Source organism: Miscanthus floridulus, chromosome 11 (assembly GCF_019320115.1).
Source record: "Miscanthus floridulus cultivar M001 chromosome 11, ASM1932011v1, whole genome shotgun sequence".
Taxonomy (NCBI): domain Eukaryota; kingdom Viridiplantae; phylum Streptophyta; class Magnoliopsida; order Poales; family Poaceae; genus Miscanthus; species Miscanthus floridulus.
The window spans coordinates 59,110,732-59,182,820 of NC_089590.1; the positions used below are offsets into that span (position 1 = coordinate 59,110,732).

General features: G+C 43.5%; 1 protein-coding gene and 1 pseudogene across 1 annotated transcript; one reads left to right on the forward strand and one right to left on the reverse strand.

The window, feature by feature from the left end:
• Positions 1 to 26,238: 26,238 nt before the first annotated feature.
• LOC136492025 (uncharacterized) lies at positions 26,239 to 28,966 on the forward strand. Its single transcript, XM_066488187.1, has 6 exons — positions 26,239 to 26,452; positions 27,602 to 27,744; positions 27,844 to 28,050; positions 28,132 to 28,268; positions 28,370 to 28,630; positions 28,784 to 28,966. Coding segments are annotated over exons 1-6 (933 nt in total). The 5' UTR covers positions 26,239 to 26,450.
• A 24,148-nt stretch (positions 28,967 to 53,114) lies between these two features.
• On the reverse strand, positions 53,115 to 55,527 carry LOC136492026 (uncharacterized; annotated as a pseudogene).
• Positions 55,528 to 72,089: the final 16,562 nt, after the last annotated feature.

Consider the following 72,089-nt stretch of genomic DNA (forward strand, 5'->3'; position numbering starts at 1 on the left):
GCCCACACATGCTTCGCCGCCGCTCCTCGTCGCCGGTGGGCCGCCGGCCGGCCTTCCCCGACGTCCTCCGCTGCTCTCTGTTCTGGAACGAGACGAAGGACTTCGCGCTCAAATTGGAAGAAAGTGAGGGGGTTAAGTGAAGAATCAGTGACTCATATGAATAGTGCACTAAAGGATCTATTTGTCCAGGTTTAATTTCTATAAACTGCAGGGACCCCGATGCAAGACTTACATGTCTTTTCTTTTGTTTTTACAGATTTGAATGAGGAACTTTGAAAATTCATAGTAATTAGTATAAAAATCATAAAATAGTAAATGAGGACTTTTTGGAATCCTTGTGAAATTGTCTATGCATTAGATCTATAACATGACATGTTTTTGTTTAAATATTTTGCTGTACAAATGGATCTATGCAGTTAGGTTCTTAATACTAGTTATGTCTTGTCGTTTTCATAACTGAAGTTGTGGTGCTCAAATAAATGTGAAATTTTTATGGAGTGTTACTCTGGTGATTTTGGATGTCTGACAAAAATTTCAGGAGTTTAGGCTTGATGGTTTAAGAGTTATGAAAATAACAAATTCCCTGTGTTGCCTTGCTCCTATTCTGAATAGTCCTGCATGTTTGAATTAATTGGCTCAGTTAAGTTATGAATCATGACTTTATGATCATACATGAGTTGTAGTACTTTTATTAAGATTTTCAAAAAGCTAAATATCATGATTTTTGGTTAAGTAGATCTTGAGTTATACTTGCTTAAATCTCTGTGGCTGTTTCTGCCCAAGCCCAGAGAGGGTTTCCTTGTTCTTACTGTGGGGCCTTCTTAATAGTAGAATTAGCTTGAGGTGTTGATAACAAAGCTGTTTAGAATTTGACAAGCTTTCTAAAAAGTCTAGAATCACATTTATTGGACATATATAACTCCATTTATAGCTGTTTAAAGTGGCATGTCAGTTTCTGTCTATGTTTTGGATAGAGATGCAATTATTGGATTAATTGACCCTTCTAACTGTAGAATCATCTTAATATGAGAATAAGAAAGTTGTAGGTAACTTCCTAAGCTTTTCAAAAAGTTATGGTTCATGTTTGTTGGAGGTCTAGAACTCCAGTTATGCTTCTCTGAAGTTCCTATCAGTTTTCTGTACCACTACTGTTGGGTTGCATTTGCAGTTTTGCTTGTGCGATTATTTTAGTGGTGTAAATGATGTTTGCTATGGTTGTAGTGAATGCAAAAGTTGTAGGCAATTTCATGGTCTTGCTTGTGTTAAAATTGTAAGGTCATACGCCAGATAGTGTAGGAGTTACATGACTTTTAAGTCTTCTGTCAGGTTTTGATTGTATTCTGAGCAGATCTGAAAGATGCTAGTGTTTGATCAAGTTAGGATTTGAATGAGCTTTTGGTGATAATAAAAACATTGTAGATAATTCATGTATCTAGATGCTGTTAAAATTTGGCATCATTTGGCCAAGTCGTTTAAGAGTTACAGTTGTTTAAAGTTGGGTTATACAATTGATTGCTCTCTGTCTTGTTTAGACCAGTTTTGGTAAATGTATAATTTCAACCTACTTAACTTGTGAATCATGCTATGATGGTTATAGATGAAATGTAGATAATTTCATAAGCTTTCCAGAATGTCTTCTTTCAAGTCATTTGGATTTGTGTAACTCTAGTTATAGCTAAATCTTGTAGCTACTGTTTGCATGTCCAGAAATTGACAGATTCCAATTATAGTTGTTTGCTTGTGTTGCTAAGTGTGGCTTATGCCCTTGTTGATGGTCAAGTTATGATACTTGTGACCTTGTTAAACTTGTGTCATGCTTGATGTGCTTGCTCTCTATAGTTAGTTATGTGATGTTAGTTAAATAGCTATTGGTGTCTATGTCTTGCATAATCTTGTGTTTGTCTTGAATGCTTATGTGATGCATCTTGTGTTACCATTCATCACATTCATACACATGCATCTTGCATCTCATTTAGGTACGCTAGATGAACCATGTGAAGGATGTGAGATGGAGCCGAACTTGAAGATTTGGTTTGGTGGATATATCCCGAAGATGGAAGGACTAAGCAAGTGCTAGGACCGGAGATGTCATCAAGACGGTGCAAGCTAACTGAACTGACTTGTGTCGGATCCTAGGCAAGCCCCAGAGCATTCTAAGCCTCCCATGTTTTTACAAATATCTTGAGTATCTTTTATTGTTTATGATGCATTAAGTATAGGAATTGGTTGGAACCAATTGTTGCATTATATCCTTACCTTGTCCAGACAAAATCCTATGAATCCTAATTAAGTGTAGGATCGAATGATGCTTAGCTATGCTTAGACCAGTAGAAGTCGAGTGATTTCCTGTCACCTGCGAGATATAGGATGAGCTCTGGTCACGGTTGGCTATATTTGCTATCATGGAAATGAACCATGTGTTAATAATGAAAAAGAGACCGGACTGGATGACGGTAGTGCAGCAACAAGGCATGGAGGTCTTGGGTGTGAATCTATCCCCGTCTGTGTCATTTAAGGACCGATGCGCTGTATGTCCTCATGTCATGTTGAACGCATGCCTATCACTTAGTTGGCCAGATAACTCGTTCCGACCATGAAGCCGAGTAGCTCAACTCAGGCCAGGAACCGAAAAGTGAAACTACGCACCCTGGAGGTAGTAAGGATGTGTGGGGAGCCATTGGCGTAAGTCCTAGGTGAGATTGACCACCTGACAGAGTGGACTCCCTGAGGGTGAGGGGCTGGGCGGACCCACGATTCCTGAGTTGTACCAAAGGTGACCCGAGGAAACCACTGATCAGGTTGATTGGGTTTGTGTTAGGAATACCCCTCCAGTTGGATAAGAATCGATTCGAATCACCATCTCTCCCGGATAGTGAGAACTTGACTGAGCAGCGGCAACGTAGATTCACTAAATTTAAAGATATGGTTAAATGATGATGATGATGATGATGACAATGAGCCATGAAATACCTGATATGGTTATTATTGTTTGCAACTTAATCAAGTGATTGATTAGTACTGGTGCTAATATAGATGGTAGGTAATGGCTAAAAGTCACTGCTAGTACAAGTGGATAATTCTAATGATTACTCGAGCTTTTATGCAAAAAGGTTGTCAGCTCAGCTCCACCAAATAAAGCCTTGCATAATCCTTGGTGTCACTTTATTTTTGGTTTATGACGGGTAAGTCTGGCTGAGTACATTCGAGTACTCAGGGTTTATCCCACCATGTTGCAGGTGAAGTTCTCGGCCTGTTGAAGATGGTGGCTAACCGCCGGTGGGCTTGGTGATTCGATAGTTACTTCTCATCTATATGCTTTTGTCGGATGATGTCACTTATGCTAGCAATGTATTTGGAACATATATTAATGCAATCTTTTGAAAGCTATGTTGTTTTCACTAATCGGTTTTGAAACCCAAACCTGTACTATTATTTGTGAACCCATTTGTAATATTATTTCTGCTGTAACTCTGCGTATGTGATGTGTATTTGCTTAATCATGCGATCTTGGTTGTGATGTTGATTTACCGAGGTCTTTCGGGACACTCGGCGGACTACCGGGTTTATATGAGTGAAAGTATGTGTGTGTCAACGTGTTAGCGGGTATAGCCGTACTTGATCTTGTATAAATTGGGCGGTTCTAACCAACCAATTTATAAGAGCACAAGTACGAAAGCAATCACCGGAGTGATCAAACCATCATACTTGAACCCATATAAACCTGGTAGTCAACTGAAACCACGAAGGATTTCAAACCAACTTGCATACAACCAAGATCACAGTAATTCAACATAACAAGCCACATGTTACATCCATTTCACAAGTAGTTCACAAGTACCTCATACATCAGAGTACACATAGTTATTACAAAACGAGTTCACAAATAGCGGAAGCAAAGTAGTTTGAGACCATCACACACACTTAGTTCAAATACAAGCCAGTTCCATAGTCATATCCAGCAAAAGCAGTAAGATAAGATAACATAGATGATCATGCCCATGATCTAGTCTTCATCCCCCATAGGGTGGAGACAATACTTGCAGTAGCCATTATAAAGCACGTCATCTGCAACAAGGGTGAATAAACCCTGAGTACGAGGATGTACTCAGCTAGACTTACCCGTCGTAAAACAGAAATAAATGACACCAAGGAATATGCAAGGCTTTATAGGTGGATCTTGCTTAACAACCATTTTGCATAAAAGCTTTAGTGATATGAGAGCATAATTTACATTATTAATAAGCAGTATTTTATCCAATTGAACCTATCAACTAGATTAGCACCTATACTAGAGCAAACAATTGATTTAACTCCAAACATTAGTATCCAGCTGGAGGGGTATTCAGCTGGAGGGGTATTCCTAACACAAACCCAATCAACCTGATCAGGGGTTTCCTCGGGTCACCTTTGGTACAACTCAGGAATCACGGGTCCGCGCAGTGCCACACTCTCAGGGAGTCCACTCTACCAGGTGGTCAATCTCACCTTTTGGACATACGCCAATGGTTCTCCGCACATCCTTTCTACCGCCAGAGTGCGCACTTTCACTTCTTGGCTTCCGGCCTGAGTTGAGCTACTCGGCTTCGCGGTCGGAACGAGTTATCCGGCCAACTAAGTGATAGGCATGCATTCAACATGACATGAGGATGTACAGTGAATTGGTCCTTAACTGACACAGACAGGGATAGATCCACACCCAAGACCTCCTTGCCTTGTTGCTTCTTTATCGACATCCCGCCCGGTCACAATTCATTATTAACACATGGTTATTTTCCACGATAGCAAATATAGCCAACCGTGACCAGACATCATCCTGACTTGCAGGTGATAGAAAATCACCTGACTTTTACCGGTCTAAGCAAGGCTAAGCTTTGATTCGCTCCTGGACCTAAATAGGATTCAGGGTACGTTTACTGGACAAGGAATAGATATATATGCAACAAGGGTTTGCATCCAGTTCCTATCACTTAGTGCATCACAATTAAAGATACTCAAGGTAACCATTTTTAAAACATAGGAGACTTAGAATGCTCCGGGGCTTGCCTTTCAGAAAAGATGAAGGTTGGTGATCGGGGCACTCAAGAACTTCTTCGTTGACTCCTTCTTCGGGGGCCTGCACCTCCTGCTCCTAAGCTTGCTGCTGCTCCTCCGGAAGGACTGGCTCGAATTCTAGAAGCGTGACTCCCTCCGGAACACCTATTGCATATATATGCGTAGTATAAGAATCATGCGTGCACAAGAGATGGAAGGTGATGATGAAATGTTCAGCCATGTATGAATGGACGCATGAAAGACATAATGATACAAGATTAACATCGATTTTACCGAGTAGGTGCATATCTCTTTTAGAAAACAAGAACGGCACACTCACCAAGTTCTAATAACCTAAGATAAAGTTGTTCATCTTCAGTAAGAGGTCTAGCACCTGTAACTAACAATTTATCTTAATTAGCCTAGCATCTAAATCATCGCGTCAGCTCATATAAAGCAAACAAGTCATTCACTGCACTCAACAGTTTTTAGGCTGCAAATAGTAGCTACAAGTTTGATCCATAACTGGAGTTCTACAGATCCAAATACCATGATTTAAGACTTTCTGGAAAGCTTATAAAATTGTCTACAACTTTTGTTTAATCACCAAAGCCTAATTCAAAATCAAACTAGGTCACTCAGACTGATCTTACAAAACTGTCCGTGGATTCCAGAGAGTAGGCAGTTGGGAGTGTTGTCTTCCAACTGAGATAACTCTCAAACTACTATGCCAAATGTCTTGAAATTTTAACACAAGCTATATAATCAAGTTTTCTACCACTTTGTTATTGACCAATTTTACAGCAAACATCAAATTCACCAGTTAATCTGCTTAACTCTAAAATCTATCCAGAAGGTCACTATCATAGAATTATAGTGAAAATACTATTTCATTACATACACGAATAGCACCATAAGTACTACCAATGTTACCAACAGTTAACATACATCAAATGAACACAAGCAAACATAGTGGCCCTTCCTAAATAAATTCTTTTTATATCTTTATTAATTTATTTAGATAGTGAGGTTAATTAATAAACACATGTCCAAAGTGTACAGAAAATTCCACAAACATTATAGTAGCTTATACATGTCTTCAATAAGATTCTACATAAATTTCACATCATTTGAACAAGTATAACATCCTACACAAAAATGACAAGGCATAAAGGCTTAAAATGGCATAAATAGGAAACCCTAGTGAAAAGTGTCAACCAATAGATTTTATATTTTTCCTAGCATCCTTAAGGTACTAGGATACCCCCCACAAAATTTCAGGGTCATAGGATTCCTATATAATTTACATAAATTCACACAAGTATCAATCAATGATAAAAGGAAAATCTATAACTCAAAATCCATACATGCAATGACTCTCAAATTTTAACCAGAGCTTCTACTAAGCAAGACTAGCTTACCCACAAAATTTCATAATTTTTGGATCACAGAAACTCAAGATATAATTTAAATAAGTTTGCATGCATTTAAAAACACATTTCAAGTTCCTATTTTATTCATCCAAAATTTCCACTTCAAGTTCTCATATCATACTTTTCTTAAATACTAGACCTCACTATGATTCTACCAAAATTTGAATCACGCCATTTGGATCTACCAAACTCTAGATATAGATATTACAAAATAGCATCAAATCTGCATTTAAATCAATAAAACATGAACAAGGTTCACTGACGCGCGGGGCCCGTGGGGTCAACGGTCCCACCGATCAGAGACCGCAGAATAGGGGAGCGGCAGTTGACCCATGGTTGCTCACTGGCGGCGAGGACTCAGGCAAGGTCAAGGGCACCGGCATGCTCGCCTCGACGGACCGCACCTAACCATGCCCTTCCTGCAACCTCTACCAAACTCTAGCAAGGACGGCAGCGTGCATGGCGGACGACGGCGGGGTCCGATGGTGCTCCAACGAGGTCTGACCATGTAGGGCATGGCTAAGCTTGGTATGAGCTTTAGGGGGTCATGAGGAAGCTAAGGGGAGGAAGAAAGGAACATGAGAAGGCTCCGGGGGTGGTCGACCACGTATGGCTCCAACTTCGGCGAGACTCTATCATGGCGGGCGGTGGTGGAAATGGCCGGAGGCCCTCACCTATGGTCGATTTGATGCTACAAGTTGGCAGAGATGATGGAGCTAAGCAAGGCAAAGCTTCTGGCTAGCTGGAGTGAGGTAGGATGCGACGGCGAGCGCGCACGAGCTCAGCGGAGCTGCTGCGGCTGTTGCTTCGGCGCTTCGGGCGAGCGGAGGAAGCGAAGGAGGAGGCAGAGCGCATGCGGGCGAGCTGAGAGGCAGCAGGGCATCCTCCACTTCAAGCCGGCCAGCACGTGGCACGGTTAGGGCAAGCCGGGCATGTGGTGGCCATGTGGCGGCGACCTTCTGGTCTCGGTCGGCCATGACTGGCCTAAAATTTGTGTTTCAGGGTTCAAAGGTACCGACTGACAGGCAAACTTTGATGGTGATTAACTCCTAATCCATGATGACATAGCTCAAGGTATAATTGACAAAGTTGGACATCTACATGGGAACTACAACTTTTACAATTGGAGCTCGAGCTAGTTTGGCTTTGTTTGCAAACTACAGAGCTCTAAACTGGGGTACATGAAAACTGAAATTCAATACAAGACTTAGAAATTTTTCTAAGTGTTGAATCAGCTCTCAACACTGACCTGTGGGCCCTTTTTGAGCATGTTGTGCACATTTGCATGACTTGGCTTCTAAACAAAGTTTGTTCCTTATAAAATTTTCTACAACTTTGCTTTAGATTGCTCAGACATGTAAACACTCTAAGTTGTACTTTTTAAACAGTCAAAGATAAGAGCTCTAGGGTCAACACAAGTCAAGCTATTACTTGGAAGTGTAATTAGGCAATATGGTCAACATGAACATTGTTGCTAATGACATTCTAAGTGTAGCTAAGTTGTTTAAAAGGACATTTGACACCCATTTGCATAGACCACACATGAGCACACACAATTGCTATCATAGAACCAAACAATCCAAATAGAAACACACATGAAATGATACATTCATCATGGTATGATGCTTATGACTGAGATGATGATGCACATGCTCATGTGATGCAAGTGTTTTAGTGCAACCATAACACCTAGGGTGTTACACTTTGCTCACCAGTGTGATTAGAGTTTTTGTCCCCGCACCCTGAGCTTTAGCCTCTGCCTTCTCGGGAAGGGTTTAGAGGGACCCACCAGTAGAATCTACATTGAGGAGAGGTCGGCAGGTCACCCATGTCAGTTGGATGGCTTGAGCCACTGCCGAGAGATGGGTATGGAGAAGTGGGATGCCCCTTGCAGGATACGCTGGCTCTGTCATGAACGTCGGACCCAGACCCCACACGAACATGTTCGGTAAGAGCTCCCTAAACCCTCACTCAAGCCTTCAAGGTAACTTTACCGACCCCCACTTTTTATTTCCATTGCATGATCATTCATTCATACATTGATTGATTGATTCATTCATTCATCCATTCAACCATACATTCATTTTCATACATCCAAACATTGCATATGCAATTGCTGCATCACAACGCTTCATGTCGAGTCACGAAGCGGTAGTTGTCTCATTCGATATGATATGTGACCGATCAAGGTTCGAAGGCCAACTCGCAAAGGGCTCGAAGCCACCTTGGGTCAAACAGAGCTAGGGGAGAAAAACTTAGATGAGCCCTAGCGGCCTTGCCTAACCCCGCTCAGAAGCGGATAGGGACATCTAGACCTTTCTCATTTGATCCTAACCTCTAGCCAAACCCACAGAATCTCCATCGAGGAGAGGCAGCGGGCCACCTGAGTCACTCTCCAGAGTGACACGGACATCTGCTAGGAGGTGGGTTCAAGAGCAGTGGAATGCCACATGAGGGCTATGTCAACCCCATCAATGGATGATGGACCTAGATTCCACTCGGACATGCCCATTGGCGAGCTCACCAAGCACGACACTCGAGCCACCGAGGCAAGTGTCGTTAGCTCAGCTCCTCTGGTTGTGGAAATCGAGGATGGGGTGATGCATGAAATTCGGCCAACCCCTACCGAGCCCCACAAGGCTCGGGGGCTCGAGCCGCCCGACCCTAAATCAGGAGTCCAACTGACCGGGGTTCAAAGGTCAGCCCACGAAGGGCCTGAGGCCGCCTCATGTTGAACAGAGCCAGGGAGAGAAAATGCAGATGAGCCCCAGCGACCTTCACCTGACTCGCTTAGAAGCGGACAGGGTCATCTCAACCTTCTCGTTCGATCCTAACCTCGAGTCGAGCCATAGAATCCCCATTAAGGGGAGGCCATTGGGCCACCTGAGTCGCCCTCTGGAATGGCTTGGGCATCTGTTGGAAGGCGGGTTAAGGAGGAGTGGAATGCCACATAAGGGCTTTGCTAACCCTATCATAAATGATGGACCCGGATTTCACTCGAACATGCCCGTTAGCGAGCTCACCGAGCATGTCACTTGAGCCATCAAGGCAACTGACGTTAGCTCAAACCCTCTAGTTGCGGAAACCACAGATGGGGCAATGATCACAGAGACGAGCCGACCCTCAACTGGACCGCTGCTACACGTGGGGGCTTGAGAAATGTTGCACTCGCAAGGAGACCGAACACATGGTCGCAGAATGAAGGCTCAAATCCTAGGGAGGAGGTACGCATGAAAGCAAGAGATACTTTCTCCTACTAGTTTCGCTATCATCTCCTCAATCTTTAGTGACACCTAGCCCCAGCAACGGCAAGGGGTCATGTCTCACTCGGGGGCTAAAAAGGGTATACATACACCCTTTCTGAAATAGTCACTGTGCCCAACACCCTTCCTCACGTTAAACCTAGTAGCAAGGTCTGCGGAAACGAATGACTAAGCAAGGCTGGTTAGATTGCGAGAAACCAACACCCCAGCGACTACGGCACTCTTGCTTACCAACGTGATCAGAGTTCCCCTCCTACACCTCAGGCCCTATGGTCTTAACAAACGGAAGGGTCAGAACACATGAACCCCTTTTCACACATAAAAAGGGAGGAAAAACAAATTCTATCAAATGAAATAAAATGATAAGTTTGTTTGGATAGTACAGAGAGGTTGGAGCTTGTCCGCTTGTTACATGAATGATTGCCTGACCTATCTGGCTAACTAACCCCTTTGGGGGAGAACTGTGCTCTCTATTCTCTTTGCTAGGTCCTACAAAAGGGGAGCCACCGCCGTCTCCATCTCCTCTAGCTCATGGGCTTTATAGCCAGCCGTGAAGCCGTGGCTCATCGTCTCTAGGTCGATGTTGTCCTAGTAATGAGAATGAGCAATCATGAAGGATTGATTAACCCCGGCATGAAGGGCATTCCTCTCGAGCTAGCGTACCCGAGCCGTGATCTCAATGGCATGGGCCGCAAGCGAGCTAGTCCCCTTCGATCGCACCACCTCAAGGTCATCATAGACCACTCCGAGGGCGGTGCTTGGGATACCAAACTCATCGCTCTCCACCTAAAGATTCCTCCTCACCTCGGCAAGGTCCACGGCCAACCCGGTAGAAATGCTCTTGGCCTCTAGCTTTTGGGTCGTCATGTTTATGAGCTTGGCCTAGAGGGAGCCGACCTTCTGCTACATGTCGTTGCGCTCTTGGTAGGCCTGGTCACACTCTTGGAGGTCCTAGGCATGCTCCTCATGAGCCATGCCATGCTCTGAGCGGAGCCTCTCCATGGTTTGGAGTAGCTCATCCTACTCCTTGCATAGCCGGGCGATCGCCGCGGCATCCAGACTTGCCCTCTTCTCTAGGGCCATGATGTTCTCCTTGGCCCCCAGCTTTAGCTCCTGTTCCTTCTCAACCTTAGCCATAAGGTCGATGATCTGCTAGCGGGTCTCAGCATCCTTCTAGAGCAGCTCACCCTACTCCTTCCTGACCTTGGTGGCCTCATCGTCATCCCTCTATGATCTCGCCGATAGGGCCTCGAACGCCCTCTCGGCCTCATCAGCATGACGATGGGCCTTGGCCACCCACGACTAAAGACTATTCACCTCCTCAGCCACCCTCTGCTGGGTAGCAACAAGCTGAGTGGTCATCTCCCTATGCAGACGCTAAGGTTTCCTTCTGCTCACGAAGGAACCGAGACTTCCTCTGGCTGTGAGCGATAAGGGACTGAAAGGTGATGATGGTTAGAATACAAAAAATATATAGAGAAAGAAAAGGGTGAGAAATAGGATCAAGTGAATACCTAACCAGAAGGAATGACAAGATCACGCAAGGCACCTCGGGCGTGCTCTAGAGCTTCAAGCACAGACGCAATCCCTAGGTCGAGGCTCTTGAAAGCTCTAGTTTGGTTTTGGTTAATTGATGAAACCCTAAGTGCTAACCTAGGTTATCAATGTGATCATGAGATAGGTAGCACTAATCCAAGTGATGAAGCAATGACGAAGATCATGACAATGGCGATGGCTTGGTGATGATCAATGCTTAAACTTGGAAAAGAAGAAAGAGAAAAACAAAAGGCTCAAGGCAAAGGTATAAAATGTAGGAGCCATTTTGTTTTAGTGATCAAGACACTTAGTGAGTGTGATCACATTTAGGTAAGATAGCCATACTATTAAGAAGGGTGAAACTCATATCCAAATACGGTTATCAAAGTGCCACTAGATGCTCTAACTCATTGCATATGCATTTAGGATCTAGTGGAGTGCTAACACCCTTGATAACATTTGTGAAAATATGCTAACACATGTGCACAAGGTAATACACTTGGTGGTTGGTACATTTGAGCAAGGGTTAGAAACTTCACCGGCAGAGTGTCCACCCATAGAGTGCAGATAGTCTGACGGTGCCACTGGCGCCCTATACAGAAAAGATAGGGGTTCACAGAGTGACCGGACGCTGGTGGTGCAGTGACCGGACGCTGAGGTCTAGCGTCCGATCAGTAACAACAGAAAGCACACTATCTCAGTCTTGTGACCGGACACTGGAGTGTAAACTGACTGGACGCTCATGATCTGAGTCCGGTCAGTGCTGACGTACGCTGACGTGAGGCACATAGAGGAAACATTGTTTGACCGGATGCTAGATGTGTCTAGTCGAGCATAACCGGACACGTCCGGTCGTGAATTTTCGAGTTTGGAACCTTACTGGAAATGACCGGACGCTAAGGTCCAGCGACCGGTCACTTTCTAACTGACGCGTCTGGTCATCACCTGACCGTTGGAATCGGGTGATCGGCGATTGAAGTCGATGACACGTGGCGCACATCACACGACCGGACACTGAGGTCTAGTGTCCGGTCAATATGACCGGAGCATCTAGTCGGCCCGTGTTCAGTGCAGTGGGGAGCCCAACGGCTCTATTTCATGGGGGCTTCTATTTAAGCCCCATGGCCGGCTCAAGCTCACTCTCTTAGCCATTTTCATTGACATAGCAACCTTATGAGCTTAGCCAAAGCCCTCCCACTCATCTCCATCATTGATCCATCATCATTGTGAGATTGGGAGAGAATCCAAGTGCATTGCTTGAGTGATTGCATCTAGAGGCACTTGGTATTCGTGTTGTGCTATGGATTTTGCTTGTTACTCTTGGTGGTTGCCACCACCTAGATGGCTTGGTGCAGCGGTGGAGGATTGGCACGAGTTGGTGATTGTTTGTGGCCGTCTCCGGTGATTGTGAGGGGACTTGTACCTTCCCCGGTGGAGTGCCGAAAGATAACTCTAGTAAATTGCTCGTGTCATTAAGTTACCTCACTTGTGGGTAGGTTCTTGCGGTGTCCAATCATGTGGACGAGGTTTGTGAAACACCTCTTAGCCACCGAACCACTAAGTGTTGGTCGACACAATAGGGACATAGCGTGTTGGCAAGCATGTGAACCTCGGGAAAAAATCGGTTGTCACTTGCCATTTGGTATTCTCTCGGTGATTGGTTTATATTCATCTTGTGATTGGTTCATCCCTCTACATGGTGGTATAATCACCCTATTCACTCTCTTACATTCTTGCAAACTAGTTGTAGCAAGCTCTTTAATGTAATTAGAATTGAGAGCTTGCTTTGTTATTTAAATTCATCTAGTGGAGCTCTTTAGAGTAGCACGATTGAGAGCTCTTAGTGAGTAGTATCATAGCAAGTTGTGTGTGTAGTAATCATTGCAACTAGAATTGTTGGATAGGTGGCTTGCAACCCTTGTAGAGCTAGAGCAAGTTTGCATTTCGCTATTTGTCATACAAATCAAATTGCTCTTGTCAATTTGTAGATTTTTAAATAGGCTATTCACCCCCCTCTAGCCATATTAGGACCTTTCAAGTGGTATCAGAGTTGTGGTCACCGTTTGATTAAAGGCTTAACAACCTCGGTGTTAAATTATGGCTCAAGTTGTGTTCAACCATGTGGGGGCAAACCACCATTCTTTGATGGCACAAGCTATGATTATTAGAAGAGAAAGATGAGAATGTATCTTGGTTCAATCAACGATCAAGTATGCGAAGTGACTGAGAATGATTATGCAATCATTGATCCTAACAATCCCACCAACCAAGACAAGACCAACAAGCAATGCAACACAATGGCTCTCAACACCATATACAATGCCATTGATTCAAAGGTGTTTGAGCAAATCAAAGATTGTGAGAGAGCTAATGAGGTATGGAGGAGATTGAAGGAAACATATGAGGGCACACTGGCGGTGAAGAGTGCCAAGTTGTACATCCTCAAGGACAAGTTGACAAGTTTCAAGATGAAGGATGATGAGAGCATTCCAGAGATGTTCCATCGGCTACAAGTAATTATCAATGATTTGAAGGCATTGGGAGAGAAGATCAAGGATGATGATATCTCTCATCGGTTCTTGATGTGCCTACCTCCAAGATTTGAGATGTTAAGATTGCTCATCATAAGAGGAGGATTGAAGGACATTACCCCCAACCAAGTACTAGGTGATGTCATGACCCACGAGACATATCGTGTGGAAAGGGAGGGGGATGACAAGGATGACAAGAAGGAAGATGAAGACAAGAAGAAGAAAAGCATGGCATTCAAGGCTAGCTCATCATCATACAAGAACAAGGGCAAGTCCAAGAAAGAATCAAGTGATGATAATGATCTTAGTGATATTGATGATGAAGCTATGGCTCTCTTTGTCCACAAGATGGGAAAATTCATGAAGAAGAAGGGCTATGGTGCAAGAAAGAGAAGAGATCACACCAAGAGCAAAGAATATGTGAGAAGATGCTACAATTGCAAGAGCCTCGATCATGTTGTAGCAAATTGTCCCTACAATAGTGATAATGATGAGGATGAGAAGAAGAAGCTCAAAAAGGACAAGAAAGAAAAGAAGGAGAAGAAGATGATCTTTCAAAAGAAGAAGAAAGGTGGAGGCTATGTGGTCACATGGGATAGTGATGCCTCTACGGATGATGATAGCTCTAGTGATGATGACAAGAAATCCATCAAGAGAGCACTAGCAAGCATCGCCATCAACAACAAGCCCTCCATCTTTGACACTCCATCGACATGCCTCATGGCAAATCCTACCAAGGTAAAATATGATGAGAATGATGATGATGAATGTGAAAGTGATTCTTGTAGGAATGATGATAATGATGATGATGAGGATGAGGAGTACACCAAGGAGGAGCTCTTGGATATGTGTGAGCAAGTGCACGCTTGTAATGAGATGAAGAGAAAGGAGTGCAAAGAATTGCGCAAGAAAGTAAAATTTCTTGAGCAATCCTTTGATGAGCTCAATGCCACTCATGAGAGGCTAATGGAAGCCCATGAGAAGCTTGGCAAAGCTCACTCTAAGCTTCAAAAGGCTCACTCCTCTCTCATTGAGCAAGTCAAAGTAGAGGAAGCCAAGAAGGAGCAAGTGATTGTATCATGTGATGTGGGACTAACATGTGATCTTATTGATGAATCTTTTCATGAGTCCATTTTAGTTGCTCCCACTAACACTTCTTGTAGCACTACTACTTCCACTTCACCTTTGAGTGATGCCTCACTTATGGTGGAAAATGAGAACCTCAAGAAGGAGGTGAATGAGCTCACTCGTGCCTTAGGCAATGCCTATGGTGGAGATGCCCACTTGCTAAAGTGCTTGGTAGCCAAAGGTTTTCTCTCAACAAAGAGGGATTAGGCTATACCCTCAAGAAAGGCAAGGTGGCCTTTGTCACTCCCAAAGCTAGCTTTGTGAAGGGCAATGGTCGGTTTTGCAATAGATGCAAGCAAGTCGGGCATATAGAGCAATATTGCAAGACTAACAAGAATAAGCTACCTCATGTATCCTCAATTAAATTTGATTCTTGTTACATGCTTTTTAAGGGTGCCAATGATGTGAAGGCTAAGTCATTGGTACACCAATTATAGGCCTAAAGAAGAAGGCCATTTGGGTACCAAAGACCTTGGTAACTAACCTACAAGGACCCAAGCAAGTTTGGGTACCTAAAAGAAATTGATCTTCTTTTGTAGGTAAATTATAAGGCCAGAGGAAGGCATTGGGTGCTTGATAGTGGGTGCACACAACACATGACCAATGATTCAAGAATGTTCAATTCAATCAATGAAAACAAGAGCAATGGGATTGATAGTATCACATTTGGTGACAATGGCAAAGGCAAGGTCAAAGGGCTTGGTAAGATTGTAATATCTAATGACTTGAGCATTTCCAATGTGCTTCTAGTAGAGAGCTTGAACTTCAATCTTTTGTTAGTAGCTCAATTGTGTGATCTTGGTTTCAAGTGCATATTTGGTATGGATGATGTGGAAATCATAAGTGTAGATGGCTCTAACTTAATATTCAAAGGATTTAGATATGAGAATCTATACTTAGTTGATTTCAATACTAGAGAGGCTCAATTGTCAACATGTTTGATCACTAAGTCTAGCTTGGGTTGGTTATGGCATAGAAGGCTTGGTCATGTTGGAATGAAACAATTAAACAAGTTGATCAAGCATGACTTATTTAGAGGCTTGAAGGATGTTACTTTTGAGAAAGATAAGCTATGTAGTGCATGTCAAGCCGGAAAGCAAATTGGTAACACACATCCTAAGAAGAGCATGATGAGTACATCTAAGGCATTTGAGTTGATGCATATGGACTTGTTTGGACCAACCACATACACTAGCATTGGTGGAAATAAATATGGATTTGTGATTGTAGATGATTTTACTAGATACACATGGGTATTCTTTCTTGTTGAAAAGAGTGATGTGTCTACAACATTCAAATCATTTGTCAAGGGCATTCACAAGGAGTTTGAAACAACAATCAAGAAAGTTAGAAGTGACAATGGTAGTGAATTCAAGGACACTAGAATTGATGAGTTGTGTTATGAATTTAGAATTAGACATCAATTCTCGACCAAGTATAATCCTCAATCAAATGGACTAGTTGAAAGAAAGAATAGAACCTTGATTGATATGGCAAGATCAATATTGAGTGAGTACAATGTGAGTCATTCATTTTGGGCCGAAGCAATCAACATAGCTTGCAACTATAGCAACCGACTTTATTGTCACCCCATGATGGAGAAGACACCATATGAGCTATTGAATGGAAGAGAGCCAAACATAGCATACTTTCGTGTCTTTGGTTGCAAATGCTACATATTGAGGTAAGGCACTAGATTGAGCAAGTTTGAAAAGAAATGTGATGAAGGCTTCTTGCTTGGTTACTCCACTACTAGCAAGGCTTATAGAGTTTGGAATTTGGCTAGTGGTACTCTTGAGGAGGTACATGATGTGGAGTTTGATGAAACAAATGGTTCCTAAGAGGAAGATGAGAATCTAGATGATGTGAGAGGCACTCAATTGGTCAAAGCAATGAAGAACATGGACATTGGTGAGATAAGGCCTAGAGAGGTAATTAATGTTGAAGATGACAAGAATCAAGTGACCTGTAACTCAAATGTACAAGCTAGTGGTTCTTATGATCAAGTTTAAGCAAGTACTAGTCATGACAAAGTGCAAGATCAACAAGTGGCTAGTTCATCATCTCAACCAAGTGATCAATCAAATGCTAGCAATCAAGTGCAAGTGTTTCAACCAACCAATGTTGCAAGAGATCATCCATTGGACACTATCATTGGTGATATTTCAAGAGGTGTGCAAACTAGATCAAGATTGGCTTCATTTTATGAGCATTTCTCTTTTGTGTTATCCATTGAACCAAAGAAGATAGATGAAGCTTTGAATGATGTTGATTGGGTCAATGCCATGCATGAAGAGCTAAACAACTTCACAAGAAACCAAGTATGGGAGTTAGTGGAGAGGCCTAAGGATCATAATGTGATTGGAACTAAGTGGGTCTTTTGGAACAAGCAAGATCAAGATGGGATAGTAATAAGGAACAAAGCAATATTAGTGGCTCAAGGTTACACTCAAGTTGAAGGTCTTGACTTTGGAGAAACATATGCCCCGGTTGCAAGATTGGAAGCAATTAGGATCTTGCTAGCCTATGCTTGTGCCCACAACATCAAGTTGTATCAAATGGATGTGAAGAGTGCATTTCTAAATGGGTACATCAATGAGCTTGTGTATGTTGAGCAACCTCCCAGTTTTGAAGATGACAAGAAACCCAACCATGTTTATAAGTTGAGAAAGGCTTTGTATGGATTGAAACAAGCACCTAGAGCATGGTATGAGAGATTGAGGGATTTCCTACTCTCTAAGGGATTTAAGATGGGAAAGGTTGACACCACTCTCTTCACCAAGAAGCTTGGGAATGATTTGTTTGTGATGCAAATCTATGTTGATGATATCATCTTTGGATCAACAAATCAAGAATTTTGTGAAGAGTTTGAAAAGATGATGGCAAGTGAGTTTGAAATATCCATGATTGGAGAGCTTAGCTACTTCCTTGGTCTTCAAATCAAGCAAATGAAGAATGTCACATTTATGAGTCAAGGCAAGTATATCAAGAACATGCTCAAGAAGTTTGGAATGGATGATGCTAAAGCTATTAGTACACCAACGGGGACAAGTGGGAGCTTGGATAGTGATGCTAGTGGCAATATAGTGGATCAAAAGATGTATCGGTCTATGATTGGAAGCCTACTCTATGTGACTGCATCAAGGCCAGATGTGATGTTTAGTGTATGCATGTGTGCTAGATTTCAAGCCTCACCAAGAGAAAGTCATTTGAAAGCAACAAAGAGAATATTGAGGTACTTTAAGCATACACAACATGTTGGATTGTGGTATCCCAAAGGAGCAAGATTTGAGTTGATTGGATATTCGGACTCTGATTATGCGGGATGCAAAGTAGAGAGGAAGAGCACATCAGGCACATGTCAACTATTGGGAAGATCACTTGTATCTTGGTCATCAAAGAAGCAAAATAGTGTAGCACTTTCAACCGCCGAAGCGAAGTATATTTCGGCCAGTAGTTGTTGTGCTCAATTACTTTGGATGAAGGCTACTTTGAGTGATTTTGGAATCAAATTCAAGCAAGTACCATTGCTATGTGACAATGAAAGTGCCGTCAAGCTCACCAACAATCCGGTTCAACACTCAAGAACAAAGCATATTGATGTCCGCCATCATTTCATAAGAGATCATCAATAAAAAGGGGACAATTGCATAGAGAGTATGGCACCGAAGATCAACTTGCTTTTATATTCACCAAGCCACTTGATGAGAAGAGATTTTGCAAGCTAAGGAATGAATTGAACATACTTAACTTCTCAAATATGTGTTGATGCACCCCCATGATATGACATGCCTCTCCTTCGAGCAATTCAAGGTATAAATTGATTGGCATGGCATTCATCCTTGCTAAGGACTTGATTAGTGCATCTAGACATCTTTCGCATTTAAATAAGATCATTCATGAAAATCAAATGAATTTGATGCTTGTATGGTACCACTATTGCTTGTATGTTTGAGATGATCTAGTGGTAGCATATGGCATGTTTGTGGGCTTGTAAACCTAGTGTTTGATCTAGAAAATAAGCTATGAGTGTTTAACTCAACATGGTACAAGATAACCCTTATTGGAGGTGTGAAGAAGCTTGTCCTTGGATCAAACCGAGTTAAATATCTTTTGCAAATAATCTAGATTGAACCAAATTGGGAAAATGATCCTCATTTCACATGGTTTCACTCCAACCCATCTATAATTTGAACTCACCTTTTGTGCTAATTGTTAACATTCAAACTATCTATACTTTAAGCCTTTGTGGTCATTGATGACAAAGGGAGAGAGAAACAAAGATATTAGTACATGGGGAGAAATTAGTTACAAAGATAGTGAAAAAGAGAAAGGAAAGAGATATGATAAAGGAAAGGGATCAATTAAAATTTTGAGCACACAAGTAGGGGGAGCAAGCTCATAAACTTGTATGGTGCATTTGAATGTGCATTACATATGATTTCTTGCATGGCACAAGTTTTAAATTTAAATATCCATGCTTGTGTGATGTACTCTAGTTGTAAATTTGAATGATGAAATGAAAATCTAGCATGCATCGGATATTTAGTGATTTCATTTCCATATATTTACAAATGGTATCTAGCTAAAATAACTAGACTCATGATCATCTTATGGAAACTAGACCCTTGCTTCTAATGTTGATCTCATAGGGTATTCTAGTTTTTATGAATGTCTAGTTACAAATGGTGCTAAGGATGGTATATTGGTGCACTCCGATTGGTATCACGTTTCAAAGGTCCATCTCTTATACCTTAGCATTATTTGGTAGAAATTGTCTCCTATATTTCCTATCTAAGCATATGTGCAAGCTACAATCCAAACTCTTAGCATATATGTAGGGGGAGCAATTGCTACCATTTAGAGTTCATGAAATTTGTCCATATTCTTTCATACATGGTGAATATGCTTGGACAAGCAACATGGATTCAATTAAAATTTAATTCATATCTTTGTGTAAGGGTTGTCATCAATTACCAAAGAGGGGGAGATTGAAAGCACTAGTTTGGTTTTGGTTAATTGATGAAACCCTAAGTGCTAACCTAGGTTATCAAAGTGATTATGAGATAGGTAGCACTAATCCAAGTGATGAAGCAATGACGAAGATCATAACAATGGCGATGGCTTGGTGATGATCAAATGCTTAAACTTGGAAAAGAAGAAAGAGAAAAACAAAAGGCTCAAGGCAAATGTATAAAATGTAGGAGCCATTTTGTTTTAGTGATCAAGACACTTAGTGAGTGTGATCACATTTAGGTTAGATAGCCGTACTATTAAGAGGGGTGAAACTCGTATCCAAATGCGGTTATCAAAGTGCCACTAGATGCTCTAACTCATTGCATATGCATTTAGGATCTAGTGGAGTGCTAACACCCTTGATAACATTTGTGAAAATATGCTAACACATGTGCATGAGGTAATATACTTGGTGGTTGGCACATTTGAGCGAGGGTTAGGAACTTCACTAGCGGAGTATCCATCCGTAGAGTGCGGATAGTCTGATGGTGCCACCGGTGCCCTATACAGAAAAGACAGGGGTTCATAGAGTGACCGAACGCTGGTGGTGCAGTGACCGGACGCTGAGGTCTAGCGTCCAATCAGTAACAACAGAAAGCACACTGTCTCGGTCTTGTGACCGGACGCTGGAGTGTAAACTGACCGGACGCTCATGATCTGAGTCCGGTCAGTGCTGACATACGCTGACGTGAGGCGCATAGAGGAAACGTTGTTTGACCGAATGCTGGATGTGTCCGGTCGAGCATAACTAGATGCGTTCGGTCGTGAATTTTCGCGTTTGGAACCTTACTAGAAACGACCGGACGCTGAGGTCCAACGTTCGGTCACTTTCTAACTGACGCATCCAGTCATCACTTGACCGTTGGAATTAGGCGATCGGCGATTGAAGCCGATGACACGTGGCGCACATCACACAACCAGACGCTAAGGTCCAGTGTCCGGTTAATATGACTGGAGCGTTCGGTCGGCCCATGTTTAGTGCAGTGGGGAGCCCAATGGCTCTATTTCATGGGGGCTTCTATTTAAGCCCTATGGCCAGCTCAAGCTCACTCTCTTGGCCATTTTCATTGACATAGCAACTTTGTGAGCTTAGCCAAAGCCCTCCCACTCATCTCCATCATTGATCCATCATCATTGTGAGATTGGGAGAGAATCCAAGTGCATTGCTTGAGTGATTGCATCTAGAGGCACTTGGTATTCATGTTGCGCTACGGATTTTGCTTGTTACTCTTGGTGGTTGCCACCACCTAGATGGCTTGGTGCAGCGGTGGAGGATTGGCATGAGTTGGTGATTGTTTGTGGCCGTCTCCGGTGATTGTGAGGGGACTTGTACCTTCCCCAGCAGAGTGCCGAAAGGTAACTCTAGTAAATTGCTCGTATCATTAAGTTACCTCACTTGTGGGTAGGTTCTGGCGGTGTCTAATCGTGTGGACGAAGTTTGTGAAACACCTCTTATCCACCGAACCACTAAGTGTTGGTCGACACAACGGGGACGTAGCGTGTTGGCAAGCACGTGAACCTCGAGAGAAAATCGGTTGTCACTTGCCATTTGGTATTCTCTCGGTGATTGGTTTATATTCATCTTATGATTGGTTCATCCCTCTACATGGCGGTATAATCACCCTACTCACTCTCTTACATTCTTGCAAACTAGTTGTAGCAAGCTCTTTAGTGTAATTAGAATTGAGAGCTTGCTTTGTTATTTAAATTCATCTAGTGGAGCTCTTTAGAGTAGCACGATTGAGAGCTCTTAGTGAGTAGTATCATAGAAAGTTGTGTGTGTAGTAATCATTGCAACTAGAATTATTGGATAGGTGGCTTGCAACCCTTGTAGAGCTAGAGCAAGTTTGCATTTCGCTATTTATCATACTAATCAAATTGCTCTAGTCAATTTGTAGATTTTTAAATAGGCTATTCACCCCTCTCTAGCCATATTAGGACATTTTAGCTCTACCGCTCCATGTCTCTGTGGCATTGTCGAGAGCGAAGAGCGTCGATGTTGGATCCTCCAGACTCACCCACCGGAGCAGGGGCTCACCCCACACGGGTGAGTCGCTGCCTATCGACGTCAGCGCTAGGGACGGCTCCACGCTAGCTCTAAGTGCCGTCGACCCTTCTCTCCGTGACATGCCAGCTGGGACACTCCCTCCATCGACAGAAGGGGTCAACGATATGAACACCAACCCCTTTCCTAGCACCATGATGTCTAGGGACCCCTCAGCCATGTCTCCCTTCGTCCGGCCCACGCCAGGCGCCATCGCTTGTGCGGCCAGTGGCGCGGGTCGTGCCGATGCCTCAGGCATCGCCACGGTTGCATCCGGCTATGGCCCGTCTGTCACAGCCGCCGCCACCTCCACCTGCATCGGTAGGACACCGATCGGCTACGTCGTGCCCACCATGATCGGTGCCACAAAGCGCGGTTAGTAGCCCCATCTACCCCATCATCGGCAGCGGTATTGCCTCCATCGCCGGCTTCTTTGCGACCTCCAAAGGTGTCCATTGAGCCCTCGTGTCCGCCCGTCCCACCGTGGGCATGGGCTCCACCGTGGGCGATGCCTAACCGGACTGCGACGCAGTCACACTAGCGCCGCTCCCGCCTGAAACGGGCATGACGCCAACCGATGGCTACCACCTCGCTTGAAGGGTGATGCTCTTCTTTGGCGCTAGCGCCAAAGGATTACGCTACCTCCCAACACTGCAAGAGATGAAAAGCATAAGTCACACTGAAATCTTACCAAAATAGAGAAAAATAGAGGAGCTGATGACTCACCTCTACGTTGTCGGGCGGTAGATACGTTTGGAGGGCGAACCCCCCCCCCCCCCCCCCGACCTCTGCTCTGCCTTGTTGGAGCGAGGCCATTTTGAGTCCACCCCCTATTCCTGGGTAGAGGGGCTCGCTCCCCTTGGATCTTGGGGCGTGACAGCGGAGCCACCCACCTCCGCTGGCACCTCTAGCACGACAGTAGAGCCACCAGCTCTTGTTGGCTCCTAGGGCAGGCCGACGGTACGGCGCATCTCCACTGGCTCTTTGGATGTGCCCTCTCCTCTATGGAACATGGAGCATGCCGACTCCTGCAAGGATGAACTGATACCTATCAGCACATGCTCGTTCTCTAGGTCATCCCACTCGATGTCGTCGACTACCTTGTCATCGTCTCCATCATCATCATCGTCATCGTTGTTGGTGTCCTCCCCGTGCTCCCGCGCCTGCAGCTTTCGCTGCTTCTTCTTCCTCTTGTCCTCCTTCGCCTTCCTTAGACGCCGCCCCCAGCGTAATTCGCTGCCCTCACGGATGAATCCCTCGACAATAGAGCCGGGTGATCCATGAGGATGAGGTCCCTCAGCTAGTTCTGCCCCTTTCAATGTTAGTATCAAGAGGTCAGGAAATTAATTGAAGAGGAGGCATGAGGAGGGGAAACTTACGAAGATGACGTGGCCTGGTTCCGGCTGCATCGAAGGATGCCCCGGCACTAGGTAAACAAAATCAAGGGGGGCACCTACACCATCCCATGAGGGCTCCATTGCCTCCTTGATGCATTGCACGATCTCAGAGTTAGGGAGCGCCCCCTCGGTGAGCGCTATTCCGTCGAACGACGCCTCGGGCACCATCACGTACAGCGGGAGCGCTCGCGTCATTAAGGACGCCACCCTCCTTGCGTGATAGGCCCCGATGACGCCCGACCCCTTTAGGCCACTCTCCTTTAGGATATGGATGGCAGTGATGTGGTCCTAGATCTTCTTCTTGTCCTTCTTCGAGACACCCCACTTCCGACACGACTCTAGAGCCTCTTCGATCAGGCATCCGGTGAACTCCGATAGAGGGGCGGCAACGTCGTTCTTGAGATAGAACCACTATGAATGCCACCCCTTGTTGGACGTCAACAGCCGCATCGACGGATACTCACCGACTCGATTGTTCCCAGTGTTTTCCTAAACGCTAAACGGTAAATAGTCGGTCACCTACCGTTTAGCCATTATTCGGGCAAAACGTCCCATTAAACGGGCTAAACGGCCAATTAAACGGGGTAAACTGGTGATTAAACGGAAATGACGGACCACCATGTAGCGTTTACACGGTGTTTAAACGGGCTAAACAACCGTTTAGGTGAACAGTGATTGTTCCAGAGTTAGATGCCGGCGCACCCCATCGGCATGTGCAGCTCCTGCCTGCTGCTCTTCTCCCTCTTCTTCTAGAGGGTGATGGCGAAGAAGTACCTCCATAGATCAAAGTAGGGGCTGACCCCCAGGAATCCCTCGCATAGAGCGACGAGTGCCGCCATGTGCTGGATCCCATTGGGATTGAGGTGTTGTAGCTCGATCTTGTAGTAGTGCAGTAGCCCCTAAAGAAATCTATGGGCAGGGGTTGCGAATCCACGCCCATGGAAATGGGTGAATGACACCACATAGCCGTTGGGCGACAACAGCAGATCCTCCTCGCCGGCCAGCAGCCACTCCTCGACCGAGGTCTACGCACGGAGAAGACCATGATGAACGAGACCTTCCATGCGTTGGAAGGTGATGTCGGAGCGGCACCATGGATCCATTGGAGGTGGGGGACAGACAGATGCGGGCTCGACGACGACAAAGATGTGGAGGCAAGAGACCTAAGCGATTGGCGGCGGTGGTCGTGGCTGCGGAGGTAAGGATGCAAGGTATGAAACCCGGGAGGCGAACCCTTTGGTTTTATAGGGGCGACAGGTGCGAGGAAACCTACCGCTCGTCTAGATCTCTGCGCCTACCACGATCTGCCACAACGTCTCACCGCGGGAAGTGCGCATGTAATCTCTATCTGTCCCCTCAGAAAACTCGCTGGACATTTTGCCTCTCCGGACGGGCCGCGATTCATCGCAAGTAAGAGGAATACGGATCAAAAAACACCTCCACGGCCTGCCTGGGCCTAAGAGTTCGAAGGTTGGCCCATCGACGGGTTCGACAACTGCTCTGGGCACCCTTAGAATAAGGGATGAAAAGGGATGGGGCCACTAGCGGCCAGTACCCAGGCGCACGAGCGCCACAGGCATCCCGGCCCACGACCGAGTCTCAGGCAGGTACGACTCATGGTTTTTCCCCGAAGAAAGGCAGAGAGCCCTCGAGACCGATCGAACGGACCCCGAGAGCTATATGGATTGACCACTGAGAATCTAAAGTCAGTCACCAAGCTGACCCTAGCTAGATCCCCGTGAACGGAATGACGGGACCCCACTCAGATTAGCCCGTTAAAAAGCTCACTAGATGCCACGATTCGTCCTTAGGGGAAAATCATGGCACGGCTCATCCCTCCATTTGCGGAAACCATAGGCGGGGTGACAATCACAAAGGCGAGCCGACCTTCGACCGAACTCCCACTACACGCGGGGGCTCGAGAAAAGTTGGACTCGCAAATTGACCGGACGCACAGTCACAAAACGATGGACCCTCGCAGGGGTCGAAAATCAGGAAAGACCTTTTCTAACCCACCAAACCTCACAGCCATACTCGCAAAGGGTCTGACCTCGACGAGAGGGAATCACCATCCCCGGGACATGGTGTGGGCGACAAAAGAAGACCAGGGCCCTCAGAGTCCTCCCATTCGAAAAAACCTCCGAAGAAGTATTCTACTCCTCCGTGGGCACGGGGCTACTGTCGGGGACCAATACTAGGGTACCCAAAGAAACTGCAGCAATGAATTATTTCAATTAATTACAGAAAAACATAGATCTAAAGGCACAACAAAAACTTTGTACTAAAGCATATGATATTATATATTTACTGTGTAGATCTACTCATGTGGAGTCTAAAAAATTAAATTTTATATTTTATGATTTTTCTATGATTTACTATGATTTTTTTAAAGATTCAGCAGAAATAAATAAAAAAGAAAAAAACAAAACTGCCTTCAAAACTGCTTATAACAGGACCAGGGAGATAAGATGAACGGTTTTAAAAGTTGAGGGATGTGTTTTGCCTGATTTTGAAGCCCAGGGAGGAAAACGGATTTTCGCGAAAGTTAAGAAAGGTAACGTAGACTTTTTCCTATTCCTAGCACCGTCAGAAAAGTTGAATAGGCCTTATTGTGCTAAGCCCAACAGGTAGGCAAGGCCCGAGAAGAGTCCATAAAATTCCCCACCCTCTCCAACCCAAGCAGAAGCGCGGAGCTGTCGCATAAGTCCTCGGGGCTGAAATAATCGTATATTATCGTGAATTATTTCTGCTGGCTGGTTTGGTGTGAGAAAAAATACTATTCTATCTGAAAATTTAGAAAATTTAGGATCGTTTACACCAAGCGAACAGGCCGCTCGTCGGGTCGCACCGGCGGTGGCGGCGCCGCGGCACAAGCACCAGCCCTAAACAAACCATCTCGGCGTCTCGCGGGCGGAGGCGCCACGGTTGACGGCGACTCCTGCTTGTAAAAACCAGCGGTGTCGACGCATCACGCGGAGGGGGTCTTCCGGGACGCATCTCAGGGCAAGCAATTATCCTCAACCCTAGATCTCATCCCCGATTCCCCTGCTTCATCGGGGACAAGTTGCGCGATGTAAGTATCATTTTATAACTTTGGCTCCTGTTTCATTAGGACTTCTGTTCTTTCTAGCATGTATGCGTGCCTGTGTCCAGTCAAATAGTTTTGTTTCCGCTTGCATACTTTTTGGCAGTCTTGACCAGCTGCTAGGAACTGGCTGCTGATATTTTCATCATATGCTGATTAGCCATACAAAACTATGGTTTCAATAAATTGGAGCATTTTTACATTTTATTATGCCAAAAAAAAATTCAGTTCTTTGATGCTAGTTTTGAGCACTTCTTATGTTTTTTTTGGCCTAATTGCTCTCATAGCACTCAAATGGAAGTTTTGCGTCCACAGCATTATTTTTTATTACTCACAGCATCATATTTGACTCAAATCTTCTGCGTGTAGCACCGTGCTTACATACCATTATTTTTTATTACTCACAGCATCATATTTGACTCAGATCTTCTTCGTGTAGCACCGTGCTTCAGATTGTACACCAACGGCCCAGATTAGCCATGGATCCTACCCCACCATTAACTCTGTTAACTCCATCTCGTCAAAACCCAGATTGTTTGTACACTTACAGGCCCATATTAGCCATCGATCCTTTCCCACCTTTTACTCTGTTTACTCTTAAAATCATTTCCCCTGCATGGCTGCATCCCCAATCATGCGTCGCTTCCCCTTCCATGCTCAAGGTGCCCACACCAATTCACTGTTGCTGCCACTCCTCCACAGCCAGCGCGGCCTGGAAGGGAAGGGGACAGTCGCCGTGCGGGGAATACAAGTAGGGAATCTGATGCTGTGGTGGCGATGTCCATCTGGCTGTAGAGGAGGAAGAAGCTTGGTGGTTGTCACTTGTCAGCTCTGAGTGGTCAGTAGGAAGAAGGTGCTAACGGCTTGACAGAGCGCTAGGTTGGGAGAGAGAGGGTTGGATTTTAGTGGTATTTTTGCACGGGGCAAAAAATAATTGTATGTGAGCACACTTCTCCAGTCTAGTGCTGTGAGATTCCCTATACTTTCCCTGTCAAATTACACAGTGTTTACTTTTTTATAAGTGAACCTGAGAATAAAAGTCTGCAAGGTTTCCAATAGATGTTAGGGCATTATGATCAATCTCACAACAAGGCATATGTAGATTTACTGAGCTTTTGCATTTACTCTCTGCTTCAGGACTGCAAAGGACCTTAAAAACAAGGGAGGGGTTGAGAGAGGTGTGACTAGGGAACAGAGAGCCATAAAAAGAAGGAAGAAACTCGAGGCATCATTGCTTTCAAGTGGTAGTGATGGCCACGGCATGAAAAGAATGTCGAAATGTGAGTAATTGCTTTAGAATTTGCTGCTTCTTCATTTTCCTTGCACATATTGCTCTAATAGAACACTAACAGTTTTAGCGTATCATATCTGTTAACCAGTACAAGCTAGTCTGGCAGGGTTGGCTGATTTTGACAAGAAGGAATGTGCTATTGAGGAGGAACGATTTGGCAGTGGCGGATTACCCGATCGGGAAGTTCCAATCATTCCCTTTAAAAAGAAACCATTTGGTGATGAAGTTAAAGGTGGCCAAGAACTCTGTCGATCCAGTGTTGTCTCACTTGCTTTGTTTGATGGTGATTGTGCTGGTATGCTTATGAAATTTCCTAATTTGCATTTTATTATTTTTGTTGTCACTTGTTAATGATTTAAATCATGACATTGTGCAGAAGAAAACATGTTGTTTGCATGCTCTGGCATAACTCTACCACATGGGTCAGCTATACAAGGGCTAACAAGATTTGTCACTTCAGCATGTTTGGTTAGAGAATTCAATCTAAAAAGAAATAGAGATGATAACTTGAGGGTTGGTGCTGCTGATATGACATTGTGTCCTCCATTTTTTATTTGTTTATTATTCGAGCTAATTGTGGCCATTCTGTGCTGATCTACTGCTTTTGTCATTAGATTCAAGTGCGCCTTCCTGATAATACAACTGAAGATGGGCTCTTGGGACTATATGATGAAGATATTGCTGTTGTTACATCCATGGACTGCCTACATGTTGATCCTGTAGATCTCGATCTTCAGGCATCACCTGACCACCCTGATGGTCATGTATTAGCTGCTGGGCGTGCCTTCAATTCAGGGAGTTTAATGGCCATGCGTGGGTCTCTGTCTAATGAATCCCCCAACATCTTCCTTTCTGATAGTCAAGGTTTCACAGAGGTAAGTTGTTGATTTATTTTTACTTTTTTGGCATGATGGAAAGTTTGAAAATAATATTGGCGTTATGATGTCTTTGGTCTAATGTATCACTACATGCACCAAAGTAAAATGCACTTTTCCTTCATAAACTGTGCCACTTTGCTTTTGTTCTAGGCTGCACTTGGAGGGCCACTTGTAGGAAATGACGAGAGGTTTCATGGGATGATAGTTGATCTTTGTCATGATGTTGGTGAGAATAGGAAATGCGCCAAGTTCCTATCACGGAAATCACTCTGTCAACGCTTGGAGTTGTTTCAGATAAAGTATGTCTTTGGGAGAGATGTCTTCCCCGGTTAGCTAGCTTATTTATATCTGTTACCTTTTTTTTCTGGTGTATTGGAGCCTTGTGGGTTTTCACTCACTAATTTGTGAAACAAATTGGTTCCTGTTACCTCTACCTGATGGAGACCTGCATGAGTGTTGTCTCCTATTGCTAAATTAGTGCTCGTGCTTAATTTTAAAGCTACTTTTGTTCTTCTCTAGGTCAGTCCAATTGGTAATGGAATTACTACTGAGGGTGACCGAGATGATGAAGAATCAGTTCGGTCCGAAGCCAAAAGAGCTGACCTTCTCGTACAAACGTCCATATCCAGAATGGTATGATTTGGTCGCTCTTCTCACAAATTACAGGCTCCCAGAGTTTGCCAAGTTCACTGGCCAAGACAACAAGCACGATAGAACATGTCAGTCGGTACCGTACACAGTTGGGCGAAGCATCTGTTGAAGAGGCCCATCAAGTTCGTGTCTTCTCCCTGTCCCTGTCAGGGCCAGCCTTCACTTGGTTTTCATCACTACCAGTCAATTCCATTGTCAATTGAGCTGACCCAGAGAAAAAGTTTTATACATATTTTTACACTGGGACTGGAGAAAAGAAGATAATCGATTTGACAACTATAAGGCAGAAGACTAACGAATCAGGCACTGAGTTTCTTCAGAGGTTCTGAGAAACTAGAAATTTATGCTTCTCATTAAACTTAGCTGATGATCAGCTAGCTGCTTTGGCCGTGCAAGGGATGCTGCTAACATAGAAGAAGCTACTAGGACAAGAATTTGACAACTTGGGTCAATTGGCTCAACGAGTGGCGACGCTCAATAGCCAATTTCAGAGTATGCGCAGAGATACCCGATTCTAAAAAAATACCACAGTAGCCGAAGCTTATAATCCATATTCAATCAATGACGGCTATGAAGATGAAGAAGAAGAGGTTGCCGCTGCTAAGTGAAATTAGGGCAAAAATATAGTAATGGTCCTAAATCCTTGGGGTAGAGGAGTCGAAGAGAGCTATGACTTTGACATCACGAAATCTGACAAGCTCTTCGATTTCTTGCTTGAGAAGGGACAGATCAAGTTGTCCGACAATCATATTATGTTGCCTCCTAATCAGTTGAAGAATAAGAAGTTCTACAAGTTCATAACGCTACTTCTCATTCCACTAATGAAGGCAGAATTTTTCAGCAGCATATATAGAGAGCTATTCAGCAAGGAAGACTCAAATTTGATACGCCTCAAAAAATGAAAGTTGATGATAACCCTTTCCCAGGAGATTAAAACATGGTCGACGCTAGGCTGCTCAAAGGAAAGACCAAGATCCTGACATCGACCAAATCAAGAGAAGCTATAACAGTTGATCCCAAGATGCAAATATCGACTGACGAGTACAGAGGGATTAGAAGACGTCACAACAAGCAAAAGAGCCGATATGAGCATAGGGAAACGTCAAAAGAAGGGGCGACAAAGCCGCGAGTTACATCTTGAATCCCGTTGAATAAGTGGTAGCGGCAGAAAGAAAAGGATTATCAGTGTTGGTTAGAGGATCAAGAATATCCACGTCAACTAGAAAAAGAAGGGTATGAAAGAAAACAAGCCGAATCATATTGGAATTATCCTTTCTTCAGACATTGCTGGAATGAAGGTTTGAAGTTGCCTACCAGACATGACTGTCTAGAATGCAGCAATCAATATTGGTAGTTTAGGCAATCTCAAATCAACCTCTGGTCTATCCATGCTCAAGATGCATATCACCATAATAACATGGATCGGCGCTTAAAAAATAAAAGTGTTGATCGGCTTGGAAAACGAGTTGTTGACCAAGACTGGGCTGATTATGAAGAAGAAGACAATGAGAGAGAATATATCTGGTAGGAAGGCCAATGGTGCCCAGGAGGTTTGACAAGAAGCCAGAAGACAAGGGTGCAATGCCTAAGTAATAGAGAGTTGGAACAGACTCAGGCACCCGATAAACCTCAAGTATGGCGTGCTAAGCAAACAGCCGATAGAAGGCAACCATCTGCTAATATTCAAATGGCTTTTCTGTTGCCATCAGAGTTCAGAGCTCCGGCAGATCTAGAGGTTTATTCGGATTTTGATGAGTCGGAGTATGAAGAAATAGTTGCCAAGTTGACAGTTATACAGCAGGTTATATTTGATAAACCAGTCAAGCATCGGCACTTAAAGGCTTTATATATGAAAGGTTTTGTTGATGGGAAGCCGATGAACAAGATGTTGGTGGACGGAGGTGTTTCTGTCAATCTTATGCCTTACACCACTTTTCGTAAACTTGGCAAGGGACCAGGAGATCTGATTGAGACCGATATGATGCTTAGAGACTTCAGAGGGAATACATCCAAGACCTGGGGAGCAATGAACATCGAACTGACGATCGGGAGCAAGACTCTACTCACTACATTCTTCGTCATCGATGGAAAAGGGTCATACAGCTTACTCCTTTGTCGTGATTGGATTCATGCAAACTGTTGTGTGTCATCGACCATGCATCAATGTCTGATTCAATGGCATGGAGATGATGTGGAGCTGGTTCACGCTGATGAGTCTGTGAGTATCACAACAGCAGATCCAGTCTTCTGGTAACTAGGAGACTTTGAATGCCTTTCTGGCAAGATATGGGAAGGGGGCTTCATTGTGACAGAACCGCCTAATCTAATGCCTCCCAGGAGTGTTTGCCTTCTATTAGATACTAAGCACTCATGGGAGAACACTAAATTACTCGGTTCCGTCGGGCACACCCAGGGGAGAAACAAAAAATCCATATTTTTATATTAGGATCACAAATGAGAGAATAAAGCTTACATCATTCTTAATTATTTCTTACATCACTTTACATGTACATCAGAGTATAACATGTAATGTTATAACAGCGGAATGTAATCATCTTAATAGAGCTATGAACAATTTAATTGAACAACGGAATATAAACATGTGATCAGAATTACAGCAGAAATAATTATCCATTCATGGCATGGTGAAACATTGATATGTAAACTATGACAACTGATTATAAAACTTTCCTTTATAAAATATTTGGTGAGAGTTATAAATAAAAACTATGACCGCAGCGTAAAGGAAATCTTCTCTGAGCCCACCAGGAGGAAACCACACACAAGAGTAAGCTCTAGCATCCACCTATCATCTGCAACAGGGAGAATAAAACCCTGAATACTCAATTGTACTCAGCAAGACTTATCCGATAGGAGGAAAGAAAAGACTCTAAGGATATGCAAGACTATCTGGCTTGTGGGTTTATTGCATCTGCAGGAAGCATTACTAAGAGTGCGTCCTTATATTCGATTTTTGTTAACAGTCACATTGGTTTACTAACTAACCATTCTATGTAAGCACATGTGCTACTTTCAAGCAGGTGGTAAGCAATCAGAGTTTCTTTTCTTTCTATCTTTCATCTTTCAGTTCTTACTATGGTGCAAGGCATGAAACAAGCCGTATCGACTCGGCGGTGATTCGCGATTCAATGTCCCTAGCTAGGTACCCTAAAAACACACACCCCGCTTGTACCCAAGGCATAAGCAGGACTAGCCCATCACCCTCCTGTCCTGGGGTCCTAGGTCCCCATCCAAACTAGGACTCTAAGCCCCCACCTCTGAGTCCCAAACTCAGAGCGGTGCAAGGACCACCTCCACCAAAACAAAACCCTAACAGTCGGTCCGAAAAGAGCCGAAACCCACGACAAGAGAGCAACAAGTCTTCCAAACGCCCATACACAAGTATATGCTCGGGATAATAAATCTGTGACTTGCCTCGATGGCTTATGCAACGACCGGTCCTTAACTAACACAGACAGGGAAAGCAGTGTAACCAAGCTATGCCCCGTGTCCACGGCGACACAACCTCTTACACCCACCAATACTCAAACTATATCCCAGCCTGATCACCATTTTTCCTTTCCACCATTTATATTTTCCAAGTGATAATAATACAGTAATATATTTCCTATCTCTCGTGAGTGACATGCAATCACTCGACTTCTACCGGAGTCATATAGCATAACATTCTACACGATCCTATAATACTAGTAAGACTCATAGGATAAAGATATATATATGCAAGTGGGTTTCATTCAACTCCTTAAAACTTAATGCACAAATATAATTTAAACTACAGAAAAGTTGGGGTTATGCACCAGGGCTTGCCTGGGTAGGATATATATTAAAAAGTTAGTATCTGCATCTTCAGATCATCCACCATCAACTAAATAGAAAGTCCATTGCATCATCTCCTAGAGAGAATACCGTTACCCCATCTTTGGATTCCCAATCATCCTTCAATTGATCCGTTGATCCATCATCATACCTATATGATATGCAATGCGATGCAATGCAAAAACATAATTAATCGACTGCAACCGTGACTCAAAAATACGATTTACGCCTCTCACGTTAACGAGCTAGTTCTAACGACGACCATACTTAGGCTACATATCCATGTTGTCGAACAAGGCGTTATTTCCCACAAATATTTTAGTTATATAAACCCAAGTTGTTTTTTATTCTATTCTATCAATTTAATCTTTATTCGCAATAGGACATCATTATCTATTTAGCAAACTAATTATTCCGGAGCTACAAAAATTACAGTGAGTATCTAATATTGTTAGGAGCCTACTGTAAAAATTTTAGATTCAACACTATTACCAAATTATCACAACAATCCATATAAGTTTATATTTTTACAATTTTAAGTACCTTAATTTAATTATATAGCTTCCAAGAATATTATCACACTATGTGAACAAAATATACTAACAGGTAGATCATGATTTTAGGAGACCAACAAAATTGGTTTCATAATTTTTATGATTTTTCTATGATTTACTATGAATTTTACAAGTTTATTTATGAAACTAAATTAGCAAATGCTTTAGAAATCTAAAAGGGCCAGCGGCCGGATCGGCCCAACGGTGCGGCACCAGGCCAGCCCAAGCGGTGTGTAGCCGACGACCCAGGCCGTGGCCCACGGCGTGGCGACAGGCCGGCCTAGACGGAAGTCCGCGGCACCAAGAGTCTTTGTTCCTCAGTTTACCCTAAGTACAAACTAATCGAAGACCTTGTTCACTACATCCTGAGCGGATGTAATGTCCACAATGGCCTCCACGGCAGCGACAAATTCTTCTGTCAGGTCCTAATGTTCCTCAGGGCTGTCTCCCATTGGGAAACCGATCTCCATGGCGTGGAGCTCGTACCCGGTCTGGACTTGCACTGGGGTGAGCGCCACCGACGCACCATGATGAACGTTGTGGAGGGCGATCTTCTGAATGCGGGTTGGGATGTCTTGGAGATGAGCATTGATGAGGGAACCCCGAGCATTAACAACATCCACGACCGCGTTCACCACTAGTTGGAGAGACTCTGACTACACCGTTAGGGCTGGTGATCATAGAAAACTATCAAGACAAAGACAGTGAAAGTTAGAATAGAAGCATTCATGGAACTCATCTTACCTGCCACCATGGCTTTAGACTCAGCTAGCCGCGCTCGAACGACACTGGCCTCCTCCTCAGTCGCATTGAGGGCCGCTTGGAAGAGCCCTAGATGGATCTCAAGCTGGCTGTTTTTTCGAATTGCCTTGGAATAGCGGTCCTCGGCCGCCCTCCATTCTTGGAAGAAGCGTCGGGCATCGTCGCCGTTATATGAGTTGGAAGAATCCAAGGACAAAGCCGGCGCGTAAGATGTAGCGTTAGAGGGCTTGCCGGCTCTGGACTGTCATTCATGACGAACCTATAGGCGAGTCAGAACAGATCATCATCATGAATAGAGGATGCCAATCTTACCTCATGCGTCGAAGACGCTGGTTCATCGGCATGTTCTCCTCCAAGACCTCCTCCGCCACGCGCTTGCCACGGTTCTCCTCACCGGCCATGAAGTTGATCAGATCTACAGGGAGAGAGAAAGGTTGCTACAGAGTTCTGCGAGGGTGGAGAAAAGCAAAGGAACAGGAACGGTTGCAAGTGTGGATGTGTTCAAGGCCGAAGCCCTCAGCCAGTATTTAAAGCCACATAACAAAGGGGCGGATGCCTCGGGACGTGCAAAGAGCAACCGCAATTAATAGAAAGCGAAGCGCCGCCTCACTAATGCCAATGAGAAAACGGCATTGGGCGACTAAGGACAGAAGATTGATAGTTTCTCTTAATAAAGGCCAAGTTTTTAGACTTAATTGGGTTAATGTTGGAAGTCTAAAATCGGCTATTTTCAAATCGGCTCTTTAGCCGAAACAAGAAGAATAACGAGACGACGAATAGTTTGGTTATCATTGACTCTACACAAGACATATGTTAACATGCATATTACAAGTGTAGAACCTCCTAGATGGCTTTCAGTACTTCTAGCCAGACAGCATCAGCTTCTGCAATCTTTTGCTTGAATTCTTTGGCTGTTCCAGGAATATTCTCAAGACTACTTCGGATGGCTCTGCCCTCTTTTACTTTGGCCAATAGTTCTTGTTTCTTCTGTTTGATGGCATTAGGTATTTGGGCCAGAGTGGACTTTCTATGATCAATGGTAGCTTTCACGTTTTCTAGCTTGTTCTCAAGTTCAGCATGCTTGATTTCCAGTTGGGACAACTCTGGATCGGTCTTGAGGGAAGAGTTCTTCAAATCATCAATCAACTATGCCAGCTCTCTAGACTCTTGCATGTTGGAGTTCCCCTTGGCCAGCAAGGCTTCATGATTGGACAAGTTCCTCTAGATCCTTTTCACCTTCAGGGCCTGATCTTCAAAAATAGACAAAGATGACAAGACTCTGAGGAGCAGCCAAGGAAGTGGCATTCAACGCTTAATGAGGCACTATGGGCATATAGGATGGCCTGTCATGGATCAATTAAAACATCACCTTATGAACTTGTGTATGGCCATAATGTAGTCCTTCCTTGGGAAATTCAGACTGGATCGAGGCGTGTTATATTGCAAAATGATTTGTCAGCCGAAGTCTACAAGAATCTTTTGATAGATGACTTAGAAGACTTGAGTTGCCTTCAGCTGTGTGCTCTTGAAAATATTGAAGCCAATAAACTAAGGGTTGCAAAATATTACAATAACAGAGTCAAGAATAAGCAATTTTCTAAAGGAAATTTGGTTTAGAAAGTAAAATTGCCGATCAGATCAAAGGACAGCAAGTTCGGCAAATGGTCACCTAATTGGGAAGGACCTTATCGGATCAGACATTGTGCGCTGGATAATGCTTATATTTTGGAAACACTAAGAGGAGAAGAAGAATTTGGCAGAGCAATCAATGGGAAATATCTAAAGAAATATTACCCTAGCGTTTGGATTAATATTTGACAACCGATTTGCTCGGTCGTCAGCTCTAATAGCCGATACCAGAAATGTACCACCTCTAGTGCAAAATAAACCCGAAGGGGTAAAAACGGATACGATGTGTATCGCCTATAGGAGCAAAGCAAACACGGATGAAGTGATGCATATAGTATGGAGTACAAAGCAAAAGAAAAATCATTCAAGGCAAAGAGATTGTTTGCTAATATCACCTATTACAAACTACGGGCCAGAAAAAACTTTGGTTACTATATCATCCACCTGGGAAATAAAGGCTATGAGTTGGCGGCGCCGAAGAAATCTTCAACCAGGCGCTCATGATCCCCAAGGTGCGCCGCGGTTGGAAAACTGTGGGAAAGAAACCGAAGTTCATGGCCAGAATGGGCTTGCGCAGAAGCCAATGCCATGGCGACACCATGACGAACGCCATGCAAAGCGACCTCCCTGACGCGGTTCGGGATGTTGTGCAGGTGAACCACCGGGACAGCACCCCTGGCATTGACAAATCCCACTGCGTACTCCGCAGCCAATCGGAGGCTTTCTAGTTGAGCAAACAAATCTAAAAGGATTCAAAGGGGAGATGATCAGAATCTTGAAGATGAAATTGGGAGGAAGCAAAGGTTACGATGGACATCTCACCCGCGATTCTGGCCTCGGCCTTGGCTAGCCTAGCCTCTGTCGAATCAGCCTCAGGAGGCGATCGACATCGAACCATGGCTAGAGTCAATTCTGTGAGGGAGAGACATTCGGTGAGACCCTGGCCATGTCGGTCAATGGAGGCAAGCAGATCATCATTATCAATCCACCTCCTCAGATAGCAGGGGAGCTGGCAACGAGCTATTGACGAAGAGAACCCCAAAGGCCGAACGGAGTCGTCCCTATGCCCTGAGGCAGTGGGGGCATCATGAGTTGCACCCTCTTGACGATGAAGGCGCTGGCGCGATGATGCAGATTCGTTGAGGGCTCCTTAGCAGACCTCTTGCTATTCTCCATGATCTCAAACCTACAGGGAAATAGGAATTACAGTAAAGATGAAAAAGATTTGAGACGAAGTGGGTTGTTTTTCGATCCATGGCTTAGGCCCGTATATATAGCCCGGGAAGGTGAGAAGATAGATTCCGCCAGGAGTATGGAATTAAAATCAGATATGGAAACGGATCGACACTCCATAAATTTAGGGGATGGATAACGAAGAGATAACAAATTCAGATTTATTGCTTCCTAGAATCACAAAATATCATGGGATGGATATGAAAGATTTACATTAATCAGCGATCGACCCACCAAGGCTTCTTTGGATTGAAGGGAGTCTGGATCCCTATAAGGTCAAAGGTCATCATGAACCAAGTCACTTCGGCCCGTTGATAAAATTGTGCCAGGAGAAGAGGGAAGTCCACCTGTTTAACAGTTGCCCATCTGATTTCTCGATGATTAGGAAACTGCAGGAAAGAAGTTTGTGGCTTTTTCGATGGGCATTTGGTGAAGCGAAGAAGGGAAATGTGTCCACACATTTTAGCCCTTACAAATACTATAACAGCTCTATGAGCATGGAGAGAAGACTCAGGTGGTATCACAAGAATTCTTTTAGCCACAGTAGCTGATCCTCTTGCTCGACAAGGTGCTAAGATGAGCGACACAGTCACCCTATGCACAAGAATTCTTCTAACCACTCAAGATCTTCATAGCAAAGACCATGGAGGGTCTGATGGAGCCAGAGGCACTCGAGGAAGCAGGCAGGAAGGAAACATAGCTGAGTTGCTGAATTGCTCTCGCCAGAGTCGGATAGACGTTTTATAGTCGACCTAGAAAGATGGATCCAAGCGCCTGTGAAGCAATGATGCTCTCGTAAAAGTTTTGAAGCATGGGCTCATGAGCTGGCAAAGATGGTGACAAACAGTAGACCCCGGATCAAGATTCTCTGTCCGTGACTGCAAAACTTATCAGAAGTCCATACGTGATAATTTTGGAATAAAATTACTTTTATCCCAAAATTGGAGGGCATGTGTTTACACCAGAATTTGGGAGAAGGATCGTAGGAACTCGAAAGCTCCCAAGATCTTGTTATCATGGAATCGATTGCATAAAAGTCGGTATCAGCTAATTCGGATGCATCACTGGGAGCGGCTCTCTTCAGATAGTGCCAGCGGATAACGATGAAAGCTACGATCGGCGCTAGGGAAAGCAAGTTGGACTCTACAAAAAGGGAAAGATTAGGGTTTAAGTTATCTTAAATTAGGAATATTTTATTCTATAAGACCGTAATGAGTCGTGCGTAAGTAGGATTCATATTTAGGCTCTGGGTATAAATACTGGACCCTGGCTATTGTAAAGTACAATCAATCAAATACAAGTTCCTTACTTTTTTCGGCTCTGGCCACCCCTTAGGAGTAGGAGTAGAGTAGATCTCGACGAGTTCTTCAGCAAGTATGGCTGCATCGATCCGGTCGACCTCCAATGCTTGTCTGTAAGTACCGTCATGGCTTATACTTTTGTTCGTACGACTGCATCGATCTGGTCGACCTCCACTACGACTCTGGTATAATCTAGTTATCGACTCTTGTCTAGTTCAAGTAAGGCTGCATCGATCCGGTCGACCTCCACTGCTCGAACTAGATTAAGGTCAAGTTATCGGCTCTATCTAAGGGTGGCGTTCCTTCAGATAGATTCATTAAGTTACCGATATTGCTTATTGCTTCCATTATTCATCTAATTACAGCAATATCACTTCGCTCGATTGAGACTGATCTAGATCGGCCTTATATCTTGTTTAGCCCATCATTTGTTAATCTAAAACTGATCTAATCTACACTTTAAACGATGAGTTATGTTTTATCGGTTGTTTTATGTCAATCTTAATCGTGCATAGCGTGCGGTTAAGGCATGTCTGGTCTTGAATAGATCTATTGGCTAATGAAAACTATTTCATGGCCCGTTATCACGGCCTGTGTGATTCTGTCTCACATCCCACTGTTAGCACCGTGGAGTGGGGATCGTTATTCGGTAGATCTGTTCCTGATAGGGTATGACTTTAGCTGTGCGCTATGCCTGAATCGGCTGTTTTAGCCGATATCGAGTGATTTCACGAACAGTTCACGTCACGAGACCGTTGAAGTAAAGATAGGTTGAAAGATGTGTTAGCCCCATGATCTTATTATTGTATTATAGTCTGCATGATTCTGCCTCATGCCCCACTGATATTAGTAATAAGTTAGGGTCATCGAGTCTATTGTTGTTTCTACGGCCTACATGATTCTGCCTCATGCCCCACAGGTTATAGCGATAGATGAGATCTAATATGTTCATTAGATTTATTTTTATTAAATGGTTAAATGGTGTTGAGCTGTTTCTTTTATATAAAAAAGGATTCGGTTACTTGTAGTCATTGACTTAGCATAAATCAATCATTGTTGGCATCTCATTGTCATTGACTAATATTTGTTCAAATAATGATATTCATCCTGAATGACAACCGATAATTCTTACACAACCCCATGAGCTTTAACTGATTTATTCTTATGAATATACTAGAATCGACTATTTAGTCGATCTCCTTTCATATCGGCTCTCAAAGCCGTACATTTCGAGATTGTCTGGCAACACCGGCACGTTCCATCCTAAATTACTGATAAACTTTCTCTTCTTGTCAATTACAGGGTCAAATTGACTGGCACGTCTTGGGAGGAGTACGCAGGATCGACCACCCCTACGTTAAAGCTAGGCGGATATACAACTCCATCGAGCAGACCCTTTCGGCTTGCTCATGTGTCCTCGGCACGGGACGAAATTTCGTGCTGACACTGGATAGGGTTAACAGTCTATGTACTTAAGTTGAAAAAATGTTGGATTACAGCGGATTTAATCTTGTGTCCATACTTGATCCCCAGGAGAAGGAAAACAGGTAATATCTGTTCTGTTTTCTCATTGCCACTTGTTTGTGACTGAAAACTATTTTATTCAACAACTATAACCAACATTGGAGAGAAATATTTTGGATGACAGGTGGCCAGTGCCTGAACCATATTGGTATCATGGTGCACTCGATGAGGATATGGATGATGTCCCTGAGCTTATGGGAAGGACTCTATTATAGACGGTGTCGGACTATTAACGCATCGAGCTATGTTAGTATTATGGTGCACTTGATGTGGATATGTATGCTGTACCTTTTAGCTTATTGGGAGGGCTATCACTCGGATGTCAGGCCATTAACGGACTTTGTTCTGCTCATCTTGCTAGTTTCTAAGTAACTAGTAGTGGTATCGTCGCCCTTCTGTCTAAACAATATAAATATATTTAGACTTTTAATGGTTACTGCAGGATGGTCTGACTGACAGTTGTAGCTAAACGCCATGTTTGCTTGGCTTATAAGCTGTACTTTTTCAGCCAATGAACAATATTTTTCTCTCACAACAAATCAGCCAACAGTACTTTCAGCCATGGCTTATCAGTCAAGCGAACAGGGCAAAAATATTTGACTTGAACAAAATGCGCTTAGTTTAACACAATTTTGCTAGGTTTATTTTATTTGAAATGGGGGTTTATTTATGGGCGAAACTAACACATGGGGTAAATTAAAACTTGGATATGCTCTTTCTTGTTCTTTTTCCGTTTTTGTAAAAAGAGATCTGCTCCATCTCACAAATGATCGCCCGAACTTGAGATTGCTGGTAATCATGTATGCCATGGGGTAAATAAAAATTGGATATGCTCTTTCTTGTTCTTTTTCTGTTTTTTGTAAAAAGAGATCTGCTCTATCTCACAAATGATCGCCCGAACTTCAGATTGCTGATAATCATGTATGCCCCAGAGATGAAGAGGAAACCACCGTGACTTATTCTGTGCACTTTGTTTAGATAATGCACTAGTGTCTTTCGCGCGTGTGGAGCTTCACGCTTCAATGCCATGTTTGCATACATCACCATACAAAAAACACGATACAAAGGATAGAAGGGTGATGGTAGCACATTATATATATATATATATATATATATATATATATATATATGGTATATATATATATATCTATATATATATATATATATATATATATATATATATATATATATATATATATATATATGGTATATATATATATATATATATGGTATATATATATATGGTATTTGCTATCACATATGATACATCAGATTGTAAGCTGGCAGTAATTGTCGACAAAGGCAAGGTGTATTCAATGGTGACTTCGTTAATCTTGAAATCTGTTGGCTCAGTCTTTCGGAGGTGGTCACAGGGGTAGGGTTTGTCTATGTGTGTTCATAGGGATGAATGTGTGTGCGTGTTGTGGGTGTCTATATTGTACTGTGTAATTCTAAAAAAAACTTATAATGGGGAAAGCTAAGATAGATATGAGTTACAAGTAGGGACGTAAACGGATCGGATACTGATGGATACAAATACAGATAGTTTTTCTTCTATCACACTTACGGAGGCGCTCGTCTTCCACCAGACACTAAGCACCCCGAAAGCAAACTATAGCGAGCGGTATCTGTCGGGCACACCCCAAGGGAGAACCCGAAAGGTCCACATTTTCCCCAAGGATCCAATAATGAGAACGAGTTACAATACTTAATGCATTTCATACATCCAGAGTTCATAAAAGGTACATTATTACATTTCCAACGTCAGAGTGCGGAATATTAAACAACAGAATTTAAAAATAAACATCTAGCGATAAGGAACGAGGATCCGTCTGTGCCCACCAAAAGAATCCTCCACACAATGGTACTTCTCAAGCATTACCTGCAACAGGGGTAAATAAACCCTAAGTACACAATGTACTCGCAAGACTTATCCGACTAGTGGAAATAATTTTCTGACTCCAAGGAATATGATAAGCTTTATGGTTTGCTGGTTCCCCTTTTTGGCAGAAAGCAATACTATTAGTGAGTCCTTATTTATGATATTACTAATAGCCATATTAATTCATTATCTAGCCATTCTATGTAAGCACCTGTTCTACTTTCAAGCAAGAGTTGAGAAATCAGTTCTATTTCATCACCTTCTATCCTTCAGTTCTTACTATGATGCTAGAGTTAAGACAAGTCGTACCAACTCGACGGTGATTCATGAATCAATGTCCCTAGCTAGGTACCCCAAAAACACATGCCCCGCTTGTACCCTAGGCACAAGCAAGACCAACCCATCACCCTCCTATCAAGGGGTCCAGGTCCCCGTCCAAACTTGGACTCCAAGCCCCCGCTTCTAAGTCCCTGACTTAGTGCGGTGATAGGACCTCCACCATCCCCACCTCCAATCTGTGGTCCAGAAAGAGCCAGAACCCATGACAAGAGAGCAACAAGTCTTCCCTGTGCCCATACCCAAGTATGTGCTCGGGATAATAGATCTGTGACTTGCCTAGCATCCATTGCCACGACCGGTCCTTAACCGACATAGATAGGGAAAAGTGTAACCAAGCTATGCCCTGTTGGCCGCAGGACACAACCACTTACACCCACCAGTACCCAAACCATATCCCTATCCGGTCACCATTTTCCTTTCCACCATTTTATCATGAGTGATCATAATTATCACCTATTGTGAGTAACGGCAGGTTACTCACGCTACCAAAATCCTGAGCATAGCACTACTCAGCCTGTACTGGTGGAACTCATAGGTAGATATATTTATGCATGCAGTTTCCATAAAATGCCTGTAACATAAATGCACATCATATATATATTCAGTGATCAGTAAAAATATGAGTTATGCACTGGGGCTTGCCTTGGGCAAGCGGTGGGTCAACAAAGTCAGCACCAAACGGCTCCGGGGCTCCTTCCTGCACGAGGATCTCCTCCTCGTACTCCTCAATGACCTCTTCATAATCCTGTTCGTCCACGGGCATGAACTCTACCAACTCGTGATCTACATGCATGAAATAATGATGCAACACTTAGTAATACGGCAACAATAGCTCTTTTAAAAAACATATCTATCAATCTACTAAGTGAGTTCTACCGACTAAGGTACTAAGTTACCTACGGTTACCACTAACATGCATGAAGCATGCCATCTATTATCTTAGCAACTAAAGTTATTCTTACTCTTAATACCGATTTACTCTATATATAATAAAACAAGTAGTACTAGCTATTTTATTTATCAACCTACTCTAGGGTTACAAAAATTACAGTAAGCACATAATAATCTCATGAGTCTACTATAAAAATTTCATGACTAAAGCTATCACGGGTTTGCCACAAAAATTCCTATAATTATTAAGCTAACTAATATTAAGCTTTCTAATTTGAATTTATGAACCTATCATTATAACATCTAACTATGAACCAACTATACCAATAGATAGATAGCATTTTTATGAACCTAACAATTTTTGTTTCACCATTTTTGGATACCCACAACATTTACTATTATTTTTCAAAGTTCAGTTCGAAACTATATTGAATAAATCTTCAATAATGTGCTGAAATATGAAAACCGAATTCCTCCTCACGTGGCCCGCTTCCGAACGGTGCGGCCCACTTCCGCGCACGCTCGGCACTCCGGCACAGCCCATGAGCGTGGCCCACCGGCGCGACCGAGGCCCAATGTGGGGAGACCCATGCGCGCGCTGGCTCTTTTGCAAAAGAGCCCCCATTCTCTATCCTATTCATGAAGCTCACTCGAACCCTATTTCACTGAGTCATGGCGTTTGCATCTAGCACCCTTCCCTTAATCCAATTTTTGTTTCTGAAGGTCCCTAGCCAGAACTAACAGAGGCTGCGGCCTCTCTGACCAAACACCGGCGAGCACGGGCCTCCCTGGCACCAACCAGCACCACCATGACACTCTACGTGCAGCGCGCAACTGATCGAGGTAACAAACACCACGAATGGTGCAGCATGAAGGCATGGCCATGCGCCACAGCAACACCGACACCGGCAAATTTACCTAACTCAATGCCTCTACCGCTACCCGGTATCCAACTACCGACTATGAGCAACAAGGTAGAAGCCCTATTTGAACCACTACTACAACAAACCAAGCTAGCCATGGTAACAGCATCTAATCCAGTTCGTCGGCGGTAGCGAACGCGTCCTGGGCGACCTAGACCCTAATCGGTTCAACCACCTACCCTAGGAGCAAGAGGGCCTCACTAGAGACATGACGGGCGGGCTGGATGAAGTCGCGAGGCTCGGCAACATGGTTGGCCACGTGCGTAGGGTTGTTCCGGTGCACGCCGACTGTGGTGAAGGCGTTCCCGGTGACCTACTGCTCTGTCGGCGAAACCGTTGCATGGGCGAGGCAAACAAGTTAAGGAGATGCAAAAGCCCTGCTCAATTAAGACAAAGGAGCAAGGAGCATCGCCTTGGCCGAGCACCCGCCTCGCTGGCCATGGCGGACCACCCCCGGGGAAAACTTCTCGCATTACCTCACTAGAGCATGAGAACTCGTCGGGTCGACTCCACTCGCAAGCTAACTAATAGGTCTAGTTGGGTGCACGGTGAATTGGAAGGAGGTGGACTACACATGGCCAATTTGATGGACAACGACGTTCGGCTTAATGGGGTCAACAATGAGGAAAAATCCAATTGAGGCCCCAACACTGTACGGCTGCAACAGCAGTAGGCTTGGCACGAAGCTGGACTTCAACGCGACCTCCAGACATGCGCACTTATGAAGATGGGCTAGGCTCTGCGGTTCTGCCTTGGCGCGACTCGGCCAGCATGGCGCCATTACAGGCGATGGTGAAAGCATCTAGGCCCTTAGTTGGGTTTCGGTGATTAATGACAATACGTGATTACTATAACTAACATGTGTTTTGCAGAGGCAATTAAGTTAGGTCATGGTAATGGCAATTGATTGGGCAATCATGGTTGTCATGCCCCTACGATGGAAATTATTTCAGTTTTTAAAGGATGGACGACAAGGTTAAGGATGGACTAGTTCTATGTGTCGTTTGGTGTTGAAGAGACACTTAGAGTAGTTTAGGACTTTGTTTTTCCTTTGGCCATACTATAAAGGGGGGTATGGACTAGTAGCTTGACCTAGGTGAGTCTAGTGGGTTAGGTGTGGTGCACACTTGTCAAATCTAGCACTAGGTAGCTCCAAAGTAGCCCTTAGATCAATTGGAGAAAATTTTATTCACATATGATTTCGAGTTGGAAGTGAATGGAGGGTCAAATGTTGACCGGACGCTGGCAGTAGAGTCTGGTTAGTTCATTTGATCAACTGGAGCCATCTGGTTGTGACTAGATGCTGAGTGAAAAGTGACCAGACACTGGGTGCTAGAGTCTGGTCAACTCTAGAGAGGTTCTAGAGAGGGAGAATCCTAATCGGACGTGTCCGGTCAGTGCTGACTGGATGCTGGTCAGGTTCCGGTTACTGACCAAACGCTGAACAGCAATGTAATCGGACGCTGGGTGCCAGAGTCCGGTCAACTCTAGTAAGGTTCTAGAGAGCCATTTTCATGATCGGACGCATCCAGTCAGTGCTGACCGGATGCTGGTCAGAGTTCGGTCACAACTTAATGGCTCAGTGGCGGGGAGAACTGATTGGAGTGTCTGGTCACCTTGATCGGAGCGTCCAGTCACCCCGCAGAGTGGTGTTTCCACCTCCTAAAGGGTTTGTTTTGAATGAGGGGGTATAAATACTTCCTCTATTCATCTAAGGGAGGTCTCTTGCCCATTTCAATAGCTGAGAAACACCCTTGAGAGTGCTCAGGAGAGCAAAAGCCTAGTGAGATGATTGAGATTTGAGAATCCAAGATTAAGGCCTCATTAGTGCAAGGAGAGTAGCAAGTGTGTATCCACCATTCTCATTAGGCTTGTTGTGGTCAAGTGAGAGTTTGTGCTTGTTACTCTTGGTGATCGCCATCACCTAGATGGCTTGGTGGTGATTGGGAGTTTGGTGATCATCCGGCGGAGCTTATGGATGACCCAACTCAAGTTGTGAGCAGTTATGGGTGATTCACTATGACGGAGTGTCAAAGAATCAACCCGTAGAGAGCACTTGATCCTTGCGTGGATCAAGGGGTAGCTACACCCTTGCGCGGGTGCTCCAACAAGGACTAGTGGGGAGCGGCGACTCTTTGATACCTCAGCAAAACATCACCGTGTTCCTTCTGCTCTCTTTACTTTAAGCATTTATATTTGAGCAATTCAATTCTTATCTTTACATTCTTAGAATTGTCGTGCTAGAGTAGGATTGGAACTTAGGGTGCTAAACTTTTGTGCGGTAGATCAATAGCATCACAGTCTAGGCACAAGGGGTGAAGTGGGCTAAGTGTAGGGTTTAATTATTGCAAAGAATTTTAGAATTAACCCAATTCACCCCCCTCTTGGGCATCTTGATCCTTTCAATTGGTATCAGATCCTCATGCTCACATATTTTGGCTTAACTGCCTAGAGAAAGATGTCCCATGGGGATGGACCTCCTCCTATCTTTGAGGGAGATGATTTTCCTTATTGGAAAATCCGCATGGAGGCGTATTTAGAAGCTCTAGATGTTGGAATTCTTAGAGCCGCCTCTCAAGGTTTCCCAAAACCTAGGGATCCCATGCACCTTTAAGGTGTTGAAGTGAATTACGAAAAATGGAATGCAAAGGCTAGAAACACCATCTTTAGAGGTATTTGCAAAGATGTGTTTAACTAAGTGAGGAACCACAAGGATGCCCATGCACTATGGTCGGACATTTGTGCGCTCCATAAGGGAACAAAGAGTGAAATGTGAGGAACGCTATCATCTCATAATGAAAAAGCTTAATTCTTTTGAGATGCTTCCTAAAGAGAGTGCTAATCAAATGTACTCACGCTTGAATGTTCTTGTAGAGGAAGTCAATGGGCTCGGACTTACACAAATGCAACCATCCGATGTTGTAAGAAAGATCTTGAGTGTCCTCCCCATTGACAAATATGGGCACATTGTGACCGTGCTTCATCAAGGTGATCTTTCCATCGCTACACCAACTCAAATCTTGGGAAAGATCAATGCTCATGAGATGTACATGCACATCACACCACAAGATGGCTCATCCTCTACCAAGAAGAAAGACAAAGACTTAGCATTCAAGGCTAGCCAAGAGAAGGGCAAAGCAAGAATTGAGTATGAGAGCTCAAGTGATGATGAAGTTGATGATGCAAGTCTTGTTCTCATGGTGAGAAGAACCACCAAGATGCTAAAGAAGCTCAACAAGAATGGCATCAAGTTTGATGGCAAGAAAATGAATTTCTTCACTAGCACTAGAAGGAAGCCAATCTCTAAGATGGATTGCTATAATTGTGGAGAACTTGGTCATCTAGCACATCAATGCCCCAAGCCTAAGAAAGACAAATACAAGAAGAAGAATAAGGGCAAGAAAGATGACTCAAGTGATGAAGATGAAGATGAGAAGAAGAAAAACAAGCCATACAAGAAGAAGGATGGCAAGGACTTCCACAAGAAGAAAAAAATGGCAAGGCATACATCGTCGGTGATTGACTCATAGACATTGATTCATCAAGTTGCTCATCCGATGATGATAGTGACAACGAGAAGGTAGCCACCATTGTGATTGACTCTTCATCATCTTCACTGACACCACCGCCATCATCCTCTACACACCTATGCCTTATGGCCAAGGGTGAACAAAAGGTATCAAATGATGATGATAGTAGTGGTGATGAACATGCTCACAATGATGATAGTGATAGTGATGATAATGAATTTGAATCACCTTCATATGATGATCTTGTTAAATTGCTAAATCAATATACTAAGATCATTAGAAAGACTAGAGCTAAGAATGAAAAGCTTGAACTTAAGAATGACTCTCTTTTAGCTAAATGTGATATAGCGGAAAAGGCTAGTGTTGAGCTTAGAGAAGCAAATGATGTTATGTCATCCAAACTCAAGGAGCTCAAATCTTCTAAGAAAGAGCTTAAAGAAAAACATGATAAACTTGAGGGGATACATAATGAGCTCATCACTAGCTACAACATGCTAAAAGAAGAGTATACCAACCTCAAGGTTAATCATGATAATCTTGTTATCTCTCATGAGTTTTTATCCAATGAGCCACATGATGCTACTAACGATGTTGTTAAGATTGATATAGCTACATCATGTGATGATTTTATTATTGAGAGCATTGAGCAAGGTTCTAGTAGCAAAGGCAAGCAAGTGGTTGAGTCCAATAATTATGATGAATATGTCAAGATCAAGAATGAGAATGAGAAGCTTAAGAATGAGAATGAGAAGCTCAAAGAAGTAAACAAGAGACTCAAGAAGGAGAAGACTCATGATGAGCTCAAAGAAGAGAACAAGAAGCTCAAGCTAGAAAAATAACATCTCAAGACCGGGTTGAGCAAATTCACAAGATGTCAACATCTTCAAAGTGAGCTACTAATGAACACCGTCATGAAGATGGATAGAAGTGGAATTGGGTATTTGGCAAATCAAGAGAAGAAGGCTCAAGCTCAACAACAACAACAACACAAGTCAAAGCCAAAGCCAAAGAGGTATTTTGAGTGTGGACAAGAAGGTCACTTTGCCCATGAGTGTCAAACTCCACCACCACAACCCTTGCCCAAGCATGCTAGACCTTTTTCTTTCAATGCTCATTACATGCTTAGAAAGGATTCTACTGGTAAAATGAAAGTCATATTCTTAGGACCTCCCAACAAGAATAGGCCTAAGAAAATTTGGGTTGCAAAGTTACTTGTAGAGAAAGTCAAGGGCCCTCAACAAGTTTGGTCCCTAAACAAGCTTGATCTCTTGTGTGTAGGTGAACTACAAGACTAGTGGAAGTTATTGGGTAATTGATAGTGGTTGCACACAACATATGACTGGTGATCCTCGTATGTTCACCTCACTAGATGAAAAAGTAGATGGCCAAGAAAGAATTACATTTGGAGATAATTCAAAGGGCAAAGTGAAAGGATTGGACAAAGTGGCAATATCAAATGATCACTCTATTTCAAATATGCTATATGTTGCTTTTTTTAGTTTCAACTTGCTATCCGTTGGATAATTGTGTGATCTTGGCTTCCAATGTTTGTTTACCAAAAAGGAAGTGATTGTATCTAAGAAAGATGATGATCAAGTTATATTCAAGGGATTTAGATACAACAACCTATATCTAGTGGATTTCACCTCCGAAGATGCTAACTTGAAGGCAAGTCTATTCACCAAAACATCACTTGGGTGGCTATGGCATAGAAGACTGGCTCATGTTGGAATGAGCTCACTCAAGAAGCTTATGAAGAATAAATTGGTGAGAGGGTTAAAGGATGTGAAATTTTAGAAGGACAAGCTTTGTAGTGCATGTCAAGCCAGCAAATAAGTTGCAAACACTCATCCTACAAAAGCTTTCATGTCAACAACAAGAGTGCTAGAGCTCCTTCATATGGACTTATTTGGACCAACAACATACAAGAGTTTAGGAGGAAATCTTTATTGTCTTATGATTGTTGATGACTACTCAGATATACATGGGTGTTCTTCCTTCATGACAAACCGAAGTGGCATCATGTTTCAAGAAGTTTGCCAAGAGAGCACAAAATGAGCTTGAAGTGAAGCTCAGGAAGATTAGGAGTGATAATGGAAAAGAGTTTGACAACACAAACATTGAAGCTTATTGTGATAAAGTTGGAATCAAGCATGAGGTCTTTGCAACATGCATTGCTTAACAAAATGGTGTAGTAGAGAGAAAGAACCGGACACTCATTACACTTGCAAGAACAATGCTTGATGAGTACAACACACCCAAAGCTCTATGGGCGGAAGCTATCAACACCGCATGTTATGCATCCAACCGCCTATTTCTTCAAAAATTTCTTGGCAAGACACCTTATGAGTTGCTCAATGGGAAGAAGCCGGACGTCTTATTCTTTCGGGTGTTTGGTTGCAAATGCTACATCTACAAGAAGCGGCAACACCTAGGGAAGTTTCAAAGATGTTGTGATATTGGTTTTGTTTTTGGTTACTCATCAAAATCCAAAGCATATTGAGTATTTAATTATGCCACCGGCTTTGTTGAAGAAACATATGATGTGGAATTTGATGAATCTAACGGCTCCTAAGGAGCACATGAGAATCTTGATAATGTAGGTGATGAACCATTGAGGGAGGCTATGAAGAACATTCTGGTTGGAGACATCAAGCCTAAAGATGATGAAGATGATGTACAAGTGATTGATCCACCTTCTTCATCAAATGTGCCACAAGATGGTGATAAAGATGGGAGAGTAGAAAATGAAGATACTCATGTCTCTCATGATCAAATGGTGGCACAAGCACAAGATGTTGATGCTCCACAACCTCCCCTTCAAGTGGTTGATAGAAGAAACTCACCTCTACTACAAGCTCATCCACATGATCTCATCATAGGGAGTCCATCAAAGGGTGTAATGATTCGATCTCAAAAACTTGCTTCATTAATTGAACATCACTCTTTTGTCTCTTGTGTTGAACCTAAGAATGTAGAAGAAGCTCTTCAAGATTCCGATTGGATAAATGCCGTGCATGAAGAGTTGAACAACTTCGCCCGCAATGAAGTTTGGACTCTTGAAGAGCGACCACAAGGTGCAAGAGTCATTGGAACAAAGTAGGTGTTCCACAACAAGCAAGATGATCAAGGCGTTATTGTGAGGAACAAGGCAAGACTAGTTGCAAAGGGGTTCTCTCAAGTTGAAGGGTTGGATTTTGGAGAGACCTTTGCACCAGTTGCAAGACTTAAAGCCATTCGTATCCTCCTTGCATATGCATCGCATCATGAAATGAAATTATATCAAATGGATGTTAAAAGTGCATTTTTAAATGGCTTCATAAATGAACTAGTCTATGTTGATCAACCTCCTAGGTTTGAAGACCCTAGATATCCTAATCATGTTTATAGGTTGTCCAAGGCGCTATATGGACTTAAGCAAGCCCCAAGAGCATGGTATGAATGCCTTCGGGATTTCCTCATTGGGAAGGGCTTCACCATTGGGAAGGTCGACACCATACTATTCACCAAGAAGCTTAATGGAGAGATCTTCATTTGTCAAGTATATGTTGATGATATCATCTTTGGATCATCAAATGAAGATTCTTCCAAAGAGTTTGGTGAATTGATGTCAAAGGAGTTCGAGATGTCTATGATTGGAGAGCGTATATTCTTTCTTGGTTTTCAAGTCAAGTAAATGAGAGAAGGGATTTTCATCTCTCAAGAAAAGTATACCAAGGATCTTCTCAAGAGGTTCAATATGGATGAATGTAAGCCAATCAAGACACCAATGCCATCTAATGGACATCTCGACCTAGATGAGGGAGGTAAATGGTTGGTCAAACTCTCACCGCTCTATGATTGGTAGCTTGCTATATTTAACCACATCTAGGCCTGACATCATGTTTAGTGTGTGTATGTGTGCTAGATTTCAAGCTAATCCTAAGGAAGCTCATTTGATTGCTGTTAAAAGAATCCTTAGGTATCTTAAGCACACACAAAGCATTGGTCTTTGGTATCCCAAAGGAGCTAGATTTCAATTAGTTGGCTATTCCGATTCGGATTATGCCGGTTGCAAAGTTGATAGGAAAAGCACATCCGGAGGGTGCCATTTGCTTGGTAGATCACTTGTGTCTTGGTCCTCCAAGAAGCAAAATAGTGTGGCTTTGTCCACCGCCAAAGCGGAATACATTGCCGTGGGTGCTTGTTGTGCACAAATACTTTACATAAAGCAAACTTTGCTAGACTATGGTATTGTTCTAGAAAATGTACCTCTTTTGTGTGACAATAAGAGTGCGGTAAAGCTTGCTAATAATCTGGTTCAACACTCTTACATCAAGCACATAGATATCCGCCATCATTTTCTTAGAGATCATGTTGCTAAGAATGATATTTCACTAGAAGGTGTAAGGACCAAGGATTAATTGGTGGATATCTTCACTAAACCGCTAGATGTGGCTACATTTTGTCGATTGAGGAATGAGCTCACTACAAGAATCCTGTTAATCCATGATGGAAAATTTTCGTCATGGATCACTAAAACCCCGTCAGTAAACAGCATCTATGATGGTTTCAGAAATCATCACGGATTGAGCATCATGGATTGACATGCGTGACGGTTTGTCGAAAACCATCACGGATTAACATAAACGGTGACGGTTTTAAACCGTCATGATAGAGCCCAAGGCCTAGTTAGTCCAGCCCGAACCCATTTCCTGTGACGAAAAATAACCGTCATGAATCAATTGCCACATCAAAGATACACCAGCTCATTTGTTAACAGGCCAGAATCAAAGATGGGCCAAGTTTGGCCCAATTTCAGCCATTTTTGCATCAATTTTTCAGCCATTTTCACAGGCCCATTTCAGCATATTGCAACCCAAATTCATCACTAATTTTTAGCCCACTTTTCAGTCCACTACTACAGCACATATAGCCCATATACACAGCCCATTTTTGAACATTCAGCCCATATACACAGCCCACACACAGCTCAAATAATTACTGTTGCAACAATATACATAGCCCACACATTAAATAAAATAATACATAGCCCACACATTAAATAAAATAACTCATATTTCCATCCAACAATATATCACATAAATTTGCAACCAACATCAGATTACAAGTATTCATCCAACAATAGTTAACATACAGAAGTGCATACAGCCATATAGTTTACCATGGCACAAGCCAACAACACAGAATGCATAGAAGCCCAGCAGCTTGATGCATGTAGCAGCAACAGCAAAATGCGAGCAGCAGCAACAAAATATATACCACCATGTATCACTTAACTTGGTCGAAATTGACTTGACACAAGTTAGCAGCAGCAAAATGCATCAAGTTAGTGACAAAAGATATGCACCATGCATGTCTTAACTTGGTCGAATTTGACTAAGTAAAAGGTTAAGTTTTGCTTCCATCTCAGATTGACTCCTCTTCATCTCCTCTCGGTCAATAATCCTTGCCTGCTCAGATTCTTGCACTTTATTTGACAAATCAACCACTTGTACACGAAGCTCAGCATTGGTCTTTTTCTCCGCTTCCAGTTCAGCACTCTGCTCATTGGAAATACACCGGGCATTCTGGTACCCCACATTCTGCAAGAACTGATTCTTCTTGGTGTTCTCAGCAAGCACATCAGCAACAACTTGAGCCACAGACTTAAGTTCTTCACCTTCTATTGTTGTAGATAGCTTGTTTTCCATCTGAGTCTAGCAAACAAGTAGCAAAGATGGTTGATGTTGAGAGAATTAAAAATACAAAGATCAAAGTCTGAAAATTATCTTACAATAGCCTCTTGTACAATAGGGGTGTAGCATTTTTTTTGCTGTAGTGGCACTCCTTGAACAAATCAAATGCATTAGGTTCTTCATCATTATATTTGTCATCCTGAGAACAACATATATGCATTAGGTCCAGCATGAATTAAGATGTTACAAAATTTTGGACAGCTACTATTCAACTAAAAATCTAGAAGAACATGTTCAACTATAAATAGGATTAACCTAAATAGTTACTGTTCAACTAAAAATCTAGAAGAACATGTCCAACTAAAAAAAAGATAGTTGCGGTTACAATAACAGCAGTAGCTTATTACAATAGCACCAGTAGCTTATACCAAATTATACAAAGACATCTAAAAAATAGCAGCAGTAGCTTGTTACAATAGCATATGCAGCAGCATGTTACAAATAGCTTAATATGGTGGTTAATAGCAGCAGAAGCTTAATATTTTTTTATGACAAAGGAACCTTTATTGATTAGCAGCAAGCTGCTATAACAAGGGAGAACCACTCCTGGTTTACATCATACAAAGCCTCATGAAGAGGACATCTACAAATATGTTCGAAACTGATACATATGAAAACAGCAAGGCTACAATTATCTAGTGAGGCTCTAAAGGCTTGGGAAGATAAAATATGCTTAATATTGTCATCACAAGAGCACAGCATGTTAAAAATACAATATTCTGTAAACTTATCCTTACATTAGAGCAGCAGCATGACAAGTAGTTGTGTTCTTACATAAATCAATACATCTCAAATTCCCTTATGTAAAGTGAGAAAACATTTCAGCAATATGAAATTTATTGATGAGCTTCATACAGAGAGCTTTATCCCCCAGCATGCTTAAGTAACAGTTGCATACATTTATTTATAAGGTGTTTAACATGGCTCACTTACCAAATTCTCAACATGAACCATGTAGGCATGGGATCCGGTTGTGTGATGGTACTTAACTTTCCCTCGGTTGTCTTTGTTCTTTTGACACATCTCCTACATCAAAGACAAAAAAATGCATGTAAGGTTGGTGATAGATTAGCATCTACAAGGCATCATTTTGGTTTTTCAGAGAAAACATACCATCTTTTTGGGACTCTTCCATGATTCTAAAAGTTTAAGCCACTGTTCATCAGTCATGCATTTGACAGGAGAAGTTTTTGTAACCAAATGTAGTGGAAAAGGATCAAAATATTCTGCCTTCAGCCTGTATCTTTGTTGGCGGACCGCAGATTGCATCATCCCAATACAACCCTTTTTAACTGTGTTATCCTCTGTGTTTATGTCAAATTTGGCCTAATTGAATGGAAGAACATGTGCAGAAAAGAATATCAATTCAGTAACTTATGGCATAAAACAACAAACAATGGTTCTTATATTGAGACTAAATGTGGAAGGGGCCAAAGAATGTATGTACCTTTAGTTTTCCTAAGAATAAATCAACATACGCAGATGCAGGTTCTTTCTCTTTTGGTTCTTTCTCGTTTGGTTCTCTCTTTTGGTTCTTTCTCCTTTGAACTTGATGCAGGTTTTTTCTTGTACAGCTTCCAATGCGGGAGTATAGGCACATGGTTCCTAACTATGATGTTGCATTCACTTGCAAACTTTGCAGCAACAAGAGGAACCACCGGCCTTATATGCCCTTCAGTTATGACAACTTGCAGCTTGCCACGGCGCGCTCGGTTTAACCTTTGGAGACCAAGTCCCATATTATGTCCCCGGTCCCTTCTCTCCTCTCCCCCTAGTTGTAAATGTACATTGAAATTAAAATTAAGTAGGTGAAGCAAACATTGATCCATTGAGGCAATATGGAATATGAAAAATAGAGGAACAAACTATCACCTTCGTTAGCAATCTGGTTGTCGTCACCATGTTGGGTAATGCCATCAGCTATACCAGCCACGATGGTGTTGTCATCATGCTGGGCAAAGCCATCTAAAAAGGGCAGCCAGTAAGAATGCATTCATCATACAAACCTAACTTATAGAATGACAGTAAGAAACCATCACCTCCATCATCCATTTGGCTATGCTAATTAGGCCAGTCAATTGCATCAGCCCCAGTGGTCATGTGTGTGTTGTCAAGTAGAGCAGAGTTATTACCTAAAATTATTGGCAATAATTAAAGGTTAGTTCATCATGTTACCTAGTAAACAAGGCACACAAAGGAAAAGGTCATCTGCTATACAAATCTGATGCCCAGTCAAATTAAGAAGTACATACATGCTATAAATAGCACATTGCATAAATTACATCAGATTAGGATACATATATTTTTTTTGAGGGGAATCAGATTTGGATATATAAAGCATCATACAAAAAGGAGAAACAAAACAAGTTTAGACCCACTTAAACAAGTTCAGCCCACTTTTTAGTGTCAAACAACAGATTTCAAAAAATAGTGAAAATTGGTTTCATGAATCTTTTATACCTAAAACTCTAGTTAACATTTTCACAAGCTAAACAAGCATTAAACTTGGATAAACAGGTACAACACATAGACAAACTTCATAGATCAAGTTAAACATTTTTCATAGCTGAGTCATGGTAATGGAGTGAGACTAAGTAATGTGGCAGTAGAACTGGCCTTCAACAGCATCCTGTGCTTGGTCATCTAAGTTGCCAACAAGTTCTCCAGTGTGGCTCTCATTAGCTTGCGATGGAGGTGGCACAGAAATTTCACTTGGTGTTAGCCTTGCATCTTGCTGGGCATTGTTTTTCTTTGTCCTTGTAACTCTAGGAGATGTTTGGTCTGCAAAAACTCTCTTGCGAGACTGAAACTTGACTCCACCAGGGTGGATTCTTGAAGGTTGGTTGTTAGTTTTCTTGTGAGTCTTCTCCTTAGAGCACTGTTAGAAATGAAAGCATGAATTAGTCCACATAGCATTAGAGTTAGATTGAATTAGGAAGGGAAGAAGAACAAGTTAAGACTTGACAACATGGAGGAATTAGGACCTTAGAATTCTCATCGTCAATCAAATCTCCTTCATCAGTATTATCCTGCAGGCCGTACTCGGCCAACATTTTGGCATAGGGATCAGCAAGTCCAAGTTCCTTCAGCCTTGCACTGTTCTTCATGCATTCTCTCAGGCACTCCATTTCAATTGGAAGCAGCCCTGGTAACAAGATGAAAAAAACAAGACCAACATATCAATAATATTATATAGTTCACAACCAAAAGATTCATATCAAAAACTTACTCCTACATTCATCAACAAAAAGAAACAGAATTGTACTCGGTCACACATAAGTTGCTAGCACAGTGGTGAGGCAGACTGTTGTCAACTCGTAGGTTGTGGGATCGATTCCCACAGACTCCACTCTTTTTTCTATTTTCCCTATTTACCTAATGTTGGGCCATTCCCGCCAACAAAAGGCTAATAGAATCATGTTCTGTCACACTGGAGCAGCTAGCGCAATGGTAAGGCATATTGTTTTCAACACCTAGGATCAGGGTTCAATTCCTGGAGATTCCTTTTTTTGTCATTTTGCCACGCCGTGTGCGGGAATGACCCAGGCGAGTGAATGACCCAGGCCTACTATGATGCTGGGCCGGTAAATAAATAAAAATACTTAAGTGCACATTTAGACACGTAGTGTAAGTACCTCAAATGGTAAGACATGTTTCTATTTTTTGGCAAGTCTTGTGTTCAAATCCCATATATATAGTTATAGGTGTAAAGTTTTTTTTGTTCCCGTCCACAATAAATGGAGAACATTTTTAATTTTGCCAAAAAAACATGTAACAAAGTAACAAAATTATTTTGTTCAAATAATTTAACAAATTGTCTTTTGGGTTTGATACTTTTTGCAATCACATTTTCTACTTTTCTTTACACTAAATATTGATAGCGGGCCAACTGTCTTGGGCTAACTAGCGTATGACAAATTCAAAATCATACACTGTGATGATCCTGATAAAACCGTCACGAGTTAACGGGCTGGGAATATCCAGTGGGCTCATCCATGACGAAAAAATGAATATCGTCACCGATTACGTCTGTCAGTGGCTGTCAGTGACGGTTTGTAAATCCGTCAGCAAGAAATCATCACGGATTAACAAGTTTCTTGTAGTGGCTCAATATGCTTGATTTTAGTAACTTTACTAGAAAATGAGCTTGTGTTGTCCCTTGCATTGCATTGTAATATACAACATGTTTACTTGTGGTAATGCACTTAGGGCTCGTCTAACATGGTTAAGATAACCGTCGAAAAGCATGTGAAGAAGCTTAACCTTGGATCAAACTTGACAAGCAACTAGAATTACTTTCAAGTATTGCATATGCATGTGTGTTGTTTTGTCGTTTCCTTTTGATTACCCTTTTATTGCCTATTTTCTTAAAAAGAATTATAGCCTAAGGCAAAATACTTTAAAAATTTTGAGGGTTTGAGAGAGGTCACTCACATCAGTCCCAATTGGTGTTTATTTGGGTCTTATTGAAGTTGGGACTTGATTGAGAACAGGCAGCGCGAAGGAACATTGAAGATTTGCTGAAAAAGGGTGACCGAACGCTGCACCAGACTCTGGAGTCTAGTGTTCGGTCAGTTCATAGGAGGTGAACAGAAGGGCGAAGGAGTGACCGGACACTGAAACAGTTCTTTCCCTATGTCTGGTCAGATGATGTCCCTGCATCTAGTCAAGCGAAGAAGAAGATCTAAGGATCGACTGAACTCTGGCTGTGTTCGGTCAGTGGTGAACGGACACGTCCGGTCATGACTTGGGAGGTTTTAGACCTCTCTATTGTTGACCGGACTCTAGGTGGCAGCGTCCGGTCGTTGCCACCGGAGCATCCGGTCAGTAGAAATCGTGCGGGTTCTGAACTCTTCTCCATTTCCTTATCCATCATTTGTGGGCCACCTCATATAACCATACCACTGGTTGACCTAAGCCCTCATCCACCTTGCCTGCGCCATCACGCCACCATGATTCCACCGACCTTTTGCCATGCCCTAGTTGCACAGCCGCGCCACCACCACCGTACACTGCTCCACGCCACCTGCTCCGTGTCATCTGTGCCCATAGTGCACAGCCGCCCTAGCGCCGCCGTGCCCCATAGCAGCACACAAGCCTGTGCCCTAGCACCACCTACCCACGCTACCCACAGCAAAGCACCGTCGTGCTCGTGCCCTAATCATTGCCTACAATAGCGCCACTGCCTCCACATCTTCTCGGCCGACGCATTGCCAACCCTAACCCTAGTCAATCCCCAGTGGTTCTCCATGATCCGTTCCTTGCTCTTTGGTTCGCTAGTTCGTCAGGTAGCAAGCCAATGCCTCTAATTTCATATCTATTGCTTGCTTCTTAGGGTTTAGTATCTCTAGATATATATTGTAATTATTCATATATCCAATCTATTCCATCGTGCAGCGAGTCAGTGTTGTTGAGGTCACTTTGGTAGTTGTCAGATAACTCGGGGCCAAGCTCGCGAGTACGCATCAAGGCCAAGCCTCGAAAGTGATAGTTGACAGTTGATTCTTGTCAGTGGCAGTTGTTCTTTTTAGCTCCAGTAATGGCACGTGTTAAGAACACCGAAGGTGGTCTAGGTGATGAGGATCCGAGGCCTCCGCCTCGCTTGCCTACTGAGGTTAAAGGCAAGGCGAAGAAGCTTGCGATGAAGAAGAGGAAGTATGCAGATGCTGATACTGAGAGAGCAGTTGTAGCCGCCGTAGAGCATGCAGAGAGAGGAGGTGCTAGGAGTAGTGTTGTCATTGTAGATTAGCTCTCACCAGCATAGAGGGCCGCCATCGAGGCAGTAGAGCATCATCATGGTAGTCCAGCTAGGATTGTCATGCTTGAGGGACAGCGTATTGTTTTGGAGGAGACTTAGCCTTAGGGGGAGCCATAGCAGCAGACACATCCACTAGTGTAGTCAGAGAGTGCTAAGTAGACTCAGGAGGGAGAGCAGATAGAGGAGACAGAGCAGGCATCTCAGCCATAGTTATGCCGCTCTAGTCATATCCATACTCAGGTGACACCGAGGCCTAAGACATAGAGGAGGGGTTTTTGTCCGCCTCCAGTGACTCACCTAGACTTGAGGGCCACCACGGCCAAGCAGGTGCTCAGGTTCATGTAGTTCGAGGAGTGGTTCCCACCGAGGAGGGATGAGCATGGTTCAGAGGGTTTCTATACACCACTGGAGGAGGATTTCTGTAATGCATATCTTAATAGTAGGGTTGCTTTTAGATCTCAGAGAGTATGCTCTATTGAGGCTATTATAGCAGTAGCAAGAGAGCAGATCTGTCATCACCTCTCTTACTTGCCAGGGTTGATAGACCTACTTGGACGGACTGGCCGATATGTACCATCATGGGTCTATGAGTTCTACGCTACACTTTGGATTCACCTAGGCCACAGATTCATTCACTTTGCATTCAGAGGCCGTGACTACAAGCTAATGAGTTCCAGGGTCAGAGAGATTCTTAGGTTATAGGAGTCATCCATCCACCTTCACAAGGTTTGCTATGGTCACACAGAGGCTCCTAAATGCCCTGATGATGGTCTTGTGCCTCCCACAGATCTCATCCGACCTTGCTTCATAGAGCCATTCAGCGAGGGGTCGAGCAAGACACCTAGAGATCTTACTCCTATAGCTAGACTACTTGATGCTATCATGCGGAGGACCCTGCTACCAAGGATGGGATATCACGAGGGATTGACTCGTATTTAGTTGTGGCTACTAAACTCTCTGATGCAGCAGATAGTGTTTGATATATGGGATGTCATTCTTTCTGAGATGGAGGATACACTTGCAGAGGGATTTAGAGGTCACAAGCAGCTACCGTATGCTCACTAGATCACTTTTCTGATTCATAGGGTAGTCATAGTGAGGCCTCCTGAGATGTTGGCAGAGTATTCTGGTGCTATGACAGAGTTCCCTACATATAACATGACTCAGATGCTCCGCCATAGTGCTATGAGGATACCTAGTTAGCCGTGCTGTCGCCCAGAGGTGCCAGAGACTATAGCCCAGCAGGATGAGATTATTAGGGGCATAGCAGCTATAGAGGAGGGGTAGCTAGATGTTCAGCAGGAGGGTATGGTCGAGAGCGACCCCAGTGACAGTTCAGATGATGACTACCAGGATATCCCTCGGATACCTCCTCAATGACATGACAGTGAGGCCAGTGGCTCTAGCTTAGCTCCACCATAGCCACCATAGACAGACCCCGCTCTACTTGCTATTCTTGAGCAAATGAGGCAGGATCAGGCTCGCTAGGGCCAGGAGACCGTAGCTGCACTTGTATAGGTTCAGGCTAGACAGGACGAGTTCCAGTGATAGCAGCAGTCTATCCAGCAGCAGCAGGCCATGCAGCAGCAGCAGCTCCTGATTCAGTAGCAGTTACTTGGTTTCATGCAGCATGTTGTTACTGCTATTAGGGCTCCACCGCCATAGCTTACATCTCAGCTCGGCTAGCCTGCCACCACTACAGTGACTCTAGGTTGTCGACACGGAATTTCATCCCATGCCGAGGTCACATGAGCAAGCCGGAAGGGTCTGCTCGATGGAGTTGTAGATCCGCCTAGCTTCAGCACAAGGATGGTCGATCCTACGTAATCCTCCCAAGATGTGCCAGTCAATTTGACCCTATAATTGACAAGAAGAGAAAGTTTATCAGTAATTTTGGGCGGAACATGCCGGTGTTGCCAAACAATCTCTGAATGTGCGGCTCTGAGAGCCGATATGAAAGGAGATTGACTAAATAGTCAATTCTAGCATATTCATAAGAATAAATCAGTTAAAGCTCATGGGGTTGTGTAAGAATTATCAGTTGTCATTCAGGATGAATATCATTATTTAAATAAATATTAGTCAATGGCGATAAGATGTCAACAATAATTAGTTTATGCTAAGCCAATGACTACAAGTAACTGAATCCTTTTTTATATAAAAGAAACAGCTCAACACCATTTAACCATTTAATAAAAATAAATCTAATGAACATATTAGATCTCATGTATCGCTATAACCTGTGGGGCATGAGGCAAAATCATGCAGGCCGTATAAACAACAATAGACTCGATGACCCTAACTTATTACTAATATCAGTGGAGCATGAGGCAGAATCATGCAGGCTGTAATACAATAATAAGATCATGGGGCTAACACATCTTTCAACTTATCCATACTTCAATGATCTCGTAATGTGAACTGTTCATGAAAGCGCTCGATATCGGCTAAAACAGTCGATTCAGGCATAGCGCACAGTTAAGGTCATGCCCTCTCAGCAAATAGATCTACCAAATAACGATCCCCACTCCACGGTGCTAACAGTGGGGTGTGAGGTAGAATCACATAGGCCATGATAATAGGCCATGAAACGGTTTTCGCTAGCCAATAGATCTATGCAAGATCGAACACGCCTTAACCGCCCGCTATGCACGATCAAGATTGATATAAAACAGCCGATAAAACATAACTCATCATTTAAAGTGTAGATTAGATCAAATTTAGATTAACAAACGATGGGTTAAAAAGGATATAAGGCCGATCTAGATCAATCTCAATCGGGCAAAGTGATATTGCTATAATTAAATAAATAATGGAAGCAATAAGCAATATTGGTAACTTAATGAATCTATCCAAAGGAACGCCACCCTTAGATAGAGCTGATAATTTGACCTTAAGCTAGTTCAAGCAGTGGAGGTCAACCGGATTGATGCAGCCATACTTGAACTAGACAAGAGTCAATAACTAACTCATACCAGAGTCATAGTGGAGGTCGACCGGATCGATGCAGTCGTATGAACAGAGGTATAAGCCATGATGGTACTTATAAACAAGCAGTGGAGGTCGATCGGATCGATGCAACCGTACTTGCTGAAGAACTCGCTGAGATCTACTCTACTCCTACTCCTAAGGAGTGGCTAGAGCCGAAAAAGGTAAAGAACTTATATTTGATTGATTGTGTGTCCTTTTACAATAGCCGAGATTTGATATTTATACCCGGAGCCTAAACATAAATCCTACTCGAGCATGATTCGTTATAATTTTTGGCATAAAGGAAAACATTCCTAATTTAAGATAACTTGGACCCTAATCTTTCTCTTTTTGTAGAGTCCTATATGTAGTTTCCTAGCGTCAACCGTAGCTCATCATCGCCATCCGTTGACGTCATCCCAAAATATCCAATTCCAGAGTTGTGTCTGCACCAGCTGATATTGATCTTCATGCAATCAATTTCTTGATTGGCACAATCTTGGAAGCCTATGAGTTCCCGTGTTCTTCTCCCAAATTTTGGTGTAAACATAGGTTTTCAGCCCAATGGGCTTCAGAGTTAGGGACAGCCAACTACCATGTTCGCTTCACCTATAGAGCAGGTGTCCCAGTGGTTTGCCTCACCAGTGCCAACCTAGGGTCCTTCCTTCACACCTCTTCATACGGGCTTCACACCGGCACAGAGTTCCTCGATGCTTGTGACAGACACCCCAGTCTCTAGGAGCCTCGGTGCTACTTTCAGTGAGTTGACAGGGTAGCCTACACCACCAGACCTACATGCCCCTAGACCTTCCATCATTGCTCTAGTCACTAGGACTACAGAGACGCTCCCTTCATCAGTCACATCATCAGAGCCACCTGCTATAGTTATACCTATAGAGTCATAGGCCGCACCAGTTCTAGAGCAGACCCAGACCGCTTTAGCTTCAGTTCTAGTGAAAGAGGGTCAGACAACTCAGAGCTCTGGATCAGACAATGATGCTACTCAGTTCCAGATCGCTCATCGCACCTTAGCGCCTGACTCGTCTGCTCCTGCCCCACCGATAGACCCTTAGCTTTAGGTGCTTGACGCCAAAGGGGGAGAGGGATCGAGTATGATTAGATCTAGGGGGAGCGATATATCTAGGGGGGCTTATTTATTACATTTGACTTTTTATGTGTGATACATTATTATGCATTTATGTTTACTTTCATGCATTGAACTACATACGTGTGATTGTGATATTTATGTGATATGTGATATTTATGTGATATGTGACATGTGTGCTCTCTACTTTGATCTTTATATATGTCATGTCACTTCATTATGCTCATTTGGTTTGCTTCCACGTTTTTACTTCGATGCAAATGAGCTTTATTTCTTGTACTCATGCTTATTTCATATCTATTGAGTACATCATGTTGGCTTGGGTCATATAAGCTTGCCTAACTCTTTTTGTTCTTATTGTCAAAAGCTTATATGAACCAAGCATGTTGAAAACCTCATCTCTTTTACATACTCAAGGTTGTATTTTCATCAATCACCAAAAAGGAGGAGATTGAAAGCATCTAGGCCACTAGTTGGGTTTCGGTGATTAATGACAATACATGATTACTATGACTAACATGTGTTTTGTAGAGGCAATTAAGTTAGGTCATGGTAATGGCAATTGATTAGGCAATCATGGTTGTCATACCCCTACGATGGAAATCATCTTGATTTTCAAAGAAGGAATGACAAAGTTAAGGATGGACTAGTTCTAAGTGTCGTTTGGTGTTGAAGAGACACTTAGAGTAGTTTAGGACATTGTTTTTCCTTTGGCCATACTATAAAGGGGGGTATGGACTAGTAGCTTGACCTAGGTGAGTCTAGTGGGTTAGGTGTGGTGCACACTTGTCAAATCTAGCACTAGGTAGCTCTGAAGTAGCCCTTAGATCAATTGGAGAAAATTTCATTCACATATGATTTCAAGTTGGAAGTGAATGGAGCGTCAAATGTTGACTGGATGCTGGTTTCGGTGTGACCAAACATTGGTAGTAGACTCCAGTCAGTTCATTTGATCAACTGGAGCCATCTAGTTGCGACCGCACGCTGAGTGAAAAGTGACCGGACACTGGGTGCCAGAGTCCGGTCAACTCTAGAGAGGTTCTAGAGAGGGAGAATCCTGATCGAACGCATCCAGTCAGGGTTGACTGGACGCTGGTCAGGTTCCGGTTACTGACTAGACATAGAACAGCAATGTGACTGAACGCTGGGTGCTAGAGTTCGGTCAACTCCAGTAAGGTTTCTAGAGAGCAATTTTTGTGATCGGACGCGTCCAGTTAGTGCTGACCGGACGCTAATCAAAGTTCGGTCACAACTTAATGGCTTAGTGGCGGGGAGAACTGACCGGAGCATCCGGTCACCCCACAGAGTGGTGTTTCCACCTCCTAATGGTTCATTTTGAATGAGGGGCTATAAATACTTCCTCTATTCATCCAAGGGAGGTCTCTTGCCCATTTCAACAGCTGAGAAACACCCTTGAGAATGCTTAGGAGAGCAAGAGCCTAGTGAGGTGATTGAGATTTGAGAATCCAAGATTAAGGCCTCATTAGTGCAAGGAGAGTAGCCAGTGTGCATCCACCCTTCTCATTAGGCTTGTTGTGGTCAAGTGAGAGTTTGTGCTTTTTACTCTTGGTGATCGCCATCACCTAGATGGCTTGGTGGTGATCGGGAGTTTGGTGATCATTCGGCGGAGCTTGTGGATGACCCAACTTAAGTTGTGAGCGGTTGTGGGTGATTCACCACAATGGATTGTTGAAGAATCAACCCATAGAGAGCACTTGATCCTTGCGCGGATCAAGGGGCAGCTACACCCTTGTGTGGGTGCTCCAACGAGGACTAGTGGGGAGTGGTGACTCTCTGATACCTTGGCAAAACATCACCGCGTTCCTTCTCCTCTCTTTACTTTAAGCATTTACATTTGAGCAATTCAATTCTTATCTTTACATTCTTAGAATTGCCATGCTAGAGTAGGATTGGAACTTAGGGTGCTAAACTTTTGTGTGGTAGATCAATAGCATCACAGTCTAGGCACAAGGGGTGAAGTGGGATAAGTGTAGGGTTTAATTATTGCAAAGAATTGTAGAATTAGCCCAATTCACCCTACCCCTCTTGAGCATCTTGATCCTTTTAGATGGGACGGCGGCTTGGCGTGGTGTGAATTTCTAAGTAGGGAAAGGATGGCAGTGTGATGGAAAAGACTCCATGGCTCACGTACGGGTCCGACACGGCGATGTGCGACCATGGTGCCACTACCCGCAAGGCGACGGCGACATGGCACAGCACGCCGCAGAGGCAGACACTGGTTTAGGGGTAGTAGCATGGCAACGCAGCATGCGTGGACGTGATGGCGAGGGTAGGCCTAGGCATGTGCAGCCACAAGGGTCAATGGTAGCAGTGACCGCGTGGCAGCGACGGTCGGGGCACAGCATGGCCATGGATGCAGTTCGATGCAACGGCGATGGCGACGGCAAGCAGAAGGCTTAGGCGGACGCGTCGGCGGGCAGAGTAGCTAGGTCCACCGGTGCAGTGCGCGTGCATGCATGAGCGCGTGCCAGGGTGCAACAGCAGGAGCCAAGGCCTGTAGCGTGGGGCCTTGCATGTGGGTGTGCTTGTGTAGGCACGACGAGTGGTCCAACACAACACGCCGAGAGCCAGCGGGGTGACCGCGCCCAGGCGCTGGCATTGTTCAAAACGTGACTTGCACGCTTTTTAAAGCGACTCAAAAATCCCATTCGATGATCCAAATGCTAAACCAACTATTTTATGTTCGAGATGGTGTATCAAGCTACTAAAACCAACCTTAAGACCATGCCACTGCTTAACCCGATTCCCCGATAAAAATTCCTAAACTTAGCTTCGTCGACACACTTTCCGACTTAAGAAACGACTAAGTTATTTGTTCGGATTCGCGTCACTTTTGATTTCTAAGCTACCAACTATGCTATCTAGCGAACCCCATTCTCAGACACAAGTATTTCACTGCCACCTACGAAGGTTGTACTACCAACTTTATCAAAGTTTCATCTATGTGTTCTATAGCATTCTTGTTCAATAAAAATTCATTTAGAACACTAAGTGATACAACGCGACATGAAATATAACATTCATTTTGTGTTTCTGGTGAATGTTTCAAATTCTGTACATTGCTTTACACCCTATATTACACACATTTACACATAAATATGATGCTTATTCAGTGTTTTAGCAAAAAGTTGTGCAGTGTAACACCGAGGGTGTTACAAATCTACCCCCCTAAAATAAAATCTCGACCCGAGATTTCATGTGCCTAGTGTGGGAAAGGAGATAGGAATATATTTCATGTATCAACTACCTATCAGAACTAGAGAGAAGGTGGGGGTAATGCTTCAGTATATAGCTCTCTTGTTCCCACGTGGCTTCATCCTCTGAATGGTTTTGCCATTGCACCTTGTAGAACTTTACCTCACTGTTCCTTGTCACCCTTTCCTTCTCATCCAGGATTTTGACAGGGTGCTCAACATAAGTCAAATATGGCTGGAGGGGAAGCCCTTCAATTTCCATAGCTTCATCAGGAACCCGCAAACATTTCTTCAATTGCGATACATGAAACACATTGTGTACCGTAGATAAAATATCGGGAAGCTAGAGTTGGTAAGCAACTGGGCCACACTGCTTCAAAACTTTGTAAGGACCCACGTATCAGGGAGCTAGCTTACCATGGAAACCAAACCGATGCACCCCTCTCATAGGAGACACCTTGAGGTACACATAATCCCAAACTTCAAACTCTAAGGGCCTTCTTCGCTTGTCCGTATAGGCTTTCTGTCAGCTCTGAGCTGCCTTCAAATAATTCTGAATAATGACTACTTGCTCTCGAGCCTCCTTGATGAATTCTGGCCCAAAGTATCCATGGTCTCCCACTTCAACCTAGTTAAGTGGTGTCCTACACTTTCTTCTATATAGAGCTTCAAATGGTGCCATGCGGATGCTTTCTTGGTAGCTATTATTGTAAGAAAATTTAGCTAACTTCAGGCATTCATCCCACTTCTCAGGAAAAGAAATGGCACATACTCTTAACATATCCTCGAGCACCTGGTTCACCCTTTTGGTTTGGCCATCAGTCTAGGGGTGATAGGCTGAATTGCGTAGGAGACTAGTTCCAAGACACTCCTAGAGTTGCTCCCAGAAGCGAGAGACAAAAACTAATCCCCTATTAGAGATGATAGTAAGGGAAACTCCATGTAGGGTCATAATCCGGTCCAAGTACAACTTGGCATACTTTCTAGCAGAATATGTGGAATTCACTTGGATAAAGTGAGTTGTCTTTGTAAGGCGGTCCACAATGACCCAGATAGAGTTATAGCCCTTAGATGTGCGGGGTAAACCCATAATGAAATCCATGGAAATATCCTCCCATTTCTAAACAGGAATGGGCAAGGGCTATAGATATCCTAGAGTGCGCATATGATCTACCTTAACTCTACCACAAGTGTCTCACTCTATGACATGCTGGGTGATGTCCTGCTTCATGTTGGACCACCAGTACAAGTGGCACAGATCATGGTACATCTTGTTGCTGCCAGGATGGATAGACAGCTTTGAATGATGGGCTTCATTCAAAATCTTTCTTCTTAGCTCCTCCTTGGATGGAACCACCAATCTATACTTGTACCTCACTACAACTTGCTCATCAATACTAAAGTGAGGACCACGCCCTTCGACAATCAGTTGCCTAATGTGGGGAATTTCTTTAGGGTCTTGCCTCTACTCTAGAATAATCTGCTCCAGCAATTCTGAGGTCAAAGCAATGTGAGCCAATACCTCTGCATGGTTGAGATACAAAGGTGTCTCTTCAACCTGGTGTGACTTGCAGCTCAAATCATCAGCCACTATATTAGCCTTTCCTAGGTGGTAATGTACCTCCAAGTTATAATCCTTAATCAATTCCAACCACCTTCTTTGCCTCATATTCAACTCAGTTTGGGTGAAAATATACTTGAGGCTCTTGTGATCTGTAAAGATATGCACTTTGTTGCTCAACAGATAGTGCCTCCAAATCTTTAGAGCATGGACCATAGCAGCCAGCTCTAAATCATGGGTGGGGTAATTTACTTCGTGCTTTTTTAGTTGGCGCAAAGCATACGCAATCACATGCCCATCTTGCATAAGCACACATCCCAACCCTGTCTTTGAGGCATCATAATACATATCAAAGGGTTTGTCAATATCTGGTTGGGCCAACACAGGAGCAGTGGTCAGAAATGTCTTTAGAGCTTGGAAGGCTTCTTCACACACTGGGCTCCAGTCAAACTTGGCTTCTTTTTGGAGTAGCTTGGTCATTGGCTAAGCTATCTTGGAAAAATCCAGAATGAAACACCGATAGTACCCAGCTAGACCAAGGAACTGACAAATCTATTGCACAGACTTGGGAGACTTCCAATTCAACACATCTTGCACCTTGCTGGGATCTACAAAAATGCCCTCAGGTGTCAACACATACCCTAAGAACCGCACTCGATCTAACAAGAACTCAAACTTGCTGAATTTAGCATACAACTTATGTTCCCTCAATCAAGCCAGTACTATCCGAAGGTGTTGGGCATGCTCTTCATCGTTCTTGGAATATATCAGAATATCATCAATAAATACCACAACAAACTTGTCCAGCTCTGGCATAAAAACTAAATTCATCAGGTACATGAAGAAGGTAGGAGCGTTGGTGAGACCAAAAGACATTACTAGGTACTCATACAGCCCATACCTAGTAGAAAAAGTTGTCTTTGGTATATCATGTGGTCTGATCTTGATCTGATGATAGCCTGAACAGAGGTCAATCTTTGAGAACACCTTGGCACCAGCTAGCTGATCGAACAAAGTATCTATGCAGGGCAAAGGATACTTATTCTTAATTATTATCGCATTAAGAGGGCGGTAATCCACACACATCCGTAGAGTGCCATCCTTCTTCACAAAAATGGTTGGACAACCCCATGGTGAACAGCTAGGATGGATGAAGCCTTTTTCCATTAATTCTTCCAACTGCTTCTTCATTTCAGCCAACTCCTTTGGAGCCATGCGGTACGGGCGTTAGGAGATAGGAGCAGTACCAGGCTCTAGCTCAATGGAGAATTCCACCTCTCTGTCCGGTGGCAACCCAGGTAGGTCTTCAGGAAAACATCTAGGAACTCACATACTACCAAAATAGAGGCAAGATCAGGAGAGGCTTCGGCATGAGCAGCAATAGGTAAGATTGGATCTAAGGGTACAAGAAGAGACATCCTATCCTTAGAAGAAGGAAGCCATAACTCAACAATTCTTTGCTTTAGATCCAAGACTACCCCATACACCCACAACCAGTTCATTCTAAGAATAGCATCAATGCCTTGCCCAGGCAGTATCATGAACTATAGGCGCTAAGTGTGGGTGGCTAGTACCAAGCTTACTATGTCCATCTGAGTATTGATGCACATCTGTGAACCCGGAGTACAGATTCTATAGGCATATGGTATAGCCATAAGTGGTATATTGTGCCGGTCTACAAATCCTATGCTCATAAACGAATGTGATGCACCAAAATCAAATAACACATAAGTTGGATGGGAATTAGTGGTGAACATACCAGCCATCACTGGTTCCTGCTGTAATATCTGCTCAGCATCCATGAAATTCACCTATCTGGATCGACTGGCTGGCACTTTCTTCTTGATCACTGTCCTCCTGACTAGCCTAGAGTTAGCCGATGGTTGAGCAGACTAGGCTGGCTGGTTCTAGGGGCACTCTCGGGCATAGTGGCCATCTTTGCCACATTTGTAACAAGCGCCAAGCTTGCTTCCCTATCCTAGATGAGGTGGGACCTGCTGTCCCTAAGGCTACTAGGGTTGCACCTGCTGAGTGGGTGCACGATACTATGTGGAAGAAGTCTAAGAAGTATGCTGGGGCTACCAAAATGAATGCCTACCTACTGATTGATAGGGCACCCATCGAACAACCTGTACCTTTTGAGTATGAGGGTGGCTAGAAGACCCCGTAGCCACTCGCTTTCTCATCCACTCTACCTAGGAATGTCGATGCAAGCCCTCTATGGAGATGGCAGCATTCATCATTGTCTCGAAGATCTGATAGATCCTAGTGTACAATTTCTCCTGAAGACTGTAAGAGAGGCCAGGATAGAAGTAGTCCTTCTTCTTCTTGTCTGTGTCCACATGAATTCTAGCATACTAGAACAAGTGATTGAACTTATTGACATAGTCCATCACTGTCATACCCCCCTTGTCAAAGATCCAGGAACTCAGTCAGCTTCCTGTTCAGGACACCAGCAGGAATATAGAACTCTCTGAATGCTGCGGTGAACTCCTGCTAGGTCACCCGGTGATTTGGCTGCTGCATGGCATGGAAGGTATCCCACCATGCACTTGCGGACCCCAACAACTACTGCGCTGCAAAGCGCACTTTCTGCTCATCAGCCATGTTGAGCAACAAAAACTTATGCTCCAAAATGTGAAGCCAGTGCTCCGCATCTAGGGGCTCAGCTATCGATGTGAAAGTGGGTGGGTGGGTCTTGAGGAAATCCTGGTAAGAGGAGGGTCCCTCAGGACCGTGGGCGCCACCCTGTTTCCCACCATTGCCCCTGTGGCCTTCGCAGGCGAAACCAGCGACAACCTGTGTTAGTAGCTCCATGGCACGGGAAGGCTCACGGCGCGCAACCATCATTTCCGCCATCATCTCCGCGTGAGTCATCGGCGGTGGCGGCGGCGGTGGCAGAAAAGGAGGAGGAGCCAGAAGTGGAGCCTCATGGTTGTCCCCGTTGTCGTGCTCATTGGCTCGGCCACTTTCACCTTAGCCCTCGCCTAGACCGTGGCCTGCACCAGCACTGGTGCTCCCGCATCCTGACCTTAGATTCATCTATAAGAGGTAAGAACCAACCACTTAGGACAACCTTCCAGATCAGAAACAAGGGATCAGAGAAACGACGAGACATTTATTAAAGCTTTCTTTTAGTTGTCCTATCAATTTACCAAATCCAAGTTATACGTATAGGAGGGACTTTAGTTTAAGCAAGATGCTACTATCATGATGCATGTATCAGCCTATACGTTCACTCAAGCCAGAATATAGCGGCATTCGTAAAATTTTGGCACATCGCACACTCACTTTCCGTATGCTAAGCGATTTCTTACGCAACGTAAGTCAGTGTACCTGCAGAAAATTGATTAGATAAAACAAGTGACGCTATCCTAGATAGACCATATTGCTAGGGCTTTACTTATTTACATAACTTTAGCACATCCTATTTTTGCAAAACTTTTGTTGGTCAAATTTTTAAGTTTTGTAAAAGGGTGATGAACTCGTAAGCTCATTATTGGCTCTGGTACCAACTGTGGTAGAACTACCCAAAATAACACACTTACGGAGGCACTCATCTTCCACCAGACACTAAGCACCCCGAAAGCAAGCTACAGCGAGTGGTATCTGTCGGGCACACCCCAAGGGAGAACCCGAAAGGTCCACATTTTTCCCCAAGGATCCAATAATGAGAACGAGTTGCAATACTTAATGCATTTCATACATCCAGAGTTCATAAAAGGTACATTATTACATTTCCAACGTTAGAGTGCAGAATATTAAACAATTGAATTTAAAAATAAACATCTAGCAATAAGGAACGAGGATCCATCTATGCCCACCAGAAAAATCCTCCATGCAATGGTACTTCACAAGCATTACCTGCAACAGGGGTAAATAAACCCTGAGTACATAATGTACTCGCAAGACATATCCGACTAGTGGAAATAATTTCCTGACTCCAAGGAATATGATAAGCTTTATGGTTTGCTGGTTTCCCTTTTTGGCAGAAAGCAATACTATTAGTGAGCCCTTATTTATGATATTATTAATAGCCGTATTAATTCATTA

Coding starts and splice junctions, on each gene's coding strand:
- LOC136492025 (XM_066488187.1), top strand. Junction 27,745..27,843: donor CATGAAAAGAATGTCGAAAT/GTGAGTAATTGC, acceptor TCTGTTAACCAG/TACAAGCTAGTCTGGCAGGG. Junction 28,631..28,783: donor ATAGTCAAGGTTTCACAGAG/GTAAGTTGTTGA, acceptor CTTTTGTTCTAG/GCTGCACTTGGAGGGCCACT.